The sequence below is a fragment of the Ammospiza nelsoni genome, chromosome 3 (assembly GCF_027579445.1).
Source record: "Ammospiza nelsoni isolate bAmmNel1 chromosome 3, bAmmNel1.pri, whole genome shotgun sequence".
Taxonomy (NCBI): Eukaryota; Metazoa; Chordata; class Aves; order Passeriformes; family Passerellidae; genus Ammospiza; species Ammospiza nelsoni.
In genome coordinates this window covers 108148901-108220784 of record NC_080635.1, presented here as the reverse complement: position 1 = coordinate 108220784, position 71884 = coordinate 108148901, and the positions used below count along the sequence as shown (strand labels likewise).

General features: G+C 37.5%; 1 protein-coding gene and 1 long non-coding RNA gene across 4 annotated transcripts in view; both read left to right on the top strand.

Annotated features, from left to right (window-relative positions):
* The first annotated feature begins 11905 nt into the window (after positions 1-11905).
* On the top strand, positions 11906-60565 carry HACE1 (HECT domain and ankyrin repeat containing E3 ubiquitin protein ligase 1). 3 transcript variants are annotated; one of them, XM_059469098.1, is made up of 25 exons: positions 11906-12080; positions 16512-16566; positions 17633-17722; positions 19549-19653; positions 21337-21412; positions 21707-21838; positions 22692-22774; positions 25020-25116; positions 27767-27868; positions 29454-29560; positions 33266-33512; positions 38455-38792; positions 39996-40064; positions 40701-40788; positions 42004-42115; positions 42197-42294; positions 42482-42569; positions 43169-43318; positions 43907-44017; positions 48318-48514; positions 53229-53360; positions 54047-54145; positions 54457-54527; positions 59145-59258; positions 59658-60565. In XM_059469098.1, exons 1-25 carry the CDS (start codon positions 12005-12007, stop codon positions 59758-59760), a joined length of 2940 nt encoding a protein of 979 aa, XP_059325081.1. In that variant the 5' UTR covers positions 11906-12004; the 3' UTR covers positions 59761-60565. The 3 variants fall into 3 exon arrangements, with proteins under 3 accessions (XP_059325081.1, XP_059325083.1, XP_059325082.1); XM_059469100.1 differs by lacking the exon at positions 43907-44017 and having other exon boundaries at positions 33266-33416; XM_059469099.1 differs by lacking the exon at positions 43907-44017.
* Positions 60566-67168: 6603 nt separating this feature from the next.
* The window catches only part of LOC132071581 (uncharacterized), a 6855-nt gene continuing 2139 nt past the window's right edge, over positions 67169-71884 (top strand). The window contains exons 1-2 of the long non-coding RNA XR_009418146.1: positions 67169-67226; positions 67873-67945. This is a non-coding gene — a long non-coding RNA (uncharacterized LOC132071581). The remainder of the gene's footprint in view (positions 67227-67872; positions 67946-71884) is intronic.

The following is a 71884-nucleotide window of genomic DNA, read 5'->3' as shown; positions in this document are numbered from 1 at the left end:
GCTTTCCAGAACAGAAAGTACACAGGAATGAACTAATTATGTATTAAAAACTAGACAAAATTCCAGGCAAATTACAAGACAGAAGTTGAGAGAAACAAGAAAAAAACAGCTTTTCATCCTTTACCTTTTTACTTTTAATATTTGCAAAGGATTATTGTAAGTAAAGGATACTGTTATAATAAATTATGTATAAGGAAAAAGCTTTAACATCCCAAAACATTTTCCCTCCTAAATTTTGAAACATCCTACTACAGCCCATTCACTTTACAAAGCACAGAACAGATCTCAGCAGAACATGAATCATCTTTCAACCAGGCACACAAATAACCTGTGTTTGCAGCCATGCTTGTCCCAGATGGAGGGAGACTTTCAGCCATGGGATGCAGGTTCAGACAACTGGAGGCTCCACACAAGTGCATCATCTCCCTTCCTGCCTGTGTGAGTGCGTTTGGTGTGTCCCTGTTTGTGTTTGGGACTGTTAGGCAGTTGCAGAGTGGTGTCTCTGCTCTCTGTCATCTTCTCACCACTGAGAAAACCAGAGCCAAACCCCACAGCACCTTTAATCTGCATATTGGGATGCCTGCTCTCATCAGAAAGCAGAAGAAAATGCCCCAAGGGAGACTTGCAACCATCAAACCGTGCATTATGAAACCTGAAGATACAGAAGGTGAATTAAATTTTAATAAAGTAACTTTAGTAAAATTGCTTTCCATAAATAGCTGCATGCCAAGAGTCGGTGAACTTCAGTCAAGTGGTTTGTGAGGCTGGAGGTGTGAGGTGCAGGGCAGGCTGACAGCCTTTGGGAGGATCCCACAAGATGGACTGTCTGCAGTGAGCCAGTGAAGGAACCAAAGATTCCAAGTTTAATTTCCTGGTAAGTGTTGTGGTGCCTTGGGATATTTCAGCTACAAGATTATTTGTAAGGGGTTTAATTGTGTTATGGGCAACCTGTCTGATTGGTGAGGAAGCAAATGCTGCAGCTTGTCATTGGATCTTACAGTGAAGGAAGTGAAAGTAAATTTGGGTCAAAGCTTATTTTGGTGTTTTGTCTGTATTTTTCAGAATCTAGGAAAGATCCTGCTGGAAAAATAGCCTTTTTTTTTCACAAGGTCTTTTTACAGATCCTGGATATCCCTTCAACTTTTTGAGCACAACTGGAAAGTTGTATGGACTGCAGAAATGAAGGGTGAGCAGAGGCACAGAAGCAGACACAGCAGTTTTGCTGCAGATCAGAGCAGAGCAAAGAATCACAGTGTGAACAACCAGCAAAACAACAATAGGAGGCTGTGACTGCTGGCAGTAGCCAATGGTAAATCTGGTGAGCAAACAGGTAGCAAATACAAGAACAGTGCTGGTGTGAGTAGCCAGAGGTAAATAGAGTGTCCCTCAAAAAAACCCCAATGTAGAGCACAGCTCCTTTGTCAGGGCTCAAATGGTGAACTATGAAGGAATGGATTGTAAAGTATTCCAGGAACAATGATCAGTACCTGTCACTTGGATGTCTCCAAACCTGGACTGGAAATGGGAATTGGACTTTCTTACTATCTTACAAACATTCAGAACTGTAGGATTAGAACATGGTCAAGACTATTAGGAAAACAAAAATAGCTTTACAGAAAAAAAACTCGAAGTCTATATAGTCTGATGAAAGATGCTTGGAGAAAATGTGTGGAAAAGGGCAAGTGGGGAGGAACAAATCCCTGCTATGTCCTTCCTGTGAGTCCCCAGCAAAAGGGTTAAATCTTCTAGAGGAAACAAATATGCACAGGGGCTATATTTGGATCTGATGGTTCATTTTCATGAATATGTTTAAGACTATCAATATTATTCCTATATCACTTCCTCCACAAATATTTCAACACGATCAATAGTTTCCCCCTGCCTAGTTACTTACCAGCAAGGAGCCAATCAGAATAATCTGCTGTAATTCATTAAGACTGACATCTTGTGGCTGCTTTTAGGATGACGCCTTCTGCCCGAACTTAGAAAACACTGAATTTATCCCTCGGCTTAAACAGCTACTGTACATCCTCTCTATGCTACTGAGGATGTATTAGTCACACGATTCTGAAAATTATTCAGTAGCCTCACCGGGGAGCTGAGAAAAGAATTAATGCTGTATCAAAATTTAATTATCTTTTTTATTTCCCCTGCAGAGCTTTATGGTGTTGAATTGCTAATGCACAAAAGCATTCTTACCACTGCAATCACAGTCTCTTTAATCTTGTCTCTCTTTACATGATAATATTTATCATCTCGAATATTTTTAGAATTGTTAGTAATCCTGTCCTAGAACACTGAGCAAACTTCAAGGTGTTGGCCAGAGTAACAATGGAGTCTCCTGTGGTTTGAAAGTCTCTTTAATGATGTTCTGTCTTTTGTGAGTTAAAAGTTACCATGTCCAGCAGAATGTGTATAGTGAGACTTGACTTTTGCATGTATTGAATCAAGACAGTTACTGGGACTCAGGTGTGCTCTCCAAGGTTTCGTCATGTATTTTAGTGTGGTGCAAGGGTAAAAGATGCATCTCTTGTCTCTGCAAAATAGGATCCATTACAGAGAATACTATTTTTGCCAGTCCAAAGACTATAGAAATTTCCACATTATTTTTTTAATCTCAGGGATTGTGTTAAGGGGCTCAATATTCACAGTCTTCTAAATTTTAAAATAGAAGTTTCTTTCTTAAACAGATGTTTGCAATGGGCAATGTGTTGATACCAGGCTAGAACATAATTGGGACGTTTATCTGAAGCTCTGCAATCTTTTATTGGTTCTTGATTAGCTTGTTCATAGGCATCAACAGTGTCTGCAGGAATGCCTTACATGAGGTCTGGGATATCAAGGGGAGCCCACCGGTGTAGCATCAGCAGCAAGTAACAGAGAAACAGCAGAACAAATATCTTTAGTCACTTTATCAAGTGAAGCTAGATCAACCCTGTGTATGCAATTAATTTATTTATTTATTTGTTTGAGAAAATAAAGGAGATTGCCTTCCTTTGAACTTTTCTGACTGACAGAATGCTTCTTTGTCTCCCAACATATAAAAATAGCCAAGTTTTAATCCACTCTCAAGATGAAAATGAGCTGATTAGGACAAAATTATTAGATTTTGCTTGTCCTTCAAAACAGAATCAGTTCTAGAATGACAGCAAATAGTGTCAGTCTGAATGCAATTTTCATAGGGTTAACAAGGACCTGAAACAGGGAGAGATAATGAAAACCTCAGTATAGCACAAACTCAAAATTTGCAGCAAAGGGAGCAAAATAATGGTTCCACTGTTCATTCAACATTTTTATGTTGTTGTTCAGGATGTAACATAGTATTTCAGCATTTTTCACCTTGTAGGTTTCCTTCTGATCTCTGTTTGAGTGTAGTGGTGATGAGTTGCAGACCTTAAGTTATGTTTATTGTTGAAGAATTGTAAACATGCATGCTCTAAAAACACGAGAGAATATAAAGAAATGGCCATCATTATCTGGAGAAAAACCTTTCCTAACATCTGTAGAGAGCTCCTGCTGCACAGAATAAACAAACACAACTAACCAGAGAAGTGGTAGGAAAAACATGACAGCCACAAATAATCTTGCAAGAACAACATCACCAGTGTTAGAGAGACAAGACAGAATGGTTATTGATGTTTTCTTGGCCAAGCAGGTGTTTAAATACTTGGCTCTTCCCTGACTCCACCTAGACTAATACTGAGAGAATCATGTATTAGCAGGAAAAAAAAGCCTTATGTTTATATCTTACTTTCTCTTTGGTTTTTTTTTTCTTAAAAATGCTTTGTGCAGATGGGTTTGCTAAAAGAAGAGTAATGATATTTTTTATATATGAGATATAGTTGTAAGGTTTTCAAGCTCCAGTAAAGACAATGCTAACTTCAGGGCTGTGACATTATGAAAATAGTTCAAAGTATTTTCACTCTAATCCTTGAGCACTTTGGATTTGTTTTGAGGCACATTAAAGCTTCCTTTTGAAAAATTAATGCAAGGGAGATGTAGAACAAATATAGCAGAAATAGAATCGGTAGGAGCTGCTTCAGACCAGGAGCCTGGGTGAATTAGAAAAAGAGAAAGTTTAAAAACATATCTTCAAGCCTGGACATATTATTTTTGAGAAATATCAGCAACCCAGTTTTAAGGAAATGTAGGTAGGCGTCAAGTAGCATTAACTGCTCCACAGAGGATAGAAATGGATGTTGCACAAGCTGTAATTGATGGTCCTTTAGTTTAGAAATTTTGACAGTCTATGTAAATCATGTGGGTCATAAAAATAGACAATAACATTTTAAACCTTATTAAAAAAAAAAAAAAAATTATACCTCTTTTTCAGCAGTACCATAATCTCAGAAAGAGAAACCAGGACATAGTATAGCTCATGCAGCGAAGCAGCAAAGAAATAAAAGGCAAGATAGTTCAACAAGGTAGATAAAATAAAACCAGAAAAAGTGATGGGGAATTTTTGTGATGTCCTGAGCCATAACTGCTGACCTGTCAGTTGGCAGAATCAAAGCAGCTGTGGTGCTTTCAGGGCCCTCTCTGAGCAATTTTCCCTCATTGATGAAAATTTTTTATCCTAAAATGAAAAAAAAAATCCAGTAAAAGTATATACAGTTAATATTTTTCTAGAACATGGTTTTCAATGTTATCTAGGGAACTAAGTTTGTCCATTAAAATAATGTATTAAAATGACTTCAAAAAATCCCATTCAGTAAATATAAAGCCAGCATATTTTTACATGGGATCATATTACTAAAAAATAAGACAAGGCATAAAAATAATAGATCTTATTTTGTGAGCTTTTAATAATAATAATTATTAATTATTGTCAGGATAATAATTAATATAAAATATTATTTTATTATTAATAATTAATGCAGCCTCTATTAGTATTGCTTTGGCATCTGTAGGAGAAAAAATGAGGATCAGACATCAAATCTGAAATCAGCCAAGTTCACATTTCTTTTGACAGTAGAAATAAATGTAGAGATAATCCATACCATTGTTATTGACTTTTAACCCCATTGACAAAAAAGTGGGGTTTCATTGATTGTTTTTAAGATAGATATGCAAATTAAAATTGATTCCCAGTACAAATAACACATAAAAGTGAAACAGTTTAAAGCTACATTTTCTTACCCTCAATACTAATGATAATAAGGTGAAATGTAGATATTGGAATCCTAAAAACCTCTGGAAAAATCTGGAAAAATCTCTGGAAAAACAAGGATTCATGTATACACGTGTAAAGCTTATCTATCCAATGATGAAAAATGTTGCTTGAAGTTTCACAGTGGTAGCATTTCCCATGTCCAGATACAGTAAAACACAGCTGCATGAATTAGTGTGCAGGACAGACAGGCAGCTGTGGTAGCACTGGAGTTCTCAGAGATAGGTACAGAGCCTCTCTTACTGCCTTCATTGGGATTATGCACAGTTCTCTGCAGTGCCCTTGATCTAATTTCCTCAATCCCAAAGAGTAAACATCCAGCAATAAGAATGGATCATTTATGGGATCACTGAATGGATCACAGGGCTGGAACAGCTCTCCTATGACAAAAGACTGAGAGTTGGGGCTGTTTGTCCTGGAGAAGAGAAGGCTCAAGGCAGATCTGTGGCCTTGCAGCACATAAAGGGGGCTTGCAAGAAGGCTGGAGAGAGACTTATCACAAGAGCATGTAGTTATAGGACAAGGGGGTAATGGCTTTAAGCTGAAAGAGGGCAGGTTTAGAATAGATACAGGAAAAATTTGTTTACTGTGAGGGTGGTGAGGCACTGGAAAAAGCTGCCCAGAGAAGTTGTGGAGTCCCATCCCTGGAGGTGTTCAACATCAGGCTGGATGGGGCTCTAAGAACCTGGGTCTAGTGGAAGGTGTCCCCGTCCATGGCAGGGTGCTGGAGCTAAATCACCTTTATGGTCTCATCTAATCCAAACCACACTTTGATTCTGTGAAGACAAGCCCCCTCAAGACCAGAGGGAAAGTACCATGCACACATTGCCTGTGAACATCTTTGATGCTAACATGGGGAAGAGAAAGGTAGTTGAAGATCTCTTTGAATAAAGTTGATCTCCACTACAATTCTGCAAAGGTCTTCAGTAATACAGCTTTATCTTCATGGCAGGCAGGTCCCAGCACAGCATATGAGGGCAGTTTACAACCTTCTGGCATGTCCAGAAGAAGCTGACTCAGCCCACAAGGAGCACATGGCTGCTGGGAAAAATGGCTCCAAGCCACACTCCCAAGATGTGCTGACTCCTAACCCTGCAATGCAGTGGAGAAGAAAATCTCTGCTGGCAGAGCTCCTTTCAGGAAGAGCTCAGATTGCAGTTTTAGTTCACTGATAGGGAATAGAATCAACGCAAATGGAATTGCAGCAGGAAAACAGGCTCATGCCTGTCTATCTTGGGTATCCCTTAAAAGTATCATATTCTTTTCAGATTTTTAGCTGATTCCTTGATGAAACATGCACTACCATGCTATCTTGGCTTGTTTCAGAAACAGTGTGGCCAGCAGGACCAGGGCAATGATCATACCCTTATACTCAAAAATGGTGAGGCTGCACCTGGAATCCTGTGTTCAGTTTCAGGCCCCTCACATTGAGGTGCTGGAACAAGTCCAGAGAGTGGCAACAAAGCAGGTTAAGGATCTGGAGTACAGTGTTCTAAGGAATGGCTTAGGGGCCTGGGCTGTTTAGCCTGGGGAGAAGGAGGCTTGGGGACCTCATTGCTCTCTGCAATTACCTGAAAGGTGCAGGTCAGGCAGGAGCATGTCTCATCTCCTGAGTAACACGAGATAGGATAAGACCAAATTCAAACAGAATCAAGCTGAATCAGAGGAGGTTTAGATGGGATATTAGGAGAAATTTCTTCACCAAAAGGGTTGTCAATCACTGGAACATGCTGCCCAGGGAAGTGCTGAGTCACCACCCCTGGAGGTATTTAAAAGTTGTGCAGTACTGTACTTAGGGACATGGTTTAGTGCTGGACATAGCAGTGCTGGGTTCATGGTTGGACTCAATGATCCTAGACTTCTTTGCAGGCAAAATAAAAAATTATGCTCTTTTATCTATTTCTAAGTATTTACTGATATTTTCCCTTTCTGCAGAGATTCAGTATTTTTTCAAAGTAGTCCTGTCTCACAGTTTTCTTGTAAATTAATAGAGCCTGTTGAACTGAATCCAAGCAGAAACCCTTTTATATTTTTGGTAAAAGGAGACAACAAACTATAGATGAAATGCACTTTCCCACATATTGAATTTGTTCCTATATTTTGGTGTTCTGTGATGACAAAAGTTTAGGACTGGATGTTTGAGCTCAGCACTGTCCAGAGAAGGCTCTTTGTGAATAACTAGAAATCTAAAGACAGAAAAAACCCGAGATCCAAAGTTTACTAAGTCTTTATGCCACAAATTTCTCCTGGCATTTAAGCACAGAAAAATCAATATTAATTCCTCGCTTTGCTGTAGGCTAACTAGCATAAAGTTCTTCTAACTTTGTATGTCTTTGTGAAGAATGTATACAAGAGAAAACAGAGTGAAAGAGCTGAATGTTTTTAGTTTTACACAGTACTGCATTCCATTTCTGACAACAATCTGTATTCCTTCCAATTCTGAAAACAAAATAATTCTTATCTCTGAAGAAAAGTTTTCTTCTAGAAAAAACAATAGCACAAGTACCAGAGTTTTAACTGTAAAGGATGGTATTATCTTTTTTTTAAAAGAAACAGTCTACCTCTAGTCCTTCCTGAGACTGCTCACAGCAATGGAATTACTCTACACACATAGCAAGGACAGTGTTGCTTTCACAGGGCTGATAATTGGTTTGATTTCATTCACTGTGAAAGACAAGTTTGACCAATTGCTTGTAGGCAGTTGAACATGACATCTTCAGATATGTAAGTGCAAGGGACAGATATATTGAGGTCCCTTTATCTCAGTATTGAAGGGAACTCTGCTGACTGCATTCAATGAGCAAATGACTTAAACCTTAGGTGGTAACTTGGGAACCTTAATCTTTCCTTGAGATGTCAATTTTTTCCTTGACATCAAGAAAATTAATAAAATTTGGAAGTATTGCTACACCTGTCGTAGTATAAACAAATTAATCTAGTTTTACTATTTTCAGCTAATTTTACTCACTTAAAAGTTCTCCATTTAGGACTTAGTCTTACTACAGGTGTCTTACAAACACCTCCAAAAGTGTCCAATTCTAGTGCAATACCCATTTCTAAACGGGACAGAATTAATTACCATGCAGAGGTGCCTAGTTCTCCACAGCAGTCAATATAGGCATGGACAGCTGCAATACCACTGGAAAAGCAAACTGTCCAAGTAGAAATTTCCTGGAACATACTAAAAGCTCACAGAGTCAAGCTGAGACTTTTTTAGAATGATGAAGTCTACTACAAAGTAGTCTGAACAAAAGAGAAACCTTAGCCATACATGCAGCCCTCAAACCAACTGGGTGGATCTGGAATTAGGTCATCCTCTGAAAGGGATACTGAACGTTGTGATCATTGACACTGACCACTGAGATCATGTCACCCCTACCTGGATTGCTCTCTGGCCTCCACACTGGATTTTCCTTCCTTGAAGTTTTACACAGTCGTCAATTAAAACAGTTATTGAATATTGTAGACTTCATGCTGTAGTGGAAAGAATAAGGCTACAAAGCTGCAAATGCCCATCCATACATCCTATCTGTTTGGGAATGTCTTGGCAAGTAGAATGAGTTTGTGCAAGAAAACCTGAAATACAGTCCAAAATGGAGGGAGAGAAGGCAGGGATTTTGGAGTGATGGTGTTTGTCTTCCCAAGTCATCACTATGTGAGGTGGAGCCCTGCTTTCCTTGGCATGGCTGAACACCTGCCTGCCCATGGGAAATGGTGAAAAATTCCTTGGTCTGCTTTGATTGTGTGTGCAGATTTTGTTTTACCTTTTAAATTGTCTTTGTCTCAACCCATGAGTTTTCTCACTTTTACCCTTCTGATTCTCCTCTCCATCCCACTGTGAGGGAGTAAATGAGTGGCTGGGAGGGGCTGAGGTGCTGGCTGTGGCTAAACCACAAAGACCTCAGGAGACAGAGAGTAGAAGAACCTGATATTAGGTCAAGGAAGACCTTGTGTTTAGGGCTGGGAGACTGTGTAGATTATTGCTATGGAAATGAGTAAGTTAGTATGTATGTTCATTCCCTTCTTTCCTGAGCAGTTTGTGACAGTATGGGAGATAATAACCACCAAGAATTTATCTACTCTCTGTCCCAAGAAGAACTAAGAAGAATTTAAACCACAATGAGATCAAGCAAGGCTGGCTAAGTAGGAGTAAGAACTTGTCTCTTATCTCTTCACTGTCCACTAATAGCATTTCCTCCCTGCTGATTGCAGATCACAGTAACACACTCTATTTTTAAAACAAAAATTTACTACGGATTTTATACTGTTGTATCAATCCTTTAACTTTTGAGGATGCATCCTGAATATATTTTGTGTTTAGCACTGAATTAGAAGCTAAATACATAAAAATTATAGCATTTTGTGACTGATTGCATACTCTTAATGTTTTTTGTTTCAGCCCATTATTTTGGTGCTTTTAAAAGATGTCACCAAATATGTCTTGTGGCAGTGTTGCACTAAAGGGATATAACTGTACTAACAGAGGGTTTCCAAAGATGTTAATATAGAAAAAAGCATACATTCCCCAGTTTCCTCACTTTCCTCTTCTTCGATTTCTATGAACAGTTGTTCATACATATTGTAGCTCTAATATTAGGTGTGTCTGGAATCATTCTCACAGAAGAAGAAATGGATCTCAAGCAGTCACTTAATTAATCCTCTACACTAGTGAGAACATTTAGAAACTGGAATAAGCTCTAACCTCAGCTCCACGAATCTTGGAATAAAAGGAAATAGCTCTCTAGGGCCCTGTGCAGAGAGGAGTCTGTGCTGCAGCAGATTTGCTGGCAGGGGTTGTGACCCTGTGGGGACCCACCCTGGAGCAGCCTGCTCCTGAAGGCCTGCACTCCAGGGAAGGGACCCATGCTGGAGCAGCTCATGAAGAACTGCAGCCTGTGGAAGGGATATGTGTCAGAGAAGTTTGTGGAGGACTGACTTCTGTGGGAAGGACTCCACAGTGGAATGGAGGTTTGAGATGTCCTCCCTCTGGGGCAGAAGGAACAGCATAGAGGGTGTGTGATGAACTTACCACAGCCCTCATTTGCTGTCCCGCTACACTGCTGGTGGGGAGAAGGTGCAGAATTTAGGCATGAAGTTGAGGAAGAAGGGAGTTGTGGGGAGGGAAGGTGTTTTTTAAAATTTAGGTTTTGTTTCTAATTAACCTACTCTGATTTGGTAATAAGTTAAATTAATTTTTTTCCCAGGTCATATCTTCATAACATTAATTATTTTTCCACTTCTACTTTGTCCTGTACAGTGTTTCTTTTCCAGATAGCAGAGTCCAAGTCAGTTCTCACTTACATGGAATCCAATTCACAGGGCCTTTTGCAATAGAACAAGGGGTCATGGTTTTAAACTGAAGGAGGGTTGATTTAGATTAGATATAAGAAAAATGATTTTTACAATGAGAATAGTGAACAGATTGCCCAGAGAGGTGGATGCCACAGACCTGCAATTGTGTAAGGTCAGGTTGGAGAGTGCTTTGAGCAACCTGATCTAGTTGAAGATGTCCCTGTTCATTGCAGAGAGGTTGGAATGGGTGAGCTTTAAAAGTCTATTCCAATTTAAACTATGATTCTTCTCATGATTCTTGATTGTCCTTGTTGTCCTTTCTGAACCCTTCTCAAATCTTAGATAGCTTTTCTTCATTTTTCCAACTCAGAGTCATTGGAGCACTTTACAGGATGAAACAATGAAAGCATTACACAGAACCAGATCACAACAGATCCCTGTGGAGTCCCATGTACCTTCTTGCATTTGGAAGTTGATCATGAATAAAATCTTGTTGGGGTATGTTTTCTTTACATTCAATTTTTATATAATTTTTTCATTCTCACTTTACAGCATTGTTATGTAGCCCATACTTTGGTTTGCCAAGATTATATCAACATCTGAAGCATCATTAAAGCCAAAATACCCAACACTGAATGCTCCTTCACGCTTGACAACATGTATTATTGTCCTAGAGGAAGAAATGAATTGACAGGCTCATGCTGGTAGTTGTTTCCTTGCTCAGTTCCAAGTGTCTGTAGGTTTTGTGCCGGCACTAGAAGGGCAGTGAAGCTGGTGAAGGGTCTGGAGCTCCTGTGAGGAGCAGCTGAGGGACCTGGGGTTGTCTGGCCTGGAGAAAAGGAGGCTCAGGGGTGACCTTACCACCTGAAATGGGGCTGTAGCCAGGTGGGGTTGGTCTCTTCACTCAGGCATCCAAGCCACAGGATGATAGGACATAGTGTTAAACTTCACCAGGGGAGGTTTAGGCTGGACATCAGGAAGAAGTTCTTCACAAAAAGGATGATGAGGCATTGTAATGGTGGTGGAATCACCATCCCTGGAGGAGTTTAAGAAAAGACTGAGTGTGGCACTTGGTGCCACGGTCTAGGTGACATGGTGGTGTTCAGTCATGGGTTGGACTCGATGATTTCAGAGGTCTTTTCCAACCTGATCGGTTCTGTCATTCTGTCCCGCCTAGGCGCGTTTGCAGCCCCATTCCCCGCCGTGCTTCCGGGGAAATGAGCCCGCACGGGCAGGATCACCTGGCAGGGGCGGCTTCAAAAGGCATCACATTTTTATTTTTATTTATAACAAGCAGACGTTTAAAGATCCCTTTTTCCACGAGATTTGAAAATCCGTCGCCCACACCCCTTTCCTTCCTTGGGGAAAAAAGCAAACTGAGGGAATTCGCCACCGCCCCCAGCTCCGCCCCGCGCATGCGCGCAGCCTCCCGGGGTGGCGGCGGCCTGGGCGGCCTCGGCGCCGCCAGCGCCGCGATGGGCTGAGAGAGGGCGGGCGGTGGCAGCGGGGGGTGTCCGCGGCTCCGGGCTGGCCGCTCCGAGGATGGAGAGAGCCATGGAGCAGCTCAACCGGCTGACCAGGTCTCTGCGCCGCGCCCGCACCGTGGAGCTGCCGGACGGTAGGAGCGGGGCCTTGACAGAGCGGTCGGTCCGGGCGGCCTCCGCACCCGGGCCGGCGGGGATGAGTTGAGGCGGCTGGGCGGGATGGGAGCGGGCTCTGTCCGCCTCTGACAGGCTCTGTTCGTTTGTTTGTGGTGCTGACAGCAACAGCGGCTCCCCTTCCTTCCTTCCTTCCTTCCCTCCCCCGCCGGCTCCGTGGCGGGCGCGGGGGATCCGATCAGCCGGGGCGGCCGCCCTGAGCCCGGGGTGCCGGACACCGGCTGCGTTCGCTGCTGCATCCTTCGCCAGGTGCCTCGTCCATGACAGAGTAGTGATGAAAAGTCGTCGTGGGTTTTTTTTTTGTTTGTGTTTTTTTTTGTCTTTTAGTAGTGCTGAATTTTGTAAGTCACTGTCACCCGTCACAGCCTAATTTTTTTGGCTCTAAACCGCTTCACATGGGTGCTGGTCCCCCATATCAGGATGGGTTTGAAAGCAGAGCTTCAGGCTCTTAGGGCAAGTGGTTTGTTGTTCCCAGTTTTTGGGAGGACTAATTGTAAAACTCTTGGACGGGCAGAATTCCTGTTCTTGTGAGTCATGTGCGGTCACTGTGCTTTCTTCAGTGTTTGCTTTAATGGATGAGTCCTTGGCTGCCTGTCTGCCAGCTTTCATCTCCAGTGGTGGAGGAGAGGGAGTAATATTCTGTTTTCTCTGTGCGTTCCCTGTTTGGACTTCCTGGTGTCCTGCTGAACTGTGCTACTACACCCTTCACTTATTGTCGCCTGTCAGTTCCAGTGCCTTGCAGTGCAGTTGCTAATGAATTTCACTTGACAGGCAAGTTTCAGGCAGATTTTGCTGCTGCTTGTAAGCCTTTGAATGGCAGCAGTGAAAATTGATGTAATACTATTAACTGAAGCTTAGACTTACAGAAATAATGGAGTAGCGCCAGTTCAACTGATTGAAGATGCTAATATGAATAACACTTTGCACAGCCTGTGTTAGTTGGAGCTGCTTTAAATTTACTTCAGTAGTAATGTAGGCAAATTGATTCTGAATTTTGTCTGTTTTCTTCACATCTTGGGCATTTTTATCTTGCACTTTATAGGTAGTTATGTCTGTGGAATGGCCGTGCAAGTGTAAGCCCTGAGACCTTTGGAACAAGTACTTCTGTCATCCTGTAGTGCAGAAGGAGTGTGAGTTCTAGGATTCCTTAGGAGTTGCATGAAACAAAACAGTGGGACTGATATAAGGAGATAAATGGGCTTAAAGCTTTCCACACTGAAGTGTCAAACTGCATTGCAAGAAGGTCTCTGTTCAGTGGCCATCCAGCTTTGGGTCTGTCTTAGCTCGTTAGGGATCTTCTTTCTTGACCTTGGTGTTCCTTAGGTTCCTGCAGGTCTGCCCAAGCTCTTCCTGAGAAGCAGGTTTGGCTTGTAGTATGTTGTTGCAAACATGTACTGACAGGATCAGCTTGGAGTATTCCACACTGGGCTAGGATAATACGTAGTTTGGTGGCTTGTGTGCTGTGTCTGGCCTCTTGAATTAGGACTCCCCCCTCTTTACCCCCACTGTATTTGAATAATTTGGAAGATACATAGTTTACCCCTCCATCCTTAAAGTGGGAGTCATGGTTCTCTCACAGGAGATGGAGATGTATCTTTAAATTTATTTATGCTGAAGAAGGCAATAAATCCCAATAAATGAAAGTATTAAACTTCCATTGCATGTGTCATAGCCACTAGGGTATGATGTGCACAGTGCTGACACCTCTTTGAGATTGTGATCTCTGCCAACTTCACAACAGTATCTCTGAGGAAGTAAAGTAGTCAGTGTGTTTTGCCAAGGCAGGATTCTAGATTATGAATTTCTAGTGTTTTTTTTTTTTCTTAAAGCAAGTCTTAACACCTGAGTCCAGTGCCAGTGAATACTCTGAGCTTGCAAGTAGAACTTTTTTTTTTAAATAACTCTCCCAAAGTATCCTTCAGCAACTGTTTAGTGGACACTTGAGAACTGCACACAAATTTCTGGATGCTGCTATTTAGGCTCAGTGCCTGAAAACGAGGTCTTGCAGCCCAGAGCTGTGACACTATGATTGGTGTGCCTTTTTTTTTTGTCTTTATATAATCAAGATTTGAAAAGCAGGCAAATAAGTTTGGTGAGTCCATGAGGTGTATAATGCTTTTTCTCTACCTGCTGTCATGTAGTTTGTGTCATTTGGAGCTTTTTTTTCATTACTAGAGAAAATAATCACCAGAGATAGGTATGAAAGCTCCTTAGTCCCACACCCTCTTAATTACTTCTTACAGAAAAAACTCTGGGAAAATCTGCATGTGCTCCACAGTGTAATTTCTGTTAATAGAATAGCAAAAGGCTTGGGTTTGTAACTGTGCCATAAATGCCTGTTATGGCCCAGCTACACTTGGATTTAACTATTGACTTTTTCTAGATCACTGCACTTGCAATATAGTTAAATATAGTTAGAATCAATATTAAGCATTTCAATTAAGTGTGCTGATATTTAAAAGTTTTTTTTCACCTTTTTTGATGTCTTGTAAAGGGCCTGATTGTGGAAATATATAAGGATGTAATGTTTAAATTTAGTTGATATTCTTAAGTTTGGTTCTTTTGTTTTATTTGGAAAGCTTTATCTTCCTGCCCAGAGCTCTTTGAAACAGAGCTCAAGATATATTTTTGTTTTAGTTTGTGTATACTGGGAGCTAATCATGGATAGATTTTTTCAAAATGCTCAAATGTTTTCCACAATTGATATTTATTTAGCATTATTTAATTTTGTTTCAGCATTCTTTCTCTCTGTGTCCCCTCCCTCCCAGCTTGTTCTTTCCCTAGCAGTCAAATCCTAGGGGTGTGTGTTGGAGATGGAGTTTTCTGATGCTCACAGAACTCTGCCATAAGAAACAATTTGTAGAGAGTTCAAACTTGAACTTAGTGATAGTTGGTGACTCTCTGCAACGTTTATTCATAATTTGGTGTTTTGAGAGGCTTGTGTCTCTTGCACCATGTGTTTTGTATAAGCAATGTTGATTTTTTAAAATTTTGTTTTAAAATTTTTATAGCTGATGAAATGTGATTTGAATTTTACTTATCTCTGTCCAGTGTTCAGAGGTAATAATAATAGATTGTTAGAAAGAAGCATTGCTGCTTTCTTTTGCTAGCTAGGGACACACAACTTCAACTGGCTGATAGCAGCAGTAACCTTGGAGCAGTGGAGAACAATAATAGCAACAAACAGCAGAGCTGCAGCATGATAACAACTTCCTGGATTCCACTTCATAATTCTGAAGAATCTTTACTTAAAATAAATTCCGTAGATGTCACCTTGCCTACCTAGTGGAAGTAGTGAATATGTACAGCATGGTCTGTAAAAGACACAAGATACTCTGCTGGTTTTAATTCTTCCTGTTCTGGTTGCTTTGTAACTTTGAATCAAGGAACGTGATGAGGAAAAACTTGAAAATAAAAATTTTTGAGAACAGTCCTGTATTTCCATATCCTGAAGCCATATACCTGGGTTCTCAGAAAGCACAGTCCCTCCTGTCATAAGTTGGTATCTACATGAACATTCTGTGGAGATTGTACTCTCAAAAATGGGTGGCTTGTTGAAGGGAAAAAATATAATAATTGTGCATAATAAAAGAAAAATTATTGCGCATTAAAACCATTCATAATTATTATATGTCAAAAGATTTTAAGTTTTGTCAAATTAATCTTCTAAAAATAGTATTTTATTTCAGGAAGTCTGTAAGTGACCAGACAGGCTCATCACAGCCATGCAGTGTGCTGGCACTCGCAGCAGTAGTGATGACAGAGTCTGTGTGACTGAAAGTCTGTGTGTTCCCACCACTGACATGGATCTTTGACTTCTGGCCTTTTTTTGTTCCCTTCAAGTGTGAAATATGAAACTGATTAGAGATTAAAAAGTAAAATGAAACTTAGTGCACTCAGGTTTTCAAGTATAGAGACAAATGGAATGGTTATGAAGTAATTTAAAAAAGTCACTACTACAAAATCATAGTCTCAGGACTGTGGAAGTCACCTTGGAAGACAGGAAACTTCTTTCTTTTTAAAATGAAATAGTTAAGTGTTTGAGTTTTGTTTGGGTTTTTTAATGCACATCTCTTAAAAACTTGGATTTAGTTAACAGAATTGTCAATTCAAAGAAATTGACACTCCAGTGAAAATTCTGTATTTTTTACTTTGTAAAAGAAAAAAAACCACATTGAAATTTCATATATTGCAATTCTGTTAATTCTCTCTTTTATCTAAATAAGTGTAATGCCTTTTTCTTTTTAATGAAACTTTGTGTGTGTAGAATCTGTGTAAGAAAATTATCTATTTCAAGTGGACGCTTGAAAATGTAAATAAGTGTTGCTAGATACATTTATTTTACATGAAAGATATCCTTATGGTAACAGAGTAACTAAATTTCTTCCCAGATAATGAAACCGCTGTCTATACACTGATGCCGATGGTTATGGCTGACCAGCACAGGTAAGAGCTTCTTTAAATTTACCTTTTTTTGTTTTTTTTTTTTTAAATCCCAGCCTGTTTGCTGAAGTCCTAGCTCCTAAAGCACTCTCAGAAGTCCAGCTGCTGAATTGCTGAGTTGTGTTCTAATTTGAAGTTAGTCACTGACTGTGCATCCCAGCTTTATTTTACCTGTTTTGATTTATGCCATAGACCAGAACTAGGATTTGTTCTGTTGAGGCACATGGGAAAATTTGTCCTAAGATAAGAACAAAATTGTTGTTTTGTAACTGTGTGTTAATTCTGTGTGTGTATTTATGGGTGACATAGAAGCTCTCAGTCTCATTTGACATCTGGAATTCCTCAGATGAGCAGCTGTTTCTCTTACTGAGTTGTCCTCGAAGTGCTTGGACCTGGAGGCTGTATATTGCCAGCTAAGTGGTGCTTCCTTCACAGGAATTTTGTAGGGAAGCAGTCAGTTACTGCAAGAGAAAGCTGCTTTTCCAGCCAGGATAAACATTTGTTCTGCTATGTAGTGTTTTGAGATCCCATGCAAGGGTTTTCAATTATGTGATCAGCTCATTACTGGAAGTTGAAAGGTCCTATTTAAATTTTTTATCCTGATCTTGTATCCTTCTACTTCATCATCATGATTTCACATACTGGTCTTCCCTCTGAACTTTGCCTGTGTTTGGGAAAACTGTTGGATATGTGGTTGGGATGATTGTGTAAGGGGAAAATGGGAATTTATATTTTGTTTAAACCAAGCTGTTGAAGTGCTTGTTTTTCATGTTTGTAAAGAAGTGATTCAGTTGTTTGGTCTAATTCTTACTAGTTTACATACTTACTTACTAGTTTGAAACAGTTTCCCAGTGTCACAGTTAATTTTTTATGTACAGTAAGAAATGGAAAGGTATTCTTAATCAGCAAATGCTTAAAAACTGTGTGATCTCTTAGTAATTAGTTGTATGGAGAAGAAATAGTGATTAAGTAAAGAAATAGAGTACTTGTGTACAACTTAGAGTATGAACTTTGCTTGGATACTGTGAGCTATTTCTAAAATTTAAAAAAATTATTTTTCTATTTGAAGGTCTGTCTCAGAGCTGCTGTCAAATTCAAAATTTGATGTGAATTATGCCTTTGGACGTGTGAAGAGAAGTTTGCTTCATATTGCAGCAAAGTAAGACTTACTTGAGTCCAGTCCAGAAGTTAACAATGAAAATATTGCCACAAATCTAAGGCACCAATGTAAGCTGGAAAACTCTATAGTGTCAGTTAACATTTTGTTTTCACACTTTTTGTATCTTGTTTGTTCTGCCTAGTAATGTACCTGCCTCATAAAAAGGATTTTACACATTGTATCAAATGGCTCTCCAAATTCCAGTGAAGGAAGTCTGGCTAGATACTTTTTTACTTTTCTGTGAAATCTCAAGTCTTAAAAAAATGCAGCCATGATGTGCATCCTGTATAGCTGGGTTACTCTTGCCTTTGTAGAGGCAGAGAACTCTCATTTGCAGGTGCTGATTGTTTTTGAGGTGTTCTATAACAGTGGGAAGTGTTTGGATGTTTGTTGGGAAGCAGCTGTTCCAAAGTACTTCGTGTGACCATAACTGAAGGGAATATAACTCAGGAGCTCACTTCTAATAAGTTTTGTATCCTGGATAGCTTCAGTGCAAATTTTGATCTACATTATTTATTGTTTGTATAGCTCTTTAATGGGAATGACTTCATTTTATATGTAACTCTGCCAAGAAACAGACAGATTACTATCATATAAATAGAAATTAACCAGATAGTGTTTGATGTGACTTTTCAGGAAACTAAACTGATGAATGAATGCTCTGTATTTATCTCCCCTTTTAAATATCTTGAAAGTTCTTACATTTAAATGGTTAAAAAATTACAAAAAACAGAAAAGGAAATAGTAGTAGTATGGCATATATATAGCAATATTTGGTCACAATAGAGGTTGAAATTCCAGCTTCTTAAACAGACTATTAGAAATAGCTGTTTCCCAACTATTTCATCTAAGAATTACATAGTGCTTATATAAAATTTACTTAAGGAAGTACTTACAAAAATGCAAGCAAATTTTTAGCATATCCTTTAGAATTATATTTGAAAATACACTGTACTTGCTGATTCTAAAGATACAAGAAGTTGTGTTACTCTTAGTTTCTGGATTGTCTTTTATCTTGACTTAGTTATTGGGTCACAAAGGGGTCATCAAGCTGCTGGTTTTGCAACATATTGTACAGTTAGTCTTCAGTTTCTTGGAGTTGTTGTGTAGCAGTTCTGATGTTGGGAAGATTTATAAAAATTGATTAGCTGGTCACAACAGATACAAAAGTACTCTGTTTATCTTTTCAGTCAGCTCTTCCTCTTACAGAGTTCAGGAGCAAGATAAATATGTAATGCAGAGTTTCTGTCCTCTTAGTGACATTGGTTATCCTGAAGAGCTGCTATATTATGTAAAATAAAAGAGTTCAGCTCTTTATTACAGGTTCAAAGTTGCTAGCAAAGAAATATTTGTACTAGCAAATAAATATTTGTACAAGTTTTAGAATTTTCCTGATAGTCAGACTTCTAAACATAACTTCCAGACACAGAAGCATAACAAACCCCAAAATCTCTAATGGAAAATTCAGTCCTGTTAATAGATTAGGGATGAGGGAGGTGAGAGGAAATTGAAAGCAAAACTTATATAGTTTTGTTTATAGTTTAAAGATTAACAGTCCTAAAGACTCACTGTTGTGTTTTAAAGTAATTAAAATCAAAGAGAAGGCTGGCATCTTTTCAATGCTACCAGTTATATTTGGTCACTTCTCACTGCATTAAGTGACTTTCCTTTAGCTTTGTGTAGCCTGAGCTATGAGGTGTAACACAATTTTATGTAAAGATGTTCTAGTGAGTGTGATCTGCACATAATATTGCTGTTGTCTTTATGCCAATATTGATTTGTAAATATTCTTGTTACAGTTTTTCCCTTTCTTATTTTCTTCTTAGCTGTGGATCAGTTGAATGCCTTGTTCTGTTATTAAAAAAAGGAGCAAATCCAAACTATCAGGACATCTCAGGATGTACTCCTCTCCATTTAGCAGCAAGGAATGGGTAAGTTTTTAAAATCCTTAAACTCTTAAAAAATTTCTGCATAATGCACTTGAGCTGGCATGTTCTGTAATATTTTTGCATAGTTAAAAAAACCTTTGGTTTTCACTTTTGAAAGTAGAGAACATGGAGGTTAAAATCCTTATTTTGAGTATTCACAGAGTAATATTTTATAAATAGTAAGTCATGTCTGAAATACCAATTCCACTTCCAGTAATTTTAGTGTTTTCTGTTAATCAGGGGTGTGGTGGTGTTCACAGGGGTCCCAGGACCAGGGAAGGGATGAGAATGTTGACTCCATGTTTCAGAAGGCTGGTTTATTATTTTATGATATATATTATATTAAAACCATACTAAAAGAGTAGAAGAAAGGATTTCATCAGAAAGGAAAGGACAATAATGGAAATGGAATGATAATAAAATCTTGTGACTGACTGCACAGTCCGAGACAGCTGGACTATGTTTGGCCATTAGTTAGAAACCACCACATGAGACCAATCACAGATGGACCTGTTGCATTCTACAGCAGCAGATAATCATGGTTTACATTTTGTTCCTGAGGCTTGTCAGCTTCCCAGGAGAAAAAATCCTAAGGAAAGGATTTTTCATAAAATGTGTCTGTGACACAGGGGCATAATGATTCTTACAACAGTAATGGAACGAGGGATACTTTCACCTTCCAGTTAGCTGAGAAAGAAAAGGTTTTGTAGGGCTTGGAGAGGGTCAAAGACTTCGGATTTTCTGAGATAGTGTCTCTAAGAAAATTTTTCCTGCAAGAAAAGGAATACAAGATTGGCACAGTGTTAGGAGAGAGTCAGAGAAAGAACTCTAAACCAGCGAGCAAGTACCTTTTAAAGATCCTACTTCTGGAATTGTAGTATGTGAAAACATCCAGTTGTGAAGGTAATGTTCTCTTTTTTCTTTTTAGAACTTGTGTGTGATACAATAACTGAATTGTATCACAGCTGGTACTTCAGGTGAGGAGGTGGTAGAGTTTAGTGGCTTCTGGGTATGTGTGAGGTCTATTTGTAGGAGAGGAAAGAAGCAGGCAAATGGTTTATGATGAAATGCAGAAAAACACACAGGAGACAGTTATGTGGAAATGAGTTATAAGAAAGGTACCAAATAAAAAGGAAAAGCAAAATAAATTTGTAAAGGTAAAGCACTTAGAGCATTAAAAATGTTAAAAAAACCAAACAAAACATGAATTAGGAAAAAATACCTCTAGTTTTATTAAGAAAGTGCTTGTACTTAATAAGGATTTGCATAGTTTTACAATGACTGTCTCATTAAGTTATGATTTAGTGGTGTACTGTAAACATGTCCACTGACATGTACAGGCAACAGTAAACTTCATGGACTTCTATTGCCTGAACTCTGGCTTTTTGTCTTGAAAGGGAAGTTCATGCAGAGCTGAAACTGTTACAGTAATGGTTAAGTGCTTCTGCACTTTCCACAAAACCAGCTGTGATTTTAGCCCTGTGTTGTTGTTTGCTACCCTTGCACTGAGTCTCTGTGAAGATCACTTCTCTCTTTCACATGCTCAGTACTGTGCTCCTTATAAATTGGAACTACCTGTTATGCTTAGAAAAATGATAAATTAGAGTGAGTAGAGCTGTAATAAGATATTTAGTCTTAGTAAGTGATTTTCCCTGACTGGATTTTAATGTGTTCTTTTGCTTATAGCCAGAAAAAATGTATGAGCAAGCTGCTGGAATACAGTGCAGATGTCAACATTTGTAATAATGAAGGCTTGACTGCAGTAAGTGCTATTAATTATCATAAAATGAATGAAGAATTTAGAGATTCTTGGTTTTTAAGCTTTTGCCATCTTACACATAAAACCAAACTGCTGTGTGTCCAGTGCCATCAAGAATCAAAAGATGTGATCAAAATACCCAAGCATATGATTGCATTGTTGAAAGCTTCTCTTAATATTACGCAAAGCTTCTCTTTGTGAAAGTGTTGACTATAATACAGCCAGGTTTGAAACAATTTTTATGGTGTATATATGCCATTGCTAAAGGAAACACATGTGTCATCATTTTGTGCTTAGATTCATTGGTTGGCTGTCAATGGACGAACAGAATTGCTTCATGATCTGGTTCAGCACGTCAGTAATGTCGATGTTGAAGATGCCATGGGACAGACAGCCCTTCATGTAGCTTGTCAAAATGGACACAAGACAGTAAGTTTCTAAACTGTATGAACACAATTGATTTGTGAAGATCTTGGTAATGCCTCAAAGTTGTTGTGGTTTTGTTATAAACTTCAGAGTAGTAATGCACATGATAATGGCTACAAGTGTGAAGAATGCTGTTGGGTCTTAGTATTGACTGCATGCACTTTTTGGGAGTAACTTATTTATTCTTGTCGAGCTGATTGATCTCAGTGCCTATGGGAGTTGAGATGATTTACTGTATACTCTTCAGCTCTTCTGTAGTGCTATTATTGGCTTGTTAATTTCAAGTTTTTATGTAATTGTAAATGTTTGAAAATGTTTTGCCTTATTTTTCAGAATATGTTTAATTCATAATTGTGTAAGCTATTATGTGATTTTGAAATCTGAAATATCAATTTACTGTGAATAAAAAATGAAAACAGAGTTGGATCAGTTACAGTTTAACTTTAGAAGTAAACAAGTTCAAATAAACTCTTTCATTATTGATCTGTGTGAATAATTTTTATATCTGGCCTTGTGTTAGGGATGACTATTTATATTCAGAGTATAAGTCTGGATACTTGAACTTTACTTGAACTGCATTAGAGCCCTATAGAGTGATACAGATTGCCACTAGAACTATTTACTACTAAAAAGAATAAATTGTAATTCTACCTAGATCCTTTCTGTTGTTTGTCAGTGCTGGATTTTGGAAGGCCAAATTCTGAAAAACAGTTACCTATAAATATAGCCAATTTATGTGACTGAAATATAACATGAGAGTCTGCTCAGTATTTTCATAATTTAGGCATGCATTAAATATTTGCAGTAGGGTTTTCCACTGCTCTTTTTCTAAAGGCAATGTTTTGTTCTCTTGTAGACAGTGCAGTGCTTGCTGGACAGCGGGGCAGACATAAACAGGCCGAACGTTTCTGGGGCAACTCCGCTTTATTTTGCTTGCAGGTTATATACTTTTCACTTTTGAATACCAGCCTAAAAGTGAAATATTTTTTCCCCTTTTGTAATAACTGATTAGAAATGACAAAATATAGGAAATATAAAAGCTGACTGTGTTTAATCTTATCTCGTTTTTGAGTGTGGTTTAGTATCTTATCTAAATACTTAGGTTTGTACTGCAGGCTTATGTACCTCTTTCTAACAGACATGTTAAACACATACCTGTACATGTTCTAGCATGAGTCGTAAATTGATGACTGCTGAACCCTTTTCTGAAAAAATGAATTCTGCCAACTTGGATTATTTGGAGTACACTAAAACTCAGAGCCTTTTATAAAGCAAGTTTGGCTATTACTTAATGTGCAGTATGGTACTACAATATACATGTAATGTGCATATATGTGTCAAAGTTACAATATTGAATTGAAATTACATTGTTGCTTTGATCAATTATGCTTTCTTCATAGTTATATTTCAAAATTAAACACATATGATGAATGAACTTCTGTTTTAATTAGAGCATTTCTGCAATTTGTTAGAGCATTGACAGTTTTTGCAATCCCTGTGCTTTGATTACAGGTTAAATAGTTCACATAAGATTAACTGTTACTATAAGCAAAAGTAGAAATAGACTGACCTGCTGGTCTGCTAAGAGTCACATTCTGGGAGCTGTGGTCTCTGGAGTGTTGACTTGTGTATGTTGACTTGTGGCAGTTAAGAAGAAGGGAAGTGGAGAATAAATAGCTGCTAGCCTTGGTCATTGATTTAGGGACTGGTATTTGCACACATTTTAAAAGAAGTAAGCAGCTTGTCTTGGCTTGGAGGTTTTTCACAGGAAGGGACTGTGGCAAGTACAGGAGTTATATTCCATAGAAATTAACAACTGGAGCAGCTGGCAGGGTAGAATGAACAGGGTATGTACTGCAGCAAACCTGGAAAGAAAGGTTGTAGGTTCTTGATGACAGGGAGGGTGGGATGTGGTAGCAGTGGCAGGTGGTAGCTGCAGGAAGGGTATCAGTATTCAGAGTCTGAAACACCTGTTTTGTCAATGTGTTGGGTTGTGCACTTAGTCTAGAGAATTACAGTGAAGATGCTGCAAGCAGGCCATTAATCTTAGCTCCTTTCTGACCTTTAGTGTTTATTTGCATTGAGGCAAAGTCTGGTACATTAGGTTAACCTGTTGGCTTCCTAGGCTGGAAGGACAGGACTGAGGAGAACTCATCTGTGAGTTATTGAGAGATCAGTGAAGCTACTTCTTGTCCCTCAGCTGTTAGTTGTCACTTTTCCTGTGCCCTCTGTGAACTGATAGGCTGCACCTATCAGGCAGCCTCTTGTATGTTCCAGGATGCCAAATACTCATATCCATTGGTGTAAAGGGTGTACTGCAAACCAGTTTGAGGAATAAAACATCACTGAAAAAACTTGTATCTATAACCCTAATTGCTGTGTCTTTTTTATCAGTCTTTCATTTCACCCTTTAGATGCTTCTCTATTATGTTTGGCAGTGTATGAACTTAATGCTGTGAAGGCAATATTCAAATAATCATTGTATGTGTTTTTAATGAAGTAAACCTCAGGTACTCAATTTCTCATTTTTTTCCAAAGAAAGGATTTGGGAAAGTGTTGAGAGGTATAAATAGTTGTTTTTTTCTGTTTTCTAGGCAATGCTAGCATGTTGGGAAATTTTTAACTTGAGAGACTTGAGGGTCCTATACACCTATAAGCAGATTAGTGAGCAGACTTTGAATGCAAGAGTAAAACCCATCATTTCTAGAGCCTATGCAAGATATGTATATAGAAATTAGAGCCATTTGAGTGATGTATTTGTCTCCTGTAAAAAAAAGTAATTATCTCTTGTACAAAAAAAAGAATTATCAATAAAAATATCTTGCTAATATTTTATTGATGGTTGAAGCACAATTAGATTTTTTTCCCCCAAATATGGTAAAAGTGAGCAAAGAATTTGACAAAGATAACTTCCTCTGTGAAGTTAATTAGGATGTAAATTGAGAAAGAGCTCTCTTTTTTCAGGAAATGCAGCTCATAAATATTTGAGGCAAGGCTAAGATGAATCATTTCTGAATGATGAGAGTGACTCTGACTTCATAAATAGCCTGAATTTTGCACTGCTCTTTTGCAGTAACTATTTTCTTCTAGCTTATGTTAGTCTTGTTTGTTAGATGCAATAAAGACAGGTTTATGACTCAGATCATAAATGCTCTATTGACTGTCTTTCTTCTCTTTTCAACAGCCATGGTCAGAGAGACACTGCACAAATTCTTTTGATGAGAGGAGCCAAATATTTACCGGACAAGAACGGTGTTACTCCACTGGACCTCTGTGTACAGGTATTAAGTTAGCAACACTTTTTCAGTGAATTTCTCTGACTTACCACAGTGTCACCTGATCACTATTACCTTTTCTTATTATTAAGGCCTCTGGAAGATGGTTGTCCTTTGGCAAAACAAGTGAAAAATGTAATTCTTTAATAATGAAATTGATCCTACAGGCAGGTTCATAATTTCTACGCTTTGCATAAGTCAGATACAAGAATCATGAAAAAGAGTTTCCAGAACTCCATTTGACTAGAAAGTTTTGGAATCCTTGGTATAATGGTAGTACACAATTTAGATGCTTACCTGTTAACAAGAGGTAAAGACATGTAGAAAGGAGTGATTTTTTAAATCTCAAATAATAGATTTTCTTTTCTGTTGAGGAGATGTTGCTATTAAAAACAAACAAAACTTACATGATGATGGCTCGTACTTTTCAAAGATATTTCTATATCTGGATGAGGAACAAAATTCTTACATATTTTCAAGTAATGTGACAACTGCAAAACGATTTCCTCATCACCTACTTCTTGTACTGCTTCCTAAAGTGACTTTTTTTGATTTGAGAACACTTAAACTTTTTCTGTCAGATGAGTTGCAGCTCATTGGGTAAATAACACGATTGAATGGAAGCCTTTGAACCTTTGCTAGTAATTAGAGTAGAAAACTGAACTGAAAGCTGAAAAAATTAAGTCATTGGAGTGAGTGGACATCACACTACCTTTGTGCATGTCATTAGTTTGTCAGGATAAAATTGAAATTTTCCATTTTTTTCCTGTATTTTCAGACTATTTCAACCTCAAGAGATTTAATTTCTGAGGTGTCCTCATGTGCCTAAGACTTGCACTTGAAATAGTTGTGTGTATGTGCAGGAGTGCTGTCTCCAAAAATATCTGTGGGATATTTTTGGAGTGTTTAACTCTGAAAGCTTTATTTCATAGACTGTCTGTGTAAGACCTTGCTCCAGTTGGATTATTTACAGTATTTCTCTTTGCATATAAGAAACCAGGTAAGTCCTCAGCTCTGGTCACTGGGAAGTGCCAGATCACTACACTATTTCACTGCTAACTTGATTGTGAAACTCATCAGATTTTTTTTTTCTTTGCTATGACAGAATGACTTATTGCAGAAAGCCACATGGAGTCTGATCAGTTTCAAGGCTTTCTGCAGCCACAGTCCTGTAATACAGTATATGGCAGGAGAGGTTTAGATTGGATATTAGGAATAATTTCTTTGTGGAAAGAGCTATAAAGCATTGGAGAAGACTGCCCAGGGAAGTGGTGGAGTCTCCACCCCTGAAAATGTTTAAAAAAATGGTGGATATGGCACTTGAGGATGTGGTTAAGTAGCATACGTAGGGGTGGTGCCAGGCTGATGTTTGGCCTTGATGATCTTAAAGGTATTTTCCAACCTAAATGATTCTATACCAGTGTGTGCTTAAGTGTAGAGTTTTTATTTTTTATGATTGATGTTTTGAGTTTCTGCTTCAGTCTCCAGTTTTGGAATCCCTAGGGCATGTTTGTACACAAAAAACTTAGGTTAACTTTTTTTAGGTGTGAGTAGTGACACCTGGTGTTTCTTTGTAGTGATGATCTTACTGTGTTCGAGATCATGCAGTATTACAAGTTCATGATGCCAAGTAAGAATGGAGAAAACAATATCTTTTCTTTTTACCTTGTGGCTTTTATTCTATGCTTAAAAGTTTCTTTTTCAAACAAACACATGCTTTCAGAAGAAATTCTGAAATTTCAGAAATTACAGACTCCTACACTTCTTGCAAACATTGCCTTGATCTTGAAGATTTGACTTTCATTAATTTTTACAGAATCTGGATGGGTTTATTTTTAATACTTAATTTCTTGGTACCAGACACAAATTAATATTTTTAATGTTTGGGTTTCACTGAGATAATGTCAACTGTCATTCACAGAGGCGTCCCTGAAGTTGCAGTAGTTAATACATTGTATGTCAACTTCCCAGAGTAGAAGTTCATGCATATTCAGGTGTTAGGTGTCTGCTTAAAAATGCAGCTGTGTTAAATAAGATTTGATACAAATAAATCACAAAATCAAGTTGTCTTCTTTCCAGAAAACATTTTTTCTCAGAAGTGTGTGAAGTCAGTCTAAGGCACATTCTAAGGGATTATACTTGGGTATTGATTTTAAAGTTAAGTAACCCTTTCATGGGTTTATCCTGTTTCTTCTTGTAACAAGTCAGATATGTCTTGAACCTTTAAAAAATGTTTATTTTGAACAAGTCTATGAACCTTTAGAAAATGTTTGTTCTGAAGAGTTATATGCTGGGTGTAAATAAGTAGGTATCAGCAGGAGGAAGAGAAGTAAAATACCTCCACTGTTTCTAATCTCTGGTGATTGTTGACTGAAGTGCTGTTGAACTGTACCTTTATTTTGGTAAGTAGGAAAATGTTTTAAAAAACAGAAAAACTGGAGTGGATATATGTGAGCCAGTATACTGGAAAAAATTGATTCTGTCTTCTCCCAAGCATTTTGGGATACCTAACTTCGCTACATTTTTTCAATTTCAAATTATTTTAGAATAGGATTTCTCCAGCATTAAAAAAAATTGTTATCCTTAATAGATGTTATTGCCTGTAACAGTCTAACTCTCAATTCTAATGTTTCTTTTAATTAAAATGTTTTCTTAGGGTGGTTATGGAGAGACTTGTGAAGTCTTGATACAGTACCATCCTCGGCTTTTCCAGACAATAATTCAGATGACCCAGAACGAGGATCTGCGGGAAAACATGGTAATGTGGGATTCTGTGTGTTAGAGCCAGGGATCTCTGTGTGTGGAGGAGAGCTTAGTGCTGAATATGAGTGGCAGTCAGTACCACAGTAGCTGACCACTAGATATCTTTCTTTCCTCATGGAAAATGGGCACTCTTCACATAATTTTAAACACAAGAATTTGGAATTAAATGTAGGATCTGTTTTCATTTAGTGTTCTAACTTTGTACATTTGGCAAAGTGATCTAGACAGTTTAAAGAGGAGACATTGCAAGCTTCAATACAAAGGTACTGGCAGAGCATTCCTAGAGCAGCCTATATATAGTTACTTTGTGTAACAGGGCCTATTTGCCTTCATTTAGTCATTATCTGCAGACATCCATTCTAGGATGTGTCTTGAGGCTGCATCATCTGGAATTAACTTAAAAGTCTGTGGTATGAGCACTCATCTGTATGAAGTTGTCTTGTACAATTAGAGTGTAAAAGATTGCAGCCACAATTACATTTGATTATTATTTCTGTAGATGAAACTGCTCTGTTTCTTTTTTAATGGTTCTTTTACACCTTGCTTCTTTGGTTATTGTGGAGTAGTACAATCTGAAGCAAAGAAAAATCAAGGAAAAACTTTTTTTTCTTAATTGTGTAAGGGAAATGAAGCATGGGATGCCTCTTCCCCCTTGTAAATCTAGCTCACTGTGGGTTTTTAATACATTAGTTGTTTTAAAATGGCTGCAAATAACCTTACAGACTGTAAAAAAAAAAAAAAAAAAAATTAGTAAGGTGTTGGCTGCCAATTTACTTAATTTAGTTTGCTAGATTTTTTTTCTCTATAACTCAATTAATTCCACTATAACACTGAGGATTTCCAAATCAGTGTTTAAATTTCTGAGATAAGGTTGAGTTTTTCAGAGTGAAATGATGCAGGTGAGAATTCTCAAAGTGTATGTTAGGTGTGAGGGGAGATGCTATAGATGATTTCAACTAAAAGAGAAAAAACTAAAACAATGTAACAAAAAGACCTTTTGTTTATTGCAGAAGTGAAGCAAAAAAGTGAGAAAAATTTTTCATCTATCTGAGTAATGGCAGAGCTGTGTGCAAAAGCAAGATCTTAATGAGAGTGTATACAGGATATATTAGCTAATACATGGTCTAGTTCTGCTTCATTGCCAAAATGTGATCATATATTGAAAATTATTTTCTATGGCCAAGTCTGAGCTGTTCTGCTTAGTCTTGGGTAATGACCAGTTCATATTATCTGGAAGTGATGACATAAGGAAACTGGGTATGTGTTACAAGTCAGGACTTGTATTTTAAATGTCATAACTTCTTATGAATTAATAATACAGGGTTAAGCATTCAGTGTTTGTAACATTCTGTAATGTTAAATACCCTGTAGTACATGCATCAACACTAGAATGTGTACCTTTGCACATCTGTAATCTTTGTAAATGATGATGAAACATTAACTGAGGCTAGATTAGAGGTTGTACAGTACAGATATACATTATTATAATGCTTGGGTGATGGTGTTCTATGCAGCGGATAAATGATTGTTGATCTGATGCTCCTTGACACAATGCAGTTGTTTTTGTTTGAATCCTTCAGTTGCGGCAGGTTCTGGAACACTTGTCTCAGCAGAGTGAAAGCCAGTATCTGAAAATCTTGACAAGTCTTGCTGAAGTTGCTACAACAAATGGTCACAAATTGCTCAGGTAAGTATAAAGTCACAGGTTGATAAACTACCCCACAGTTAGTGCCACTTCATAGTTTTAATAGTTCAAAGTATCTGGTGCTCAGCACATGCTGGAGTAGATGGATCTCAGATCTGATTTATATGATAATGTCTGTTTAGATCACTGTCTTCACAAAGGATTCAAGAGAAAAAGTTGGTGTCCTTGTATAGCTGCTGGTATCTAGAAGCCTGAGTTGCAGGGAAGTGTATTTTTTGTTTGGTTAGTTTGGCTATGTCAGCCCTAGAAAGGGAAGCTTTTTAGACAACTATCAAATAATTTTTTATTTGTCTTCACCCTTCTCACTTTTTCTTCCCTTCCACATTTTTACTTTTTTACATGCTTGAGGAGAGTTTTGTTACTTCTGACACCTGTCTCATATTTGCTGTCTGTGGTTGCCTTACATGGCTACTAATATATATGAGATCAAAAATTTCGTCCATCAGTGTGCTGTCTCAGCAGCAGTAGCTTGAAGAGATGCATCACACAGGCAAGCATATTTACCTGGTATGCTTTCCTAGTTTTTGTGGCATCTGTTTGAGTTTGTCAAATCACTTTGTCTGCAATTTATTGGAACACCTTACTGCTCTCAACAGCTAACAGATTTTGGTGTAACCTTTATGCTTTACTAGAAAATCTTTACTGAAGGAGTCAAGGGTCTGAAAGCATGAGTGGAGTTCCTTATTAACATGTTTTAGATGGCATTTTGGCAAAGAGAGCTTTGAAAGTGTTCTGTAATTAGAGAAACATGTCAGCATAGGTGGTAGAGGATTGTGACTTGGGAAGCTTTTTTTCACTGGGGCTGGGGTCTGAGGAACCCATCAGTGAGATGGAAAATAAATAGCTTATTCTTACTCCTAGATACTTTATTTTTCTTCCTCATTAGTCATGATAAATTTAAAAGGAGCTTGTAGATAGCAGATCAGAACTCCTGGATGATGGTAGGAAATTCATTACATCATTAATAAATCTTATGCTGGTGGCTGTTCACTTTGATGAATTAATGTAAAGGTGTGAATCCCTTTAAACTTTGGGGTTTAAAGGGATTAAAGTGTGTAGACATTAATGAAATTTTGTTGCTGCAAAGATAACTTTCTGTAAAATTTCTGCTGTTGCAGTGTGTATCAGCTTAACTTGTAACACATTCCTTTTTGACTCCAGACTTCCTTAGAGCCAGTAGATCTCCCACAAATAAATTGTGGTAAGGTGTAAAACCATAGTGCAGGAAAGGGTTTCAAACTTGCTCTGTATAGGGACATTACTGGAAGTTGTGGTAGCTGGATTACATCATACAAGGTAGTATTTGCTTCTGTTTCAGTGTCCTCAGAGGTAAATTAAACTGATTATCATTTAGATTTGATTTGTTACTGTTACTGCTCTTCTAATTTGAGCAATACTCCCTCAGTGTGGCTGTAGAAACAGAAGCTCTGTGGCTGTGCTGTCTCTGAGTTTGAGCCTCTGTGTGCTCCTGTGTGGCTGTGTAGGGGTGAGCCAGGATCAAAGGGTTGCATTGCAGTGGGTGAGAACTCATTTCCAGACATGCCAGTACTTGGAGTGTGCTGTGGACTCTTACTGGCCAGCTTCTCTTTTGTACTTTGTAATACAGAAATGTGATAGCAAAAGAAAACAATTCCAAGACAGTGTCACAGATGCAGTTTTGCAAAAACGGTCTCTCTTCTCTCCAGCTTGGTTTCCTGGCAGAAGCAGTGAATTACTACTTCAAGAAATATTTCTCAGTTGTTATAAACACAGTGGGGATTAAGGTAGCACTTGGTGAATACTCTGAGCTTGGGCTTCTTTCCTCTTTCTCCTTCTTCCAACAAATGTGTAAAATGTACTTTGTACATGAAAACCTCCAATAGTGATATTCTTGCATGGCTGAACTTGATATAATCTCTATTTGTTTCCTGGGTACTAACCCACAGCCAGTTGCTTTTGCATTTGTCTATTGTTTAGTTCAAAATGATCTAAAATTGTCTTTTGTAAGCAAGTATCCAGGAGTGCCACTGAATTTTTGCCTGAAGACTTTGGCCTTGAGTACAAGCAAAGACCCTGTTTCACTTAACATTATCTTCACCAAGTATTCCCTTTATCCAAGAAAATAATTGACATGTGGTATGATTTGGTCCTGCTGGTGCAGGTTAGGCCTAGATGAATGTTTACAAACATGACAGTAGAAGTTTCAGTAAACTATTAAAAGCCCTCTAAGGTTTTTTGTACATGTTTGGGTCCTTATCCTGGAGACCAGGAAATTTTACCAGGAAAATACCACTTCTAAAACATGATAAACCTCAGTTGAAATGTTAAAAGTTTTTTTTTCTCTTTTCAATAATTAATTAACTTCTTAAGTTAGCTTCTGGTATTCATAGATTCTTTTGATATATAAGCAAAGATTTTACTAATGCTAGCTTTTAGCTGTGATGAGAGCTTCTGGTAACACAATTGTAGACTGCCAGTCAGGGGATTTTCTTTACCTGGTTAAAAACTTTATATTCCTGCTCCTGCTCTAGCACTGTTTGCTCTCTCTGTTCCTTTCTTATATTGATTTACTGAAAATTTACCTGGTTAAAATATAAATTGTCACAAGAAAGTTGTACTTTGTATGAGAGTTTGGTAAAATTCTTAGTACATTGCTTTTAAAAGTTAACTCAATCATTAATTGGTATTTTGTTGATGACATTGGGTGAATGAGATCATAATAAAGCTATACTAGCTATTACAACTAACTCTGTTTCAGAGTTGGGTATTAACAGATTGTTAATTGCAAGAGATGTTTACAGCACCCTATAAGATGTCAATTTTCTGGTGCTTACTGATCTGTCTAAGCATGCTTTTAAGTTGCAAGTACTTTAAGGATAGAATTGAGTATGTGCCGACTTCTATTATAAGTTAGTAGGCTTTGATAGAAAAAGGATTAGTTTCTTGTAGTTTGTTATGCATTCAAGGCAGAAAAATTCTTACTACTTGGGGTTTAAGGAAGAAAACCTAGTTGAGTTTGGTGGAGAATGTTCTGCTTGTGCATAAAGTAATGGTTATCTCATATTTTGCACTGTTTTGGTACAGAGTTCAGTGTTTGCCAGTTCAATTAAGGAGACGTAAAACTTTTAGTATATTTGTTGGATAAATAAATCACATAGTAGTGGTTCTGTTTAGTATCTTTTAGATTACATTTTTCTTGAGTAGAAAAGTGACATCCTTACTGTCCTGATCCCTTGTCTGGTTGAGGTAGTTTATGGGCATCTAGAATAATAGCAGGTGAGGATGGGCTGTGGCAGCTTATCTGATCAGTCAGTAGGCTTTTACTGTTGGATGCTTTCTTTTCTGGGTTGAGAAACGTTTTCATCTGGATATCCCAATTTGCTTCATGCACTGAGATCCTTAGGAAGTTGGATTTCCTCCCAGGGGTTCATAAGAAATGTATTAAAAAAAAAAGGAAGTATTTCGAAAGATCTGGAATTTGCTGTTCTTCTAGTTAAAGTTACCTCTGCATGTTAGTAAAATCATAATGTTTATATTTGACTTCTGGGGCTGGTGCAGGAAATGAAAGTTAAAATTTTCTAGGGTTTGAAGCTTAGGGTTTTTTTTCAGCATATGCATCAGACCCTACCATTACATTGCTTGCTCCTTATTATACTAAATTGTTTCATCTAGGAAAAGAAACTTAAACATTCCATTTTTTTCCCCCAGCTTGTCAAGTAATTATGAAGCTCAAATGAAGAGTCTCTTAAGGATCGTGAGGATATTTTGCCATGTCTTTCGCATTGGCCCATCCTCTCCCAGTAATGGAAATGACATGGGCTACAATGGAAATAAAACTCCAAGAAGTCAGGTGTTCAAGGTCAGAAAAGTATATGATGTTGTTAGGAAGATAGACGTTAAAGAGATGAATTTCACAAAGCATGCATTCATTAATCAGACATCTCATGAACAGGAAGTAAGTTTGGTTGATGTTCCCTTTTTAAGTTAAACCTCCCTCTCTCCTTCTTCTGTATTTTTTTCCCACTGAATTAATTAATTTAGCCACTGATGCACATCTCATGTTATGATTTCTGTTGATTTCTTTAATAGATTGTTTGTTAGGTGTTGAAGGTTTAGCTACCCAGGTGACCTTGGTAAATTTTGTTTTTTTTTTCTGTTAAGAGCATAATAATATAAAAATATGGCGATGTTAATATAATAGATTATATTAATGTAATTCCAAAATGGTAGTTTTGAAACTCAGATGGGTTGCTGATCAGTAAGCTTTATCCAGTTTCACAAGACAAATGGAAACAATTGAATTCTCGATCTGTTTGTGGTTCTCACTGTGATCATGAAATCTTTTCCCAAGTTGTTCTTGGTTTTTCTTACTACGTGCTTTGAAACATATCAGCTCACTACTGCCCTTGCAAGGTTACTGATTTATAGCTGCTTTCAGACACGTGCTTTAGGTAGTTGCCATTTAGAGGTTTAGTTCATGAAGGTGTTTGGTATTTTTATGTTTGTTTGTTATGGAATTTCTCTGTAGAAAGTCAAAGATCCTTTTTGTAAAGATGCCCCAGTTTCCTGTGTGCCGCTCAGTCTTCATTGGATATACAATTGCCATATTTTTCACAGCACCTAATAAAAAAGAACTGCAGGGTAATTTTTCTTCTCCCATCTTACTCCATACTCTTACATAGCACAGCTCATACCAAGAAATTTAGATGCCAGTAATTGAGGATTTTTATTTCTTTTACATTTCTTCCACAGTGTTGTGAAAACAGTATTTTGAAATTACTGCAATTATTTGATGATGATATATGTACATCAGGTTACTTCCAAGGGGTTTTAAGACAGAACTATTTTGATAAGATTGTGGAAGGAGATACTCTTAATTCCTGTTTATTTAGAGAAGTATCTGAGTTTTTGTTTAAATTTCTTCTCTTGGAAGGAAGAAAAGCAGTAGACTGTTAAAAACAAAAAAATATGCAAGCACAAATGTTTGTTTTTCTGGTAGCACAATAGTTTTAAGAACAAATTGATTTATATAATGAATATGAAACTAGTGCTTGAGTATGAACAAAATGTAATGAGTCTGTACATTATGAGTGTACAAAATGTAATGCATTGTAGAGCGTGCAGTGTAATAATTGTCCTTTGGAATTGTTCATCAAAATAGGGCAATAATGTGGGTTTAACCAGAATTCTGTTTTTAAAAAACAAAACAGATACTGTTTTGTTTTTTAAAAGCTGTACCCAAATCACAAGAATTATTTTATTAAAGGCAGCACTTTCTGACAGTTTTAATGACAATTGCTCCAAGTATGCCAGATTAAATGACAAGCAGATGTTAAACACACTTCATACAAGAACTGTCTCCAGTAAGATATTCTGCTACCAAACTCAAAAAGAAAAAAAGGAAGGTTTCCTGCTTTTCAACTCTACATAATTTCAGAAGTCAGTATGAAATAAACAAAAGCATTCAACTGCAATTTGCAAAGGAAGCGGTATATCAGTAAAATCACTTATCTGCATGCCCAAATGACTTCGTATGATGGAAGAATTTTCTTAAGTTACTGTGCATTTAAGTCTTGTGCAGTGGACTTATATTAAACAATTGCCACACTTGTCCCAGAAAATACCAGTAATTCTTTCACACTTGTGTGAAAACAACATGTATGTTTTATAAATAAGCAAAACGTATACTACTGTTCCATTACCTAACAAAACAAAAATTTCAGGATGTTTTAAAAATTATTATTGCAATTATTATAATTTATTTAGAAGTCTTATGAGTGAGGCAACCCTGCAATAGGACCATTGATGTGTCCATGGTATTTAAAGGTTGATTCAAATTTTGAATTCAGAAATATAAAAGTGTGAGAGAACTTATTGTTTGGGAATGGGCACACAAGTCTGGCAATGCTAACTTTATCTACAGTTGTGGTTGGTTTAGTCTCTTCTTCCCTGAATTTAGAGTACACTGGATAGTAGGGGATTAGATATAGTTCTGAGTGAATTGGATGACTTCCAGTTTTCTCTTAGTGCTACCTTTCCTTCTCCTTTTTTGGCCTTTCTTTGAAAATGTGCTTTTGATGGTCTTTTTCACCTTCTGGGAGGAGATAAAAAAGACCTGACTTTTTGTAATGCTTCATTAAATTTTTCTGTATCATGTACTGATTGAACATATTTTGAAGAGTTGTCACTGGAAAGGGATTAAAAATGTGAGTATTCTTGATCTGAGCCTACAGAGGAATGTTCCTGCTTGATGAGGTCAAGAAAATCACAAGGTTATCTGTGCTTTCATGGAATTCCTTGTATGTGATTCAGCATATCCAGGTGTTTTAAAGTGGAAGCACTTTTAATGATAACGCATTCTTGCACTGATGCTTTGAAAGACACAAAAGAAGCATTGCCTTTCATCTCCCAAGCTTGAAACAAGCTGCTAACTCAAATGAGATTTTCCCAGTGAGAAACTTTGAGTAGTAATTTTTACCAGGTTTACACTTGTTACTTTTCCATGGTTTGCTCTTCCAGTTGCTGTTCAATGTGATTGCATATTAGGGAAACTTGCTGCAAAATTTCCCTGTAATTGAACAAGGTTGGGAAGTGCTTAATGTTTTTTCCTTGTTTCAGATACTGTTCTTTTCTAGATTTGAGGTAATTTCTCTGCTGTGACAAAGTCACTTCATGGATTAGTGATCTCCTGCACCCTGTGTCTTAAAAAGCTATCTGACATCTGCCAAAAGATTTTGCATCAGTGTGAATATGGATTTGGTTACTGGTCTTGCTTTCTAGATGGGTAAAGAGGAAGGCATTGCATAGGTAAATTCTTGCATTTGGGAGGTAAGGTGTGCAGCTGTAAAAGCTTGGTACTTCATCAGACTCAGCTGTATAATTCTAGAGAAACTTTTCTGCACTGTGAAATATGACAGCTGAAGTTTAAGTGGAGATCTTTGTTTAATGTGAGGTTCATGGTAAGAATTAACAGAAGAATGCTGACTAGTAGTTTGAAAAAAACATTGCTAGTGGTTTGATTGAATATGTCCATATGCCACTTGAAAAGGTCTGGTCATGGATGACAACATAAAATGCTGACAGTCATGGATATAGACATGATGGGCAATGTTTACAAGTGTTTTATATCCTGAAGTTGGACTAAAAAGAAAGAAAATGAAATGTTAAAACTGCCATGCTTGACTAGACTTTTAAATGAGTTTATGATAAGAAGCTGTGAAAAACTAGCTTTGGTAAAACAAATTGGGTGGAGAAGTTCTGAAAGGTATGCTAAATCTGTCAGAAATAAAAGATGAAACACAAGATAGTGGGGGAACATGGTGTCTGGCAAGCTAAACATTGACAAGTTTGAGGGCAAAAAAATAGATTTTAGTATTCTAGTAAATAACTACCTAGTTTCTCCTGAGTTGTAGGTTGAGAATACATCTGCATTTTAATTCTTCTGTGTATTCAATTAATCCTGTTTTCCATTAGAAAGTTTCTTTACATTATGTTTTGTGGTTAGTGTCTGCCAGATGGGTCTTGGGAGGAGGATAACTTGAGCCTGTATGGCAGACATTAATGTAGAAAATGCTGCCTGTGCTGCAGATACTCAGATCACCATCTAGAGAAATGTGTGGTCACTAGGAGCACAAGCATTAAGTGAGCCACATGCAAAGGATTGAGCAAAGCCTACCAGTATCAGAGATCAGGCTGGCTTCCCCCCACACTTCTATTGGGAAAAAATGAAAGCATAATAAGTTTTTAAATCGTGAATTTCAGCAGAATCTTGTAATATAGAGCTCTTATGAGAAGTAATTTATTGTGTATTGAGAGCGTGTCAACAATGAGGTGCAACTGACAGTGCTGCAGATAGTGTACAGATGCTGTGAGCAGCTCTTTGTTTTCAAAAGCAACCTGAGAATATGAGAACATAACTCTCAGTGTTTGCTATGTCTTTCATCTTTTCACTGATGAAAAACCTTGATGCAGCAGTAACATACTGAAAAAGGAATCCATGTAGAAGTTCACTCTTACTTTTGGAATGCTATGAAGTTTGAGTCGATTACCTCCTTGTAGGATTCATTTCCCTGTGGTCACTACACTGTGGGCTTGTGAAACAAGCCCTTAGACACCATTAAGGGACAACACAGCCCTTGTGGATTTTTTAATGCTTCTGAGGTCTTATCCCTTTTTCTCCTCTGTAGCAGGCCTGCAGCTCATAGTAATGGGCAAATTGTACTGGATTTCAATTGTATTGAGTTTTAGCAGGTGATAGCAAAAAAAGCATGTCTTTGTTAAAGTAAAATAAAATGTATAGACTTATAATTTGATATGGGATTCTGCTGATACTTGTTTCTGTTTTGTAAAGCTAGATGTTAGTGACCTGTACAAAACATCTGAGGTACTATCAAAATGAGCTGTATGAGCTCACATTGTGCATAAAGCACATTCTTACTAGATGTGAACCTGAATCTGTGAGGTGTTGTCTGGGATTTCCTCCATCTTGGTGGAGGAAGTTCCTTTGACCAGGTTCTTCCTAAAGAACTGGCACTCTAGAAACTCAACCTGTGTATTCCTGTTTCCCTGCTTGGCTGCAGTGGTTAGGCAGTAGTGTGCTGTGTGAAGCCAAACTTTGTGATATAGTTCTTCTGTAGTTCTTTCTAAATGAGTTTTTCTTTCTTCCATCTACTGCTTGATTTTCCTTCTATATGAAATTGTCTCTTTGTGCTGTTTGGCTACAAGTGCAGAATTTTGTATGAGTATTTGCCTCTTATCTCTAACATGACCTCTAAAGGATCATTTAAAGCTTTAAAATGTGCATGATATTTATTTTCCTTAAGAGGATTATCACATTATTTATATTATCTGATGTCAGCATGTTTCTTTTTGTCTGTTTTTTCCTGTGTTTATTGCAGCCGCTGGAACTGCTCTGGCATTCTCTGGATGAATGGCTTGTTCTGATAGCCACAGAGCTGATGAAAAACAAAAGGGACTCTGCCAATATTACTTCTATTTTATTGAAGCAAAAAGGACCAGATCACCAAGATGCTACTTCTGCGCCTTCTTTTGCCACTGCAGGAGCTGAGGGAAGGAAAGAGCTGTCCACTGATGCTGTGGAGTTAAAAACATACGACGTTGCTGGGAAGCAGGAAGCTTGTGCTGATTGTCAGGATGTTATCTCCATGACAGCAAACAGGCTCAGTGCTGTCATTCAAGCCTTCTATATGTGCTGCTCCTGTCAGATGCCTCAGGGGTAAGGAGGTTATTCATTTTTCTTACCCAAACTATTACCATTTTAAAATCATACATACTTTCTGGGAAGAATGTTGATACTGACCACATTGTGTTAGTGCCAGTCAAGGCTATGCTGTTTAATGCTTTCACTTGTTCAGTTATTTGAATGCTTTTTTTTTTATGGTTCTAAAGGCACAGCACTGCAAGTTTTCCGTAGTGCTGCTGCCTATGAATGTAGCTGCACTGGGACACATTTTGTTTTGAATGTCTAATGGCTCTTTGTAATCATGTAATATACTTGTAGGTAGTAGGATTTTGATATTCTGAAGTTTAGCTGTATTTGTTGTTGGTTCTTAATATGAAATTAACCCTGAATTTAATGTGATTATCCAACAAGAAGAGCTATAAGCTCAGATGAAAAAAAAAAGTGAGTTATCTTTGTGTATGAAAATGATGGCTGAGGCAAAACTTACTTGACTGTATATAACTATGATATATAACAATATATATACATAACTATATATATATAACTATATATATAACAATATATATATATATATAACTATATAGATATGTAACTATATATAACTATGATATATAACAAGGAAAGTTCAGTCTCAAAGTAGTGCTCATTTGGAATCCTGTCCCAAGATGACAAACCTGTAGTTTTGTGTGGAACATGCAGTTCAGCTTAGGTAAGCCTAATATCATTGAGGTCTTGTTTAAAAAGGAAACAAGTGTGAGCACTTGTAACTGAGGTCCTAGTCTGTCCAGGATTGTTATGGATTATATTTATGACTTTGGCCCTCATGACTAGAAGATTAGGCAAGTATTACAAGCTCCCTGAGGAATCTAGAAGCAAGGGTCCTACTACATGTCGACTCTTGGTTATTCCTAATCACAATAAGGGTTTTTCTTTCTCTGCCAAACTGAGTTGAATAAAAGCTTTCAAATTGGCCAGTAATATTTGTTTGGGGCATAGTTCTCTGTGGATGTTCTGGAAGATGGTTGCTTATTGACATTTTTGCCTTTTCTGTTAGAATTCTGAAATTTCTGTTTCTCATTACGAGATCTTCATGCTGTTGAATATTTAGTTTCATGATGACTAGTTGAACAGCATCAGTTTCTATTTGTGTAGTATTTAAAAAAAACCCCAACAATTTATGTAATTTAAATTAGTTTTGATTGCGCTAACCAAAAACATCTTATGATTTTTGAACAGGATGACGTCACCTCGTTTTATAGAATTTGTTTGTAAACACGATGATGTCCTTAAGTGTTTTGTTAACCGGTAAGCTTCAACAAATATGGACCTTGTAATCCACCCCTCTGTTCCTCCCCAGCAGTAATTCATTTTTTTCTTCTTGTTGAGTTGTATTTTTAGATTGTTGCTGTGATATATGAACAATATGCAATTTAATGGTCTTGCTGAACTCAACAGTGTAGATTAATGATTCAGAGCTCAGACTTAAATGAACTCTTCTGCATATTTAAGTGATCTATTTGTAAGATTCATGAACAAACTCTATTTCACAGAATAATTTGATGAATGGATTCTTTCCTTATATTTGTTCCAAATAAGGCCTTCCCTTTTAAGGTAGATGAAAACTTTCATTCTTCCTCAAATGTGTGATGACTTAAAGGAGTCTAAACCATCTTTGTACAGCTGGCTCTTTGCAGAGTTTCTCTGCGACTGCCAGGTTTATAACCTTCCTTCTGTGTGGGGAGCTGCTTCAAATCCTCCCATGTTTAACAGATGAGGTAGTATAAGTTTTTTGGGAAAAGAGTTAGGAAAAAGTGATAGAATAGAACAATCTTGTTAAACTTGTCAGTATGATTAATTGCTTTGTTTCTTTATGTAGACTTTTTGCATTGTGAAGCATTATTATTAAATCTCTAACAGGCTTCTAACCTATTTTTCTTTCAGAAATCCCAAAATAATTTTTGATCACTTTCATTTTCTTCTGGAGTGTCCTGAATTAATGTCCAGATTTATGCACATCATAAAAGCTCAGGTAAATGTCAGGAGGTGCTTAGTTACAACTTCTGTGAATATACAGAGGGTGTTTTTTAAAAAAAAAACAATATTTAAAGAATTTCTATTTGGGGAGGATGAAAGAACTAAACATGGATTCTAGTGCTTCTGAATCTGTAATGTGGAAAGATGATATTAAACAGACATGGCAGCCAGATTTCTGTATTCATAATTCTGTAAAATACATGGGTGAGTCCATTTGAGATAACCAATATTGGATGTGTCTTACAAGTTCAACTTTCAGTTCAAGAGTGAAATTTCTGTTTGTAAATCTACTTGTGCACATCTAATAGATTGAACTTTAAAGTGCTTTACTTTCCCCTAAATGACTTATATTTTGAGACAAACCAGAGGATAAATATTGCTATTACTTGATTTGGTCATAGTTAGTGGTAGCTCCTTTAATGAAACACCATGTCATCTTGTTGTCTGTTCCAAGAGCTTTATTTCCTAAGATGTGAACCATACTGTGCTTTTATTTTTAAAGATAAATTGCTTTTATTAATGCAGCTTCATTTTTGGGACATGGTGTAGGCGTATTGTTTATTCAGTCTTTCATTGAAATGTGTTTTTGAAACTCACTACCTATGAGTAATGAGGAGACCCTGAGAACTGATATCCTGCTTGTTAGATCAACTGACATGCTGTGAATTGCAGGGGATGAGAAAGGCCATAGTTGTGTCATATCTGTCTCAAAAGAGTTGCAAAATGTCAATATAAACACTGAGTCAAACAAGTTAGAAACTTCTCACCCAGGAATTGCTTTGTAAGGTTTCTGGTTCCTCTGGGCTGTTTTATATTGCCAGTGAACCTTACTGCAAGTAGGGCTGGTTCATATCACTTGTGCTTCTGTGCTCAGCTGTGGTTGATTATCAGTAGTTTTACAGAAGCCAGCGACTTATTTCTTATCTAAATTCCTTCATGCTCTCCCCTAACTTGTAAGGAGTTTTGTGCTATTTTTCTCTTCTGTGGAAAACTTAAATAGCTATTTCTGGATAGCTGGTGGTCCAGTCTTTCTGCAAGCACTCAAGTGCACATCTAGTCCTTTCTCCTTCCCAAAATACTGTATAGCATGCTGGGGTGACTCTGCACATCTCAAAAATTAATTGAGAACTATGCATAACCATTTGCTTATGGGAGAGGAATTATTCAGGGGAGTGCATGTGTGTAATGTGGTTTGCACCTTGTTTTGTAGCCATTTAAAGATCGCTGCGAGTGGTTCTATGAACATCTGCACGCCGGGCAGCCGGACTCAGACATGGTGCACAGGCCTGTCAATGAAAATGACATACTTTTGGTTCACAGAGGTATTGTGCTCTCAGTGGAATTAGTGTGTCTTTGGAAGATAATGAATGAAAATGAAAAATTAATTGGTATTTTGTATTTAGATTCTATTTTTAGGAGTAGCTGTGAAGTTGTGTCTAAAGCAAACTGTGCAAAACTAAAGCAGGGGATTGCTGTGAGATTTCATGGAGAAGAAGGAATGGTGGGTAAAAGTGCATGGAACTTTTATGTTTTTATGCCATTTTCATATGGAAATATTAATTCTCATACACAAGTGTGGTTTGGAGCTAAAGCCTACTTTAAAATTACTTAAAAAGAAATGTGTTACTCAGCATAACTATTGAGTGAAAGTTTTGTGTACTAATATGCTTTATTCTCTTGCCATGCAGGGACAGGGTGTGGTGCGTGAATGGTTTGATATTTTATCCAGTGAAATAGTTAACCCAGATTATGCCTTATTTACCCAGTCAGCTGATGGTATGTCTCTGCCCTTTTTTTTTTCTTTTTTTTCCCTAAGTTTAGGGTGTCATTTTTTGTAAAAGCATTTTTATAATCAAAAAAATCTGTGTTGAGGCACAGATTAATCATGAAACTAAAAGAAGAGGTTCAGGTCTGCCTGTTGGAAGTAGTTTTCTCCAAGGAGGCTAGGACTGGACTGTCTCCTGCCTGCATCTTGCTGGAGACATGTGAGAGGAAGTAGATATATTCTCATCCTTCCTTTGAGCATGTTCACAAGGTGACAGAAGCCAAGCCCATTAGAATGAGTAAAACATGTGTATAGCAATACAGTAAGATGGAGGACCAAATTTAGCAGTTGGGAATTACCTTTTTGTTGATGATAATTATTTTAGAACAGTGCTTTGGAGAGTGGCTAAGCAGTATCATTGTAATAAGATGTTACATTCTAAAACATTTCTTTCTGACATCTTTTTGTGTAAATGAAAAACCCCAAACAGACTTTCAAAACCCCAAGAAAAAACTCTTGCACTGTTTTCAGAGGCTTAGAGTATTTGATAAATAAAAGCTTTATTAAAAAAAAAACAACAGTGGAACATGATAATATTTTTGTTTTGTAGGAACAACATTCCAGCCAAACAGCAACTCTTCTGTAAATCCAGACCATTTGAACTATTTCCGTTTTGCAGGCCAGATCCTGGGGCTGGCTCTGAATCACAGGCAGCTGGTGAACATCTACTTCACAAGGTCATTCTACAAACATATTCTTGGTATGGTTTTATTAAAATCCTGCTTGTTAGTCATAACAGTTGGCTGAGAAGTAAACCTTTATTTTTTACTTTTGTGTGTGTTAGAAATGAAAAAGCCTTGGAAATTAATGTGTTGGTAGTCTCTCATGTACATCAGAGTCACAGCAATTCTTTCCATCACAGTTGTGAAATTCATTTATTCTTCTGCATAGTGTCATTCTTGAGAAATGAAAATAATTGTTCCTTAGTTAACTTCAGATGGACAAAGTTGAGAATGTTTGTGAACTCTGGCAAAAATTCATTGGGCATTCTTGATCATATCTGAAGTTTTTCACTTATGCAATGGTTTTTAAAAAGGTGAAGCCCTGCTGTTGAAAACCTCTCTGTCCACCTATTCCTACAAATACTACTTATTTCCCAAAACAGGGTGTTGGAACCAATGCAGGTTCTTCCTGTCTCCTTAATGAGAGAAGTTAATTGACATGCTTTTACTGTAGCTTTCAAGAGGATTGGACAGACATTTTTATAGAAATACAACTTTTCTAGTAGGATAACCTCTGTTAGCTGGTGATATCTGTGGTCTAGGGCTTTTCTCTGCTCTTCTTTAAGAACCTTTGTGCCTCTTGACTGCTGAACAAGATGCCTCTCTTCTGCATTGTCATGAAAGAACTTCTCTTGAAAGAAGATGTGATTCCCTGTGCATTCTTGTTACTCCTCCAAGTACCTAAATTTATTTGCTGTTGCATGCAGAATTTCCTTGGTGTTCAGTCACTAATATTTGAAAGTATAAGATAGCTTGATGGTTTTCTGTCATCGTGTTGTCTACCTGCAGTCTTCCTGTGATGTTTGCTGAGTCCAGGGCAGATTAACTCTTAACTTCAGGTTTGCTGTTTATCTTCCCTGGAAGTGTTCAGAGAAGTGTTCATTGAAGGTGCAGGCTCAGTCATCTTATCAAGATCTTCTTCACAGAGGAGCATATTTTCCTTCTCTCCCTCAGTATTGCTTTCTATGGCAGAGCAGTGACTATGCTGGGCAAGAGCCAGTGGAGCACAGCCAGTCTGCAGCACCATGCTGGCAGTGCTTCCTCAGGCTCCCCAGGTCACTGATCTTCACACAGGAAAGTGATTCTAAAGTAGAGGTATCATTGCATGGCACAGTTTGGTGCTGATCTAAGCCTTGGCCTCTGACATCAAGAGTGAGTAGAAGAATCATGAATGATTTGGGTTTGAAGGGATCTTAGATACCTTGAGCAGGGTCACCTTCCTCTAGACCAGGTTGCTCAGAACCCTGTATAACTTGGTCTTGGAACACTCCCAGGAATGGGGCATGCACAACTTCTCTGGGCAACCTGTTCCAGTCCTTCATCATCCCCACAGTAAAGAAATTCTTCCTAATATCTAATTTAAACTTACTGTCTTTCAAATTTAAACCATTCCCCCATGTCCTGTCATCGCTTGCCTGTGTAAAAAGTCCCTCTCCAGCTCTTTTGTAGGTTGCCTTCTGGTGCTGGAAGGCTGCTTGAAGGTCTCTCTGGAGCTTTCTCCTCTCCAGGCTGAAAAAAGTCCAACTGTCTCAGGTTTCAGTCTTCATAGGAGAGGTGCTCTGGCCATCTGATCATCATTGTAACCTCATCTGGACTTGCTCTGACAGGTCTGTGTCCTTATGTTGGGGCCCCAGAGCTGGCTGCAGTACTCCAGATGGGGTCTCATGAGTGTGGAGTAGAGGGGCAGAATCATTGCCTTTGACCTGCTGGCCATGCTGCTTTCATTGCTATGAATAACACTCACAGGCTAATTTCCTTGTGATACATTCACAAAAAAGAAAATCTCATTTTTCTGTTGTTCAGTGTTACCTTGAGAATAGTGAAGTGTTGTTCTTGTCACCTCTTTTGGAAATGACTTCTAGTGATTTTGGGTTCTTTACTGGTTTTGGCTTGTGATGATGTGCTTGTTTTTTGATTTCTGAATTGACAAGATGACCTATTGCTTACTTCTTTCTTTTTTTTTTATCACTTTGCTAGAATAACTATTGCTAACCCAGCAACAGTCATTAGTCTCTGTTAATGAGGTCTAACTGGTCTTAGTAAGGTCTTGTCATTCCAACATTCTGTTTTACAGGCATCCTGGAACTTCCTAGAGGTTTATACACATTCAACTTGTTTAAGGTCAAAATGCTCACAATTCTTTATCACTTCTTGTTACTTATCAGAGACAAAGAACTTGAAAAATTACACCTCCACTTCTCAAACTAGTTGCTTTTTCTGCCTCAATCACTGTGATTTGTTTAAACCTTTCCAAGGCCTTTTCCATGAACTTTGCACATCTCCTATCTTCTTGTTTAAAGAATTGAGAGTTGTGCAGCAGTGAGTGCTCCTGAGAAGATTTGTTTTATTTTTGCTAGCTCTCGTTCATGTCGAATACAAGTTATCTGGTTATAGACATAGAAATTCCCTTCAGCTTCTTGTCAGGCCTTAAAAAAGGAGTATAAATTCTCTTGCAGTTTGAGACTGTTTTCATTCCTTTGGTTTTTCACCTTGCACTGAGATCCTTGTTTTCTGTAGTGGAAGTATATCCATCTGTTGATAGCACTGAAACCACCAGCTGTGTGCTAAGCCCTTCTGTGTCTGAGGAACACTGTGAATCTCTTTCAGAGAAGAACTCCTCTTTTTAGCCAATAGACATGATGTGGAAGTGACTTAATTAGAAGCTGAAACCTGTATGAACAAGTGTTCATACATTTCCTTGAGACTCAGGTGGGTGCATTACCTTTTTCCACTGTGGTGAATTGAGATCTTCCTGCAACAACATCTGGTAGGTGAGGAAAGATCATTAACATATGTGATGACTCAGCTAACATACAACTAATGTGCTTTATAAGGTGTTAGATATGTAGTGTGCATGATTGTTTTTTGTGTGTGTGCTGTGAAACCAAGCAGTGTTCCATAGGTCTGCATGTTTATTAGGGCTGCACTCTATTCCAGATGTAGCACAGGGAGAAATAGTCAGAAATTAGTAAGACCTCTTAGGTTTACTTTTCTCACACTTCTTATCTATCAGACTTCTGCTTAAACAGGGGAGTAGCAGATGGTTTCTCTATTCTCAAAATAACTGTTTTCCAGTTATTTTGTATTTCTTTACAGATCTGGTTACTTTCCTGTTAACTTCTACCTTCAGCTTACAAAGACGGTGTGTACATTCTTAACTGTCCTATCTACTCTTACATTCTACTCTATAATAGAAAGTAGTCCTTGAAATGGCATAAACAAAAGTGAAAATTAAATTCTGGCTCAGTGTATTTTGAAGTGGAGGCCTTAAATCTTGAATAATTAATAAGCTTGTCTCAGAACTTACCTGTATCTCTTGGAAGTTCTGTGTTGCACAGAACATACCTGCTTCTCAGAATTATGGTAAGATAGATTTCTCTTCAAACTACAGGGGCCTCAAGGGAGATAGAGACAAGAGAAAGATACATAATATTTTGGGGGATTCACATTTTTCATGATAAATCTGATGGAATTTTTTATAACTGCCTGCTTTCATTGGTAAAATATCTGTCAACCAAATGACTGAGCTTAGTGCTTTGGTCTCACAACATGCTGACTATGAGTGTACTCTCATCATAACATTTGTTGAGTTTCTTCTCTAAAGGAGCCTCTGACTCCTACTTTTCAGTCTTCTTTTTCCACATTTTGCACATATCCCTCAGAGACATCATTATTTCTACGTCTCGTGTGTCAAATGCACATATGCTTGCTAGTTAGCAAAAGTGAAAGTCCTCTGGAAACTACTAGACAGCTGTTAGGTTTTTTATTTTGAGAGAAGTGGCAGTGATATTTAATTAGTAAGTTATCCCTCTCTTAAACTGGTGTGTTGCCTGATTTTATTTGAAAACCAATGCCTTACAGCTGTCTAAACACCATTGCAGTGCTTGTCAGCTCTTCCAGGGAAATACTGTAACATTTTTTACACTTGGATGTTTTGCAGTGGCTGCTAACCTTTGAATTTTGTGTTTCTCTGGGGTACTGCATCCACAATCAATAGTGTGCTAAGTCTTCTACTAATGGGCACCCTTATGACACTGCACAGTGCATGGGAGATGGTGAAGCAAGGACAGTACTTCCCAGTAACTTGCTTTTCCCTAAACCTACTGCTACCCTCACCCCCTGCCCCTGTCTCCAGATATTATATCTGTCTTGGTAGCACTGCAGTATCCATCATGCCAGAGTTAAAATAATCGAGATCTGCTTTCTTGTGAAGAGGATAAACTTGCATAAACTAGGGTCACTTTGTCCTGGGCCCATTTGCTCAAATGTGCTTGAGTGACATCCCTTTGAAGGGGTTTGTAAATAGGCACTTTCTATACCTGGATAAAAGTCAGACTTCTAGCAACTCTCCTTTTAATGCTTCTAAATTACTTGCAAGTTCAGTTTGAAATGTAAAATTTCAATAACAACAACAACAACAACAACAACAATAATAATAATTTTAAACTGTATGATAGATCTCATTTCAAGTATGATTAAAAAGAAGAACACTGAAGAGTAATAGAGTTTTCTGGGTACAGGAAGGTTGTCTCCCCCTCACCCCCCAAGTAATGCTCTAAGGGAAAAGGTACTGTTATAGAGAAATATGGTATTTGCATTTCTAAAATGTAGGTAGAAAACTTTAAGACTTTGTAGGAAACATTTAACATTTTGTGTTCAGAATGAGTAGATGCTTTTACTGAAATCCATTAGTGAAGTAAAGTGGTGCAAAGTGGTTTTTTCTGCGTGGTATGTCATTTGTTTCACTAGGAGGAAAAGCATACAGAGGAAACTTGATTCTGTAGTAGTTTAAAAATACAGTGTGCACAGTTCTGCTGTAGTTAGCAACAGTGCATCCCTTTTCCCCTTTTGCTATTACTGCATTATTCTGGTTTTTCTCTAGAGGGCAATCTTCTACCATGTATTAAGTTAGAATCCTTTTTGCCTTTTCCTATTTATTTGAGCAGTTTTGTCTCTTTGTTTTTTTTTTTTTCCTAGGCATACCTGTAAATTATCAGGATGTAGCATCTATTGATCCAGAGTATGCAAAGAACTTGCAGTGGATTTTAGATAATGATATCAGTGATCTGGGTTTAGAGCTGACATTCTCTGTTGAGACTGATGTGTTTGGAGCAATGGAGGAAGTGCCATTGAAGCCAGGGGGTGCAAGTATACTTGTTACACAGGAAAACAAGGTGAGTGTACAGGTTTATTCAGAAGATGGTAGCATAGTACAAGCCTTTGGAGTGACTTTCTGAATAAATAGAAGCACGAATGGTATACCTGTTTTGGAGAAAATACAAAAAAGATTGCAGTTGCCAACACTCTTTCTTCTTTTTCTAAGTTAGCATGTTACAGAAATAGTACTAAAAATTTTTAAAAGAGTTCAGATTTGAGGTTGTTCTTTCTGACAGAAGTGTAGAAGGAACATAGGATCAATTTAAATGAAGGATTTATTTTGAAAGTTACAAATATTCCTAAAGTTAAGTCTTGGGTGTATATACCCAGGAAGTAGAACAGTAGCAATTGCTGAACATAAAATTATAGGTGATGTTGCAAAGTGTGCTGCCTGCTAGGCCAGTCTATAGCACTGTATTGCTCTAATTAAAATGCAGCTAATGGACAGAGTAAAAGTCTGCAGGAGGATTTTTCAGCCATTTGTGAGTCACTTGATGTGTATGGAAATAACCTGCTTTTTAAATTTACTTTAATAGTAGCAGGTTGAAAAGCCCCTGATTCCTCTGCAGCATTAATTAAAAAAAAGAAATACAGGAAAACACAGCCAGATTTTGAATATTGTCTAGAAATTATGATAAACACAAGTCTAATAGAATCCTGCAGTTCCTGACTAAACAGTTCTGAGTAACAGCAGGAGTGTCATGGGGTAGACCTGTAGTTTTCTATAACACTGGCTCTTGGTCCTGATGTCTGCTTTGTGTCCTGATTTTTATTCATGTTTTTCTGTTGTATTTCTGATTTTTGTTTGTGTTGGGCTGGCTGAGCCTGTTCTCTGTGCTCAGTAAGCATTTGGCTTCAGGAGTGGTGCAGCAGCTGCTGCACTGGGAGCAGCCACTTGGTGTCAGCCTTTGTTGCAAGGACATTGCAGTCTGTGCTGGAGCAATTGGCACTGGATTCTTGGAGCCTTAATCCTCATTTTCACTAAGGCAGAGTGTCATTCCAATAGCAGGAATACATCTTATTAGCCTGATTCTGCACCAATTCCTGCAATACAGTCATTTGTGAAAGAATACAGATGGTAAAAGAAGTCTAATTGTGGAGGTAGTGGATGCTTAATTTCCTTATTATCTGTTGGAGAAAACGTGAATGTTGATTCTTGTGTCTGGTCAGTCTTAGCTTCTCAGTATATGAAAAAGATGTATTTAACATAAATTGTAGTTTCATAACAACTATTTAAAACCCATTTTCAACTAGCATAAAATTAGAAGTTTGCTCACATGAGGGTACTACCCATTGTCAGCCTTATTTGCTCTCTTAATTTTAGAGCTAGGGCACAGTCTAAAAAGGGTGATTGAAAATCTGTAGAGATGCTTCTTCTCTATCTCATTAAGCCTTTGTCAGCATGGCAGGAGGGGACTAGAGTTGGTGTAGCTTTAATTTGGAAGGTGGTAAGAAAGAGGTGCTCTAGTGGTAGTTTTGAAACTATTAATATTAATGCATTTTTTGAATTTGAACTTGCAAAATGTGAAGTTAAAAAACATCTGTAAGATGGCACTGTTTTGTTCACTGATGAAGTTGTTGACAATGACCAAGTTGTTGAAAATTGCAGATGTGTATTTTAGGGGTTTGGGGGGATTTTTTTCCTGTTCATTTAATGTAACATAGTTTTGCAGTATGTTTTGGCTTAGCTGTTCTATCAGTTTAAATAGGAATGTGTCTACTTTATAAACAAAAACCTCTTTTTCTCCTGCAAGTGATAGCTTGTTTTTTTTTTTTTTCCACCTTTACCCAAGGAATAATAGATCACTGCTTAAAACTCATTGTATTTATTATACCCCTGGGAGAAGAAAATTCACCTTCCAAAAGAATTTGCTAATTTGCTGTGTATGCACACTAGCAGATTACCTGTATATGAATGAATCTTTATCTCTTAAAAAACATAAACAACAAGCACATACACAAAAAATCCCCTGTGCCAAAACCAGAATAAAACACACCCTTGCCCCTCCCTGCACAGAAACCACCCAGCAGTCCCTTTCCCTCATTGAAAACTGAAACAGAGTAAATGCACTACTAGTAAGAGCTATTTGTAAAGTGTTATTTTGTTTGAATGGGGTAATTTTCTTTTCTTATATCAACTGTGTAATAGGTGAATGGTTGTGGGACAATTAGATGATGCAAATATTCATGTCTTGCAATTGCTGTCCATGTAGCCCAGCTGAAATACAGTTATAGCTTGGTTCAAATGCCTTTTCTCATGGTGATGGAGAGACTTCAAAGGGAAAAGTCAGGCTTTGTCCTGAATTTATCTTTGCTCTTTGCTGTGTATCATTTTGCAGCTTTCTACTTTTTAGGAAAAAAATAAAATCAGGCGTACTCAAGGTTTGACTTTATGTTATATTAAAGAATTATGCAGATCTCCACAATCCTGTGGCTTTCTCAGTCCTCCCAGAACCTGTCTGTGAGCTGGCCATTCTGTTTGGCAGTAAAATTGTAGTTATTTTTTTTCCAGGCAGCTTTGAAATGGAGCTGCTCTCTGGATCTGAAACTCATCATAGCCATTGATCCTCATCTCACAGTATATGGGATTGTGAAATCGAGGAAGCATGATCCCTGCTTTATTTACCTCAAAGTAAAATACAGAACAACCCTTCACTCAGACTAGACTTTGCCATTATATTTGTGATGCCCATCTAATGTGTGTTCAATCAAATATCTCTTCCTTAAAGAAGCCTGGATCATAACTTTATGTACTATGTAGGAATGCCTATGTAGATCTGAAATGATGTAGGTATTTCTGTTTTGTAATGTACTCCTAAGGCTTCAGAGGGGAAAAAAATGTAAATGAAGTGCACAGAAAGCAAAACAAATTGACCAGGTTGTTTACTGACATGTATTATGTAAATTCTGTGCTGCAGGTCTTTCATCACACGCCAGTGCTGATAGCCAGGATGCTTGGCTGTTCCAGGCCATTTTAAACATTTCTTGGTACACCTAAAATACAGCAACTGCTTTCTCTCCTAATTAAAGTGTTCAGTGTAGTGTTTTTGTCAAGCATAAAATAAGTAATTTTTTTAAAATTGATTTTTCAAAATAAGGGTGTGAATTTTTCTTTCCGCAGCCCTGTTTTTCTGGGTAGCCTAATTTACAAAAGAACAGTTTAAGAAATGTAAAACAAGCATTTCTGATCATTGAAAACAACCAGTGTTAACATTGTTTTGAATCCTGGTATTGCAAAAATTTCTGATTTCTTCTGTATTCACAGACTGACAATTTTGTCTAGTGCACATAATCTCCTTTGGCCGCCTCAGTCCTCAGAGAAGGGAGCTGTCTTCAGCTCCACTGATAGTAGAAACAACCTGGGGAGATTACTACACTGAAACTTGATTTTTTGGGACCAGTACTGCAGTTGAAGATATTCTTAGGTCATGTTCTTCTTCAGAGCACTTCACAAATTAATTGTTCTCTCAATCTAATAAAATGGTGATAATTCATTTTAAAGTACCTTTTAACTGCAAACAACCCCTCTGTACATCTGTGAATGTAAGGAGCTGGGTTTAACAAGTATCCTTCTGTTTTGAAATGTTGCATAGATATTCTCTTTCTCAGAAAGGGGGGAAAGAAAAAATGCTTGGTTGCTTTTGTGCAGGTTCAGAACATAAAAGTTTAGGTTGAAATATTTTAAAATTAAAAATCAAAGTAGTATTTTTGTAAGACTGTTCTATTGAAGGAAGCTGATAGTTGAGATGGTTTAATTGGGAGATACATTTCATGATTTTCTTATTAAGAGTCATGATTACGAAGTCAAAACATTTCTTTAAACAGAGTACCTAAATAATCTAGGAATAAATTTTGGTTTCAGGTAGAAAACTATTTTCTTGAGTAAAGAAACTTTATTAAACTTGTGTAATTTGGTCAGGGTAGATAAGACATTTTTATAGAATTTTAATGTAGGCACTTTTCCCTTCAAAAAGTCACTTGTCTCCCTCTAAAAGCCTTCTTCCATTAACGCCTCCTAGGCTTTTGTGTTCTTAACAAAAGCAAAGTTCTGGTGGATTCCTTTTCTGGCTGGCATCTTGTAAAGGGAAAGGAGCCCCCAGATCTCTAAAGCATGTTAAAGTCTGTTCACTTGCTATGATGGAAGTTGTTTTCTGGTGGTTTTCTTTTTTAAAAACCAAGGAGATTTTTCAAGACTTTCTTTAAAAAAATGTAATTCTTATTAAGACTAATAAACTCTGCAGGCTTTATTATGTCTTATTTTAGGTTTCCAGAGACAGGGAGGGGAAAGCAAGGAATCTTTTTGTTTCACAAATATTCCTTCAGAAGTTAGCCCTTTTTCCTGAGTACTGTCAGTTTGCTTAAATAGAGTATTTTTGCTTACAAACATTGGTGTGCTTATGGCCTTAATTGAGCTTAAGAAGTGGTATTAGATGTGGGCATGACAAATGAAGTTTTGTTTACTTCCTTTATCCTAGACTGAGTCCCCATTTTTTGACTGGTTTTTGTAACAATTCAAACACTTCTGTTTTGTAATTTTCTTAGGAAGGAAGGCAGAAGAGCAGAAGGGGCTTATTTTGGGTTGCTTCCATGTGAAAAATAGAAAGAGACTCTTAGTACCTTACAGTGGAAGAGCTTTGTGATGCATTGAGGACTGCATTTGTGTGTGTGAGTTTGTTTGAGCACTGTGTGGTTTTGCTGGGGTCTGTGTTAATATTGTTTTCTATATTGCAGGCTGAGTATGTCCAGCTTGTGACAGAGCTCAGAATGACAAGAGCCATTCAGCCTCAGATAAATGCCTTTTTACAAGGCTTCCATATGTTCATTCCACCATCTTTGATCCAACTTTTTGATGAATATGAACTGGTAAGATGAAATGCCTATATGTTTTTAAGTGCTTTGTTCAGCATATTTCATCAGCAGTGGAAATGATGTAGATGTAAAGCTCAATAACCACAAAATAAAGATTTTTGTAGATTTCACATTGGCTTTGTTTCCTGGGCATCTATCAATGAGGATCTCATTATTTGTATTCCTGCTTTTTCTAGTTAGTCAGGATTTCCATCTTCCTGAAACTTCACGTGGCAGTAATAAATGCCCTAAATTATAATTTCAGTATGGAATTGGCATGTTGTGGCCTTTAAGTCTTTGCATATTTTCCTTGAAAACAGGAGTAAGGAGATGCTGTCTATTGTCTTTACTTTTTCTGAGTCACAGATTCAAATTCCAGTAAATACTTGTTGGTGATTTGATCTTCTGTAATCAACACATCTCAAATTGTGTCTGAAGCCATGGCAAGACTCAGAGATTTTTTCTTGTAGGTTCTTAGGCAATAATTTTTCTCTCTTGCTGGTGCATACTTAAATTAAACAGATCATATGAAGTTTTCTGAATTCAAGAATCTTCATGTATTAAAATTTAGTTGTTGGTTCCATAAGGTTGCAATAAACTAAAAAAGCACTACAAGCTTTCTTCTTCTCAAAGTAGCATAAACTCTTGAAATAGGTGGTTAGTCAGGAGGACTAATGACAATCTATGTGCTTCTCCTGAAGGAGCTCTTGTTGTCTGGTATGCCAGAAATTGATGTGAATGACTGGTTAAAAAATACAGAATACACCAGTGGCTATGAGAGAGGAGACCAAGTTATTCAGGTAAAATTATTTATTTGTTTGTTTTCTTTTTTTCTTTTGAATAATGTAGACTGTTTAATCAAAAAAAAAAAGTGGTTTTGTGGTTGTCATCATATGTGTGTGTTTGTGGAAGCTTATTTTGGCTGAAATTTATGGAGGTTTTTTTATACTGTATTTCTACATTAAGTGTCTTAATTATTTATGAATTTGGTTCAAAGCATTCCATAATTTAAATAGTAAACTTATATATATTCTATTTATTGTTTTCTCAGTATATTTTCAAGTACTACAAGTATTTAATGGAAAATGCAAACTAACTTTTTTTCATTTAGTGGTTCTGGGACGTGGTGGAAGAACTAACTCAGGAAGAGAGAGTGTTACTATTACAGTTTGTTACTGGCAGGTGAGAGACTCTTCTGTAAGAACAAATACATTGTCTAGATACTCTGAAATAAGAGACTTGAGAGACCATAAAAGATCATCTAGAAACTGTTTTGCATACTGGTTGTTCTATACATTGATGGAAGTAGACAAAGTGTGTGTTAATACTTTTGCTGTCTCTGTTGCCTGCAAAATGATTGATTACTTATTTATTATACTTGATCACTTTGCAAGAGGCCTTTGTTGCTGTCCAGGCTGTTTTTGACAAGGCTATAGTGAATTTAAATGAGCTTTATATTTTTTTTCCTGTTGCATGTTTATGTAACTCTTGGCTTTTCCAGCAATCAGCTGAGGCTGTAACATATGAGATAAGAACATTCAGCCAATATATACAGAATATCCTTCTCCTCAAGCTGAGTTGAATTTCACATTAGTGCAGTGTGTTAAGATAAGATGTAGCCTTATGGAAGACTGCTTTATAAAGGTTTTCTGTTCTAAATTCTGTTTGTTCTCTAGGGAAAGCCACTTTTATTTCCCTTATGGTTTGGGGGCAGTGAGGGAATATTTTAGCAAAAAATGCCCCTGTGAGCTGGGTGAGTTGTTGAGCTTGTGGGGACAGACATTTCACAAAGTGGATCCATAGACATAAATGTCACACCTGAGTAGTGCAATCCAGTCTTTTTCTGGTAGCAGGCAGAGATCACAGCATCTTCTTGGTTTGATGTTCCCTTAATATTCTAGGATTAGTAGAGTAGTTGACCTTTTGTGTATAAGTTTTGTGGTTAAACAAAGATAAAATACAAATTAAGATCATCAAAGCTACCTTTTATGTTGAGGAATTTCACAGCCACGGATGTATCATCAAATGGCCTGGTCTCCAAATTCTATTAGTTTCACTTGTTTTATTATGAATTTTCTTGGTTTTAGGGACCATGGATGATTTAAGAAGCTAGTTGTACGCACATTGATCTTTTTGTCCTCTGAAGAAATGATTCCTGAAGTTGTAACTGCACATATGGGGCACGCCAACTGCTGGTCTTTCATTTTTAGTGGACCAGTCCATTTCTAAATCTAGATAGCAAATAAGGATCTTTAAAATGTAAGGTCATGTTTCAAATGCTTCTTAAAACATTCCAAATGATGCTGAAGTGGCATTCAGTATTTTCATGGCATTTGGGATTATCTACTGGACTCTAAGAGGTGCTTTCTGTCAAGTAAACAGTTACACTGTCTGATTAATATGTGCATCAGTGTCATTTGTTTTGGTCACAAATCACCTGCTGTCTTGTTCTTACTCATTTGCTTCTTAGTAGCAAAGAAATTTTTGGTGTGGCTTTAAGAACTCTGGTCTGGAATTTAAAAACAATCAGTTTAGGATTTTTTTTCCTGTATCACCTAGGAGGAACCCTTTGTTTTTTCTTCAGTGTTTGAAATGCAATAGATGTATTTTCCCTATTTTCCCATAAATATTTAACTTTTGAAAGTTACCTCTAATAGTGATATGCAGCTGGCATTTTTTCACATAAGTCCCCAGACATTCCTACTTTCTTCTAAATGGAAGATTTAGATGCTGACTTTTCTGTGAGCCTAGTACAGTAGTCAGCTGATACCTTAAGTAAAATTTTACTTTTAAAGTATACCTGATTTCAAACTATGATGTTTTTTCTGGCCTTAGTGAAGAATTTGTTTCTATGGGTCCTGGTTGGCAGGCTACATTCAAAAGTCTTTTTTTCCCCTCTGTTTCCCTTTATTCTCTTCTGTACTTTGACTTACTTGATTTTTGTGTGTGTGTGTGAAGTGGAACTGTTCTTTCTTTCCAATCAAAGACTATGAAATTAATTTAGTGAATTTAATAAAATAGATTTATGATTAAGTCTTTAGTGTTTTTCTGACATGTCCAAATATTTCTTAAACTTTTCCTTTTGCCTTCTTCCCCCATTTTTATATCTCTTTCTCTTTCTCTTATGAAGTCTTGCTTTTGTAGTTTCAGTGGAGATAACATTGCATTTATTGTTAATACCAATTTTGAGACTCTTTTAATAGCAGAATAATTGTCATGAGCAAAGTTTGAACATATTTGGAGGTCTTAGCACACCCAAGAAAAAGTCTAAAAGTTTTTCTGGCTCATGTTGGGGATCTGAAAGTTCACTTATGATGCCATTTATTCTTTCTCATCTAACAGCTGCTTGAGACATTGCCAATACTACAAGCTTTTCTTATTTTTCCTCCTCTTGATCTGTTTGATATTTATAATGGTATTTGGCTAATTTATTGTTAATTTTCTACTGGCAACTTCTGATAGAACTTGTAGTGAACAGTTGGAAGGAAGTGTTCACAACTTGATAGATTCTGAATGATAAATTCTACTTTATTTGAATTCTACAGCTGCAAAGATTGTATAGAACTTCTTTGGGGACTGTAGTTTTTGTGGAGCAATAAGCAATATGCTTATGCTCTTTTAAGGAAAATTCAGCATAGTTGTTAAATATGAAAGATATGTGTGTCATATAGATTTAAGAATAAGAAAACATAAAGAAACAAGCTTAAAATATCTTCTACAGTGTTTTCATTCCATGCAAATTTATGCAAAACTTGTCAGTGGAAAAATGAGTAGAAAAGTCATGATTCAAATGTAAACATAGAAATTTCCAAAGCTATAGAACTGTATTGTTGCTTTTGCACACAGCTATTGTGATATTTCTTGCATCTATTTGGAAGGTTTTCTTCACTATATTGGCAGTGTTTTGCTTGGAGAGAAAACTTATTCTTGGAGGCAAAAGCTGGCAGCAGTCTCTTCCTTTTAAATGTTCAAAGCCTTGCCCATGCTTTATGATTTTCACCTGTTTTATGGAAAGTATTATAAGTTACATTGAAAAAACTTTTAGATAATAGTGGACTGAAAGAAGTTTTCAGCAGTTAGGTCTCTGTTTATTGCTGATTTGAATATGGGATGCTTATCAGAGGGGAGAAAGAAGCAGTCATTGCAGAGGAGGCAGGACTGTATTGGAATGTGAGCCAAAACCATGGTATAAGAGTTCTGATGTACCATCTTTACTGCTGCTCTGAATTGTTCCTGTAAGCACAATTCCTTTTGTATCAGAAATTATATACTGCAAATAATCAGCACTTCTCTCCATAGTGGTTACTTTGTCTAGCAGTGTTTGAACAACAGCTCAACATTGCTGTTGTTAAGCTGGGTAATACAGATTCATGTGTTGGATACTACAGCTAGTTCTAAAAGGTGTGTTTAAAAGGTGTTACTGTGAGTTGTGTCCCAGCTCCTTCACATTCAGAAGCAGCAAAGTTTATGCTTGTGCATTTTTGCTAGGTAGTTTTCCTGTGAGTGGAAACATTACTTCTTCTGTTACACTTGCTTCTGGGTTTTTGGTTTTTTCTTAGGTTTTTGTGGATGCAAGAGCAGTGCTAGCAAGATGTTATCTTGTAGTGTATGTTGGCTTAAGTTGATATTATGAAAATATCTGAATTTTATTCTATTTGTTAGTTTCGAATTACAGAGAGGGAGTCTGAACAATAGGCTATTTCCCATTTACACCTGAAGTAATCTTTGAATAATATGTTGGTAAAGGGGAAAAAAAGAGTAATATGATTAAGTGAGATGGCATTCCTGAAGATGCTAGTGATTTTTTAGTGTGTGCTAGTTTTGCCATAGTTTGTCACTGGGCTATAGTGTGACTGATGTAATGGTTTATTAGTTACTTGAAATATTTGGTCTGATGTAGTACATGAACAGACATGTGAAGGACACTTTGCTCATTTGTCCCACAGATAGTAATCAGAGAATAAACTGTTTTGTGATGTAGCTTAAACTTGAAACATAAATAGACATGTTTGTCTTAACTGAGATAATGCCACAATCTAAGAAGGATATAAATCTGTTAGAAGGCATCCAGAGAGGCCATGGAGATGGTGAAGGGCCTTGAGAGGAAGCTGTATAAGGAGCAGCTGAGGACGCTTGGTCTGTTCAGCCTGGAGAAGGGGAGCTTGAGAGGGGACCTTGGAGAGCTCATTGCAGCCTGCAGCTTCCTCAGGAGGGGCAGTGGAGGAGCTGGCACTGATCTCTTCTCTGTGGCCAGGGACAGCGCCCAAGGGAATGATGTGAAGCTGTGTCAGGGAGGTTTAGGTTGGATGTTAGGGCAAGTGTTTTCCCCAGAGGGTGGCTGGGCACTGGAACAGGCTCCCCAGGGAAGTGCTCACTGCCCCAGCCTGACAGAGTTCAAGAAGGATTTGGACTGCAGTTTCAGGCACAGGGTGTGATCCCTGCAGAGTTAGGAGTAGATTTCAGTCCTTGTGGGTCCTTTCCAGCTCAGAATATTCTGATTCTATGAACATTCTGCATCAAAAACTGGTTATAGAAATGAGTCCTTCTTGCAGGCAGAATTATCTTAAATGTCAGCCAAACAATATGGTGCCTATTGTCAATGGACTGATGTGTTATTTGGTCTTGTAATTAAAAACTTCTAAACAATGAGAATTTCGATACCAGTAAGAAAAAGGGAACTTTAGTAAAAGTATTAGTAACTGTCAAATTATCCTAAGTGAGAGATATTTTTGTGTAAATGTTACATTTTTTTGTCTTATAACATTATTGCACTGCTCTAACTTCTGTACATTTTCTCAGTTCCAGGGTGCCTCATGGTGGCTTTGCCCATATAATGGGTGGCAGTGGATTGCAAAATTTTACTATTGCTGCTGTGCCATACACTGCAAATCTTTTACCAACATCAAGCACATGGTATGTTAACTATTCTCATTAAAGTATCTTAAAACCAGGGCTTTTTCATGTCAGTCACAGTCAAAAGTACAGTTCTTTAGCATATTGAAAAGTCAAAAAAAATTTAAACAATTTCTGCAGTATTCACTCTCCAACATGAAAGTGGTGGCTTTATCCCAAAAGATGTTACATTATGTTTGCTCATTGTTTGCAACTCAAATTTGTCTAATTAAATGTAGTGAAATTAATAAAGGAATATTAAATTTAAATTACTGTATTATAACTTACTGAAGTGAAAAGCAACTTAATTTCTTACAACATATTCCATACATGTGATCTCTTCAGAGTTTTTGATCAGAAATCTTTACTGTTGAGTTTTTTCTGAACTGTGTTCTTTCTCCTTTTTTTTTTGATTTCCAGTATCAACATGCTCAAGTTACCTGAATATCCAAGTAAAGAAATCCTGAAAGACAGGCTTCTTGTGGCATTGCACTGTGGAAGCTATGGTTACACAATGGCATAATGAAGTTTAGAAAACCTATCTGACTGCTAATGTGCAATTCTGAGTGGCAGAAGTAATTTTGGAAACTGTCAATAGAAGAGCATTTAAATGCTGCAGCCCATTGGGGGGCTGGGTTTCAGAACAGCACCATCAGCTTTTCCTCCATTATTGTGTTGTCAAGGTAGCTCTGATACCATCATAACAAACCTCTCAGTATGCTGTATTTTCATTTTTTTAAATTACAAATCTGTATGGAAATCAGTTTACATGCTTTTCATTATTACTTCAATCTGAGAAAAGTTTGTCAGAATCTCTTTCCACAGTTTACATTTGATTTCCAACTCTGTGGTTAAATGACATTTGCATCATTGCAGTTTACTTTGCACTCAGATGGAATACTGCAAATGAAAAGAGTTGTACTTTATGCCTTGTTGCATGTGAAAGTGCCATTTATTTTTGCAGACCACTAGAGAAAGTTCAATTGGAATACTGTACAGTAAGACAGAGCTGATGTATTTTCCATTTCTTTGCATAGTAACATAAAGAAAATTTTATAACTTTTTAGTATTCTAATGTACATAATATGTAAAGATTAGACTGTTATGACTGGAAAAACCCAATAGATTGAGTTTATCTAGTTTATATAAGAATTTACACTATATTCTACTAAATATTTAAAGTATTTGTGACTTTATAGTCAACTTGCAGTTCAGAATTTGTAAATATTGTTTAAGATCTATATCCATTGTTTGAATGCCTTTACTCTTTCCTTGATATAATTGTATGTTCAAAAGGTATTAATTAAATTTTAATATTTTAACCAGAATCTGAATGTGACAAATTTGTGTGTCGCTGTGGGCAGATTATTCTTTTTTCTACCAGGATTTTATTAATCTTTCTATAATTTAAATTGCCTTGGAACCAGTATTTGAGGAGTCATTGTCCAAGTGTATGGATAGACATAAAAAAAATGCACAAGGAAGTAAATTGAGCTTATGAGGGTAACTGACAAAACTGTGATTCTTAGAATCTCATGTCAAAAATTTATATAGAAGTATTTATTGCTGTTTTTTCAGATTATTTATTGCTGTTTTTTTCAGGTTTTATTAATTTTAATCTAAAGCATACATAACCTCTCTGGGGGAGTGAGAGAGAAATCCATGGACCATCTTGCCACAGTAATTTTCCTCTGGACTAAGCTTTATACATGAACTTATTAGCTTCATTTCCTTTTTGGTTCTGTTTGTGCACATGTTGTGTAAATGTTGGTTTAAATTCTGAGTCTGTGGCTGCCATATGAGGAGAATACCAGTTTTAGGTAGTAGAAAGAGCAGACACTTCCAGCAGAACAGTCCAGGGAAAGCTGCTTGGCTGTTGCTTTCAGGAAAGGGAATGAAATCTTGAAATGAGATGACTAAAAAAAAAGTGCAATTGAAAAAACCCTGAAAATTTGGAAATAGAATGACTACAACCAAATTAACTGAGATGAAATGAGGGGCAGTGAGAAGGACCAAAAATTGCCAAAATTACTCCAATTAAAATTCTGAAATGAGGGAAAATAGGTAAACAAACAGAGAGTAGAAGAAACTAAAGAAATGAAATGTTGAGGAAAAAAAGGAAAAAAAAAATCCAAAATCAAGTGAAAGCAATAGAAGTGAATGGGATGACAAGAAGTGCAGGAAATGGACCAAAGCTTGCCCAATTAATCCTCATTGTAGTCACAAAGATTTCATTCCCTTTCCTGAAAGGAGAAGGGGAGATGCTGTTTTTCTCTGGCATGCTTGAGGAAGCTTAGGCTATTTGAATAGGTTGGATGTTTGAGAATGTGTGGGGTTTTCACATTTAATCCCAGTTGCTTTGGATCCTTCAGTTTAGCAAAAGTACTTGGCTTTCTTGCACAGCTGGGCTGTGCTTGGTTCCCTGGTTCTATTGCTTATTTTATTATGTGTTTCTGCAAGGTACATTGGTAGGGGACAATATGAGGTGTTTGTCAGGCATTGGGTATTTGTTTTCTTTATGTAAACTTGGATTTTTGTCTTTATCTAAGGTTTTACTGTAAATAATGTTGTTTGTTAACTGCTATGCAATCTGTGCTTTTTTTTCCCCCCCTTTCACATATTTTATTTACAGTAATATACAGCAGTTTCCAGGAAGCCAAAACATTCCATGCTCCTGCAGTGTTCAAAATAAGTCATACTGCAAGGCTGAATGAAGACGAAAAAGAATTTTTCTTTTTTTCACATTTGTGTTATACTGTAGGTGACAACAAGCTGAGTTTGGTCTCAAACAGTTCACCTAGCATGCTTGGCAGCTGGCTTTGAAATGTAAGGGAGAGCAGAATTTTAATGCTCTCAACAGTTTCCTATGACCCATCTCCCTGTTACAGCCTCACAATGGTAAAGCAAATTTTTCTTGTCGCCTCTGTGCCCCACATTATTCATGTCCCTTATCATGCAGTTTGTAGGATCTCCTGTAATGTTTGCACTACTTACCCCCCTAAGAGATTAGAATGAAATTCCTCTGAAACTTTCTGTAATAAGAAAGCATGAAGTAGATATGTAGATAAAGGGAAGAGAGCTGTTGATGCTGGACTCTTGGCATAATATCAGCCTTTTTATTGCTTGTTTTGAGCAGGGTTTTTTCCTGCTGAAACTGAACAGCACTGTTGACTGCAGCTGACCATGTGAAGTTAGCAGGATTTAATTACTGCATTGAAAGACTGTTTTTTAGGACACCTGTGCCCTATTAGCAACAGGGTATGAAAAGCCTGTTGAGAAACTATAACTTAATATAGCTTATAGTTTAGAATGGTTAATTGGTTTATATTTGTTCTCCCACTGTGCCAGAACAAGGCAGGGTGAGTGTTTTATCTTGGAAAGAACAGAGCAGATGTTTTGTCAGATCATAGATCATGAGTGCTCATTAGCTTTTATTATCTTTATGAAATGCTAGATAGCAGAGCCTAGTTTTTGATGCTTGAAAATGTATTGTGCATCTAATGTTGCAAAACCATTAAAACCATAAACTGTGAAATGCAGCTTAATGACTTCTACTGTATGTTCCATAGTCAAATAAGATGGAAAATGGAATGAGAGGAAGATGGTGGTTGGCCTGAATTTTCCAGATACTTGGAGACTTTCACATGCACAGTAGAAAAAAATGTTAGGATCACCTGTGCTTTAGAAATGATAGTTAAATCAGTAGTTTATGCAGCTATTACTGAGAATTTTTAGCATGTCTGTAGAAGAGCATTTGTCTAGTTAAGAAGTAAAATCAGTGAAATACTAAACTGATGCTAAGAACCAAAGCTTTAAATCAACTAGATTAAACCTCCTCAGGGATTCTTGAGTTGTAAAGATAAGTGATTTTCAAGTCAGAACATCTGTTTTTATCCAGACTTACTATAGACAAGAGACAAGACAGACAAGAGACTGTGATACATGTTTTATAGACACACTTGTCAATTCAACAACATTTTACACTCTAAGGGCACTAACAGAGTTGATGTACTTCTGTGGGGCTAGCTGCTGTTTAGAGGCAGTAGGAATCACACCACGTAAAGAAACCTAGTGTAAGGTTACTGACTTAGTCTTAGGTAAATTACTGGCTCGTTTCATTTGAAAATAGCTCTGTGCAGTTAGGTGGATTGAAACATTTCTGATTGTGTGTGTAAAGCAGCATTTCTAGTTTCAGTTTTAAAAATCTGCATGTAATTCAAACTAATAAAATATATTAATCAAAATGGAGTTTAGATAGACTACACCTTTAGTTTGGGTTTGACAATGGCATTATGGCCTGTCTTTCCATAAATGGTACATAATTTAGTTGGAGAGCATTGTTTTTGAAATGCTCACTTAATATGTTTGAAATGCTACAAATTGGGCTCCAAACACCACTAAGAAGGGCTGCAGTGGTCCACTGAAATATTTCCTCTGAAATCAATGTCACATGTGTGTTCATCATTTGTGTTAAAAGGTCTCTCATTGGAAACACTTTGGTCTCCTTATTTTATTAAGTACTTTATATTGATAGATTTTCTCTTATATCAGAGCCCTCCCAGATTTTTTCCTGATCTTTTTCTCTGAATGTAACGTATAACCATTGGTAGGAATAGCAAATTACACCCCTAAATTTGTGTCAGGTTTTTCCTATAGGAAATTGTTTAAAAAAATAAAATATGCTAATATGATTGAAAACTAATGCCAAAAGAGCAGAAGTTGCTCAGGAGTACAAACGCTATGCAGGGGTGTCCCTGAGCTCACTGTTTGCAGCTGCATATACTTGCTGCATTAAGTGTTTGTGACGTTCTGTGCCAAGAGTTCAACTCTTCAGTTTCATACAACGCCAAGTGATTCATTGGAATTATTAGGATACTCCTGGGATGGCTTTGCCATACTGATTGCCTCTGACATACCAGTTTGCTTAGATTAAAAAGCAATTGTTGCTGTCTAGTCAGATTTATAACCCCTGGTAAAAGGAAACTGAACCCTAGTGCTGTCCAGTATATAAAAACACCTTCAGTCTACAAATTACATGAATTGGAAAGAAAACTGAATACTTGCAGAATGATACTAGTTAACATGCATAGGGCAAAGATTTCACAGGTATCTCATAGACAGCTTTTCTGTGCTGGTGAGTTTATTCTGATGTATTTACATCAATGTATAAGCACTATTTTAGATTAATTCTTCTAATTGCTGTCTTTATTTCTACAAAGTGATGCAGCTATTGATTGGTATTTGGATGCCTGTGGATGTTACGAGAGCATGGCTTTTTGGTGTATGTCAGCTAAAAATGGGATTGCACTTTGGGGAATCTAAATTTTGTGTTAGATTAGGTCTGGAGAGGTGGCTTGGAGACAACTACTGTGCTTTACCCCTGATTTGTGGGACATATTAGGGATGCTCTTAGGTGTAGGACCATAAGCAAGAAAAAAGAGGAAATAAATGGTAGGAGTTCACTTCTGAAAGTGAAGAGTATCTTCAGGAAAGAGGTGAGTCGTGTCCTGAGTATAAATGTGGAATAACAGGGGTGTTTTGAGAACAGATATGTCATTCAGCTGGCAGATGGGAAAAGTGCCTGTGCCTCGTAGAAATATGATCCTTTTTTCTTCTCTGCCTGGTCTGAAGGCTGCAGTCTGCTGCCACTGAGATTGGAAGACTGGTTGGGCTCAGCCAGGAGGGATGCTGGAGCGTGGTGGATTTTCTTTATGTTTGATGCTAGCTCAGAATGAGCTTACTGCTGACTTGTCATTTTGGTATATCCCCCCCACCTCATGCCTTAAGGTAGATTTTTTGGCAGTGTTTGCTAAAGTGAGTTAAGGTTCTACTGAAAGGGCACCACTTCAAATTTTATGTGAGAAGGGGCTCCCTTCTGTGCAGGTGAGGTGCTCCCCATTAAGCAGAGTGGCATGAATAACTGCTGAAATGTGTCTCCAGTTTAGGAAAATTCTAAATGTAAACTCCATGGGCAGGATATGTGGAGGTTAATAGTCATAATTATGCTTTTGGTCCTTAGCACCTTGACATTATTTTGAAATGCACTTTATTTATGTTGTGTGTTTGTTTTGGAAATAGTCTCTGTGTGTCTTTGTTTAGGTTGTGGTTCTTTGTGGAAGTGTTTTTATTTTAGCATACTTAGAATCTCCATCTTCACCATTGACTGGATTGTGGCAATTTGAGAACTGTCTTAGACCAGGCAAATGTATTTTCAGTCTTTGCTATTTATTAGAGTTTCTGTGAATTGTGTGACAATCTCCTGTGTCTTCACTGGTAATGCTACCAGAGGAATGGACTGAAATAATACAAATGTATGACTGATAAACTTTAATGTAAAGCTATGTTTCTTTAAAGTGCATTAATACTTCGGTTTAAATTGTCCAGCAGTGTGTAATTACAGCTCATAGCAATGTGCACTCTGTGTGTGTGTGTAAATGCCTGAAGAAAAGGTTTTTCTGTCTTTTACAGAAAAAAAGAAAAAAATGCCCTTGACCATATCTTGCCCTGCTGGCCTGTAGGTTTTGTTTCTGCTTGTCTCTCTGTCTTGTTTCCAGTACCAAGCTTCTCAGTTACTCAGTCTTGACTGGTTTGATGTGAGTTCACCAGGGGCGCTTGCTCTGTCATGTATCTTTGTAGTTATCAGACAGCAAAGTTCAATGGACAGGCAGATGACAGGGAGGCTGCTGTGGCTCGTGTTTGGTGTCTGCAGCTGGCACTGACCCCCTTTGTCACCTCGTGAACCCCTTCGTGTGTCTGCACAGAAGCTGTGCTATTGCAGTTAGACTGAAAACTTCTGAGGGATGGGGACAGCCTGTGTGTGTCTGTGTGACACTGTGCAGAGCAGATGAGTTTGGCAGGGACATGTGGAAGTATCCAGACATGCTGTCTGTGGTTTTAGCCAGGGTTTAGTTCTGTTCTGTTCCTTAGGGACTGTCCTTGAGTGGGGTCTCAGGAGTGTACTTCCTCTTCTGTCTCACCCATCCTGCTGAGCCCGTCTGGCCGCTGAAGCAAACTGGAGCAGATGGCTGTCATAAACTTGTGCTTAGGAAACCTTGGTATCTTAAAAATGCAGTTTAGTGTTCACCAGTTACAAATTTTGAAAATGGTAACAGAAGGGCTTCGTATCAACCAATTCTCTCCAAGGCTTGCTTCTGCTTCAGTGTCTCATCCTCCCCTGTCACCACGACTGTATGCTTGGTGAAGTGTGGGTAAATATGTCCATTTCTGTGGTCTGTCTGGAAAGCAGTCATGTCTGAAACCAGAGAACTGCTGGGGATGCTCCATCCAAGTGTGGCTCAGGTGCTTTACCTTGCCCTAGAAGCACCATCTTCTCAAGAGCCTTTACAGCCTTGATGCTGGAGGCTTTTACACCCAGACACCAATGGTCTGAATGGAGAGGTGCTTCTGATAAGGTGGGAAATCCCCAATGGGTTAATTCTGATTCCTTAACTTTCAGATAAATAAAGACCTAAGTGTTGCTTTCTGGTTTCTGACAAAGTTGAAAACAGACTTGGGTCTGTTTCTGTATCCATTCAACATCACCTGGCAAGTTCTGTCCCAAGACTAACCACCTAAATTTGAACCCATTCCAAAAGTCCATCTTGTGTCGATCCTACCTTTTATTTTTATATACAAGCTCTCACTAGTGCAATCTATGCTCAGAGTCTGCATTTTTTTCTGTTATGCAGAGAATCTAAATCTAATCTGGACCTTCAATATGTATTTGCAATGAATATGATTTTTGGTTGTGGAGAGATCGAATGTAAGGAAATAAAGATAGTCTCACACCTGAGGAGTTGCAGCTGTACTAATCACCAAAGATTAGGAGCAGGCCTGCCCTTAACAGGCCACAGCTGTGTCCAATAAGAAGAAGAGTGCTACAAAAGAGTGGGTTAGCAGGTTGGGGAGAGAGCTGGAGTTTGTTGGTTGGGCTGTGAGGAAGGAGGAGTCAGTGCTGTGAGGAGCTGCGTGTGAGAAATCACCGAGAAGGTAGGGGACTTTTGAAATAAGATGACACCATTTGGTTTAATAAAATAAAGCCCACTGCCCTTGTATCTTTTTAAGATGACCAGTTACATACATGAAAAAACTTTAGGTCTGTGTTTGAAGTGGGTGGCAGTCAAAGAAAAACCTCAATAATGTGGGGAATACCAAGATTTTTCTAGAAATGTGCTGGTCTCTTTATCCAGAGTGCTATCCTCCAGCTCTACAGAGATACTACTTTTTTTAAAAATACCTTATTTTTCCTATTACTATGGAATATTAGTTCTTTCGGTTTTGTGCAATTACATTTTCCTTCAGACACATCAAGCTTCACAGCATCAAGAAGGCTTCTGAGCAGGCTGGAAGGCAGGATAGAAAGCTGTAAACCAGCAAAGAGTCTGCAGGGTCTGAAGGTCTCTAATTTTGAAGGTGACACATAGTTATGTGTTGATTTATACCAAGCAACTACTCCTACCATCCCTCAAAAAAGGACTGCCAAGTATTTAAAGTATTTCCATTGATTTTTCTGCCTTAGGACAGCTATTTACTCTGATCCTGGACCATAAAGCTGTGCTAGTTCAGTGTGTCTGAACCTGCTTAAGTAAGGGAACTTAATTATTTTGACTTTTTTATCTGATTTCAATCTTTGTAGGATACCAGGTCTTCCAGCTGCCAAAGGCCAAACTAAATGTGGGATATCCTGTTCATCAGACCCGTGTAAATTGGTGGGTAAGGAAAGGTCTTTATTCAGAAACCTTTGCTGAAATTCCAAAGGCTTTTAACTTTTGAGCAAAAGTATCATTTTTATCAATGACTTGTTTAAGAAAATGGTCTCTTGCTTGTAAATTGGCAAAAGTTGCTGGAATTGGAGGATCATACAATGTGCCCTAATGAATAGTATTTAATTCAGAGTTAATTAGTCCAATTCTTCTTTCCTCTAATGAATTTAGTGTTTGTTATGTCAGCCTTTTCTGTCTGTCAGCTGTCTATGGGAGGTGTGAATTTGACCTCTGAATAATATGCCTTGAAATTTCCTCCCATTTTTGATTTCTTTTTATTGCCGAACTGCTAAATTTATGTTCTGTTAGTGGTTTATCTAAATCTTTACTGAATTCAGGTAATACAAATTAGGACACTTACCTTTAAGGAGTCTTTTACTCTCTTTAGATTCTCTCTCTCCAGGTATAAGACCACCTTGAAATATCCAAGTTAACATCTGCCCTACATTACGTATTTTCATATGTAGTCTTGAGTAGTTCTTAAAATTCTGAATTTTGGAGGAGCATGTGTTTCTGCTTATGTTGTCCTAAGACCATATTTCCTCCTTGTTGCTGGATCTCAGTTGTGGCAGGAAAAGACTCTGATCAGCAGTCTCCAGAGAAAACATCAATGTCTAGATAAGGCATTTCTTCTGCTACTTGTCACAGGGTACCGAGGGCAAACTGGGGAAGTTTCCACGGAAATGTGGAATGCTAAATACATCATCTCTTTGTTTCAGAGCTGGGGCTGCAAGCATCACTCAAATGTGTCAGCAAAACAGCTTTACTTAAAAGAGGATAAAATGAATGTCTTGAGGGAGAAGCCTGATGGGCAGACAAAGGGACTATAAAAACTGCTGAGGCCCCTTTGGGTGCATTGCTGTGAGCAGGCTCCTTTCATTTCTGATTATTTGCAGAAACTGCAGGAGGGCTGCTGCAATGCTCACCTGAGGCTTGCCAGCTCTGGGATCTGCTCCACCTTTCTCTCCAGCCTTGGTGTCCACAACTGCCCTTCTCTTTCTGTTGCCTCTTCCTTGCTCTCCTTCCTCTCTCATCTTTCCCTGTTTTTCTGTGGACAAGGGAGCGTTATCCTTCTATTTATTGCAAAGAAAGCAGGTCAAAAAGAAAGAGCTCTGTGTTGTGGAAACACTTTAGCGATATTTTTTACTCTGCATCAAATCTTTAGTTCCTGGCACCAGAAGAAGCAGCAATCTGAGGTGTGCCCCACCATAGCCTCCCCAGCTGGCTCCTATTGCTTATTTTGTGTGTGGATGCTGCTCTCCCTGCACATACACTGAGCACATGCCTGTGCCAGCCTTGAAAAATGTTAACCATGAATCTCCCTTTAGCTTTCACAGCTACTTCCAGTTTTCTGATTATTAGGACAGATGCTTTAAAGGTTGGCACATATTAGAAAATGCAGTAAAGGAAGATCATGGTGGTGTTGGAGGAGACTCTGAGACTGTTGTCACAGGTAAAAACAGGAAAGTTTAACACAAGTCAACTCTGAACAGTTAATGAAGGTCAGCTAAAATTAACTTGAGGCAGCAGCCACTTTAAAATGCTTCTTGCTCCAGTCCTACTGTGCTCTTGGTGGTATTCAATACTTAGACCATGTGTCCCAGCTGAACTTAAAAGATAACATTTTTAAGACCTTTGAAGGTAACACCTTAAAAGGCCCCACAGCCTCTCCCAAAGAAACAGCTTTGTGGTAGGTGTTCTGACTTTTATTTCTGTGAGAAAAATCTAATTTCTACAGAGGAAGGATGCATATGGAAGGATGCTTCCATAGTAAGCATGGGTGGTTTTTGGTTTGTTCTTGTGTTTATTTTTTTAATGTAAATTTCACCTAAGTGAAATTGAATCCGTCTTACCTCAAACCTGATACCAAAATCCAGGTAGGTAGCATAAGCAATGGCCTCGACTTATCAGGTTTACATCAAGGTGATTCCTTGTGCTACCTGGATTTTGGTTTGACTGCACAGCTCATATGAATTGAGTGGCAATGCCCTGAACACTCTGCCTAATGCAAACCCTAATGTGCTGATGTGTAAGATTTTCTGTATTTACTGCTGTGTGACCATGCAGGCAGTACTTCTGATCCAAGCACTGGCCAGTGCTGCTTGGGGCACTGGGTGAGATGGGAATGGTCAGCAGTAGATAAGATTCAGATAAGCCACTGGGACAGATCTATCTAAACCTTACAGAGACTGTGGGACTCTTCTTGGAAAGCAAAGGCCATAAATTTATTGATGCTGCAGTTACATTCTGGTGCCTCCTACCACTACCCACCCAGCAACTCTATTACTGGCAATAAAATTAAGTTATTTTGTCACCTATGGTTAGTAATTTTAACTTAAGCATAGTAAATTTAATGCAGAGATATTTACTTACTGTAAATTTGTCTCCCATGAAACAAAGGGGCACTAACTTTGCAGACTTATGTAAAGGGTATCTGTTTCTGTTAAAAATAATGGAAACTGCAGGTTAGGACATCTTGTAGAGTAAGTGTATACACTAAGAATCAATAAGTGTTTTATTAGTGTCTGGAGATTGTTTGCCTATAAAGGATTAAAAAAATCCAATTGCTGTAAAAAGATAAAAACATTAACCATCTGCTTCATTTTTATTTAGAATTTTGTGTTTAATTTTTTCTTTGTAGGTAACGAATTTCTATTATTTTGCTATAATGTTTGAGCTTGGAAGAAAGTGGCTTTAAATTATGGCTTTTATTTATTCAAAGGTATTGTTGCCATCATAGGTTTTACAGTTCCTATTAGAAATTTGAAAAATATTTCTTGCTACACTGAAAGAGAACAAAATTCAATTTAGAAGTATAATTTCCTACCACTAAGACATTCCATAACCTGGGAGAGATTAATAGAGCCTTATGACAGAGACTTGATTTAAAGCAGGAGATTAACACTGCTTTATCAGCCCATACCACAAGTGAATTAGCTCAAGAAATCTGTTTGATGTTGCTGAGTTGTCTGTTAGAAAAAGATCTCTGGATATTTATTGGATCACTGCTGAGTACTTGCTATAGGTTTGTCTATCTGGTAACACAGGAACAAACTTCACACCGGCCATGCTTATTTTGCAGTGACATGTTTTATGTTATTCTTTGTTATCCCACAGGAAGCTGGAGTGCTTTAGAGGTTAGCTATTGGCTCAGGGGGATCATCTCTAATAAACTAACTTAAAATTATCAAACAGAATTACAGTGTTGTTCTGAATTCATGGATATTGAGGACAAAAAAAAAAGCTTAAGCTGTGTTTTAATTAGAAAGGTTCTTTCCCTACACTTGTTGTAAATCTTTTTTTATCAGCAAAAGAAGCCTCATTTCCTGTCCTCCATATAGAAGTGTTTATCTTTGGAGCACATTGAAGGTGTTCAGAAGCTGGGCCTGACAGGCTGGTACTGATGTACACAGCTAGCAGGGAGAGCTGGGAGCTGATGTGCCAGGCCTGCAGCTGATTGCTGATCCAGGCTGGAATTCCAGCTCTGCTTCTGGTATAAATTGTATCAGCACCAAATGAGGAAAAAAAAACCCTAAAAGTCTGTGGCACTCAATCCATTTCTGTCAACTTGGCAGCTGTGCTTTGTATCTGAAGATACAGACACCAAATTAACTGGTAGTCCTTAAGATCCTGTATGCTTTATTTGGAGTGAAGGAGAAATCTTGCCAGGTGCTTAAATAAATATGTGTGTGCCTGTGTGTATGCACAAGATATGCATGTATACACACAAATGCTTTTTCCTCCAGTACCTTTCAATTCTCTTGGAAAAGTGTCTGAAGCAGCTGTTCTTGTAAGTTCAGCTAGCCCAAAATGAGGTCTGCATGATTTTGTGTAACTTTGTTTTTTTTATTTATCCTAGATTTGTAGCATCCAAGGTTTTATTTC

What these genes read in the sequence shown, in the direction of transcription:
- HACE1 (XM_059469098.1), top strand. Translation starts at nt 12,005, where the DNA reads ATGGAGAGAGCCATGGAGCAGCTCAACCGGCTGACCAGGTCTCTGCGC. An exon ending in TGCACATCATAAAAGCTCAG is followed by an intron (nt 40,789 to 42,003) that starts GTAAATGTCAGG and finishes CTTGTTTTGTAG; the next exon opens with CCATTTAAAGATCGCTGCGA. An exon ending in TTACCAACATCAAGCACATG is followed by an intron (nt 59,259 to 59,657) that starts GTATGTTAACTA and finishes TTTGATTTCCAG; the next exon opens with TATCAACATGCTCAAGTTAC.